The sequence below is a fragment of the Oculina patagonica genome, chromosome 3 (assembly GCF_052425735.1).
Source record: "Oculina patagonica isolate OP01 chromosome 3, crgOcupat, whole genome shotgun sequence".
In the NCBI taxonomy this organism is placed as follows: Eukaryota; Metazoa; Cnidaria; class Anthozoa; order Scleractinia; family Oculinidae; genus Oculina; species Oculina patagonica.
This window is the reverse complement of record NC_135760.1, coordinates 18,095,590-18,166,387: the sequence shown is the minus strand read 5'-3', so window position 1 is coordinate 18,166,387 and position 70,798 is coordinate 18,095,590. Positions and strand designations below refer to the sequence as shown.

Here is a 70,798-nt window from a genome sequence, read left to right as displayed (position 1 = left end):
CGCGGGGGCGCGCCCCCGCTGCTGTGGGGTGGCTCCCGGCGTTTGCAGGCCGGCGGGGGGGCAGGGGGGGTGTGGAGTGGGCAGGGGTGACTTGTTGTCTCTTCTTCGCTCTTGCCGGATCAAAACGGCCTGGGGTCCCCTTGAGTCAACTTCGTTCTTGCGTCATTGTCTGACGGTCACTCCTTCCTTCATTGGTTACTTTCCCTTCCCGCATACGCACTGTAAATACTATTCTGTTGTTATATGTAAAACTAGAGTTCAAACTACAAAGCAACATAATTTAATAGATTACCAGTGCTGGAGTTTGCAGAGTATTCACCAAAGGACATGGTGTATGTTCTACGTCTAAAGTCTACAAAATAAAGAGCAATAAAAAAATTGTTTAGCTGTTTCCTGTAGATGGCTTGCCAGAGTTAATTATTTCCCACTGAAAATATAACAAAGCTAAAATGGGATTTATTTACTGACAATAAAATGTGGACATGTACATGGAAACCAGTCTACTTAGACAAGATACATGTACATTATGACACCTTTGAAGCAATGCTGAATTGTAAATTGTTACATGTACTGCTTTCTATACTGGCTTAAAATAGTTTTTGATAAATCTGTTTTCATCTTTGAAAGTCTCTCTTGCTCATAATAATCATAATAATAATATGATGACATAATGTGATTGCGCGATGCAGTAAATTGTGCCACCTAGCCCACAAATGAAAACTACTCTCCACTAGAGTTCTCAATAGCTCAGTGGTTAGAGCATCCGCCTAGTGTACAGAAGGTCATGGGTTCAAATTCCATCTGTGAAGAATTTTTTCTGAGTTCTTCTCTCAGAAATGCACGTCATTCCATTTTTTTATCATTTATTTACTCTGAGAGAATTATATGACTGTGTGATGCAGTTAAATGTGCGAGTTCAATGGCATACTTTGTTTGGGCGATGCAGTTGTTGTGTCACCTAGCCCACGAATGACCACTGCTCACCACTAGGTTCTCAGTAGCTCTGTAGTTAGAGGGTTTGACTAGTGTACAGAATTCTGTGGGTTCAAATCCCATCTGTGAACTCAGAATTTTTTCTGAGTTCTTCTCTCATAAAAACACGTCATTCCATTATCAATAACGATAATGATGATGATAATGATGAAACAATGATGATGATGATGAAAGAAAGCTTGGAAAAGAAATGAGATAACACTGGGCACTGTTTGGGATGTCATGGGTTTGATTCCCACCAGGGTTCCCAAAGTGTACACTGCACCTCGTGGGGGGGGGGGGGGTCCCAAGAGGGTTTTGAACCTCCTGCCTCCCATGTCTTTTACTCCCACTTCCCGTAATTTTTACTCCCGCCTCCCACCCCTTTCCATAGCTGTTCTCTCTTCCTTGTCCCATATCTATTGAGAAATATAAAGAAATGTTGCGAGATTCCACTTGTTTTCTGCTGGTTCCTGCCACCTTAGGGATCCCGCTTCCTGCCCTCCCTTCTCCTGCTTCCCATCCCTTTTCTCTTGGGATCCTGCCCCCCTGTCCCCCTTTACTACCTCGATCTTTGATCTCAATTTGAAAACTTAAAGGTTTACTAAATTTGCGATGTTATAAATAAATTTAGCGTCTTGCAAGTTTAAATGTTTTTAAATAAAAAGATCATGAAGTTTGAATCAATTCCGCTTAATGAAAAGTACGTCAAACTGTGCCATTTTATCACAACAATATTCGGTATAAAAAAAACCCTGCAAAAATCACGACACCATTGATATCATAATTAAGTTAAGCTTATGTTAAGCCCTATAAAAAAAGAAAACTTAACTAATGTGATCGCTTTAAGGATTGTAAGATTCTCACCTTAAACCTTGCAAAATCACTCAATTTTAGTATAAAACGAAAATTTGCATCGCTGTAATCTATCGTTTTGGAAAATGACTCACTTGCTATTTGTGTGAGCGGTTTTTGAAGTGGTCAAGTGACGTCATCTTCCGCGTTTTCCTCGAAGGCGATGCGTACAAGCTCGTCGAGAAAGACTTTGGTTTAATTTTTCCTTCGCCACCACGCGTTGTTCGAGAGGGAGAAAACAACACAGAAGCAACTTTTGAGTGATTTCTCATCATGCTAACTTCTCCAGGATTTTCTCCGGGTCATCCCCGGAACTACACTGTCACTGTCGACTAAGAGGACTATTCTCGTCGCAGGTATATTCACTCCTGGGCGTTTCGCTGTCGAAGAGAAGTGTTGCACTTGGTAGCACTACTGAATTCTCGTCACCTTCATTGTCCGCCATGTTTTTAAACCTCGCCAGACTGTTCACAGTCCCCTATTTTCCCGTGAAGTCGTTGTTGAGTAGATCGTTGAGTTCGAGGGTCCGCCATCTTGTTTTCTGAAAGACGAGCGAAAACTGGGTAGAGTGTAAAATGATCGTGCGCCCACCCCCCTGGGTGTGGGGGTGGGGGATCGGAAAAAACTGCTGAAGTTACGTCTACCCTCTTGAAATATCTGTTTTATTTGAGCTTGAGGCTCAAAGCATCAGGTTTGCGGAAATTGACCAATGAGTGATGTATATTGTAAGAATAAGAAAGCCACTCTGGTTAAACGTTTTGATTCGCACTCTACCTGTAAACTTTTTTCTTTTCCTTAGTAAGTTGGTATGGAAAAATTAGAGGTAGAGAACGGCTTGTATCTGAAGCGAGGGGAAGTAGAATGACGGAAAATGTAAATTGAAAACCTTACAAAAATGAAAGCGAAATTCACTTTTATTTCGCATTTCGTGAATCGTGCTTTGAACTGATTGACTTTTTGGTCTTTAACAAAGGCAAATAAAACGTGGAAAGCCATTTTCTTTAGTCCTCTACGATTTTGTACCCTGTTCGTGTACCAGCTTTAATTGAGATAAACGGCACGCAATGCATGCAGAAGCGATGACGTTTCTCTTAAATAATTTTCAGGAAATTTGTCAGAAAAATTAACATAAATAAAAGAAGCTTACAACTTCTTCGTTGAATGTTTGTTCGACAAAGGTTGCGTTATCTTGTGGCGTAGCATCCGATAAATGATACAAGGTCACAAACTGATTTGAAATCGAAAGAATTGAAGATTTCTGTTTGTTAAATCTAATAGAACCTACAAATAATTTGTCTCTTTCGTTTATACTTTGTAGTTAGTCCTTTCTAACTGCCCGGGAGTATTTTGCTTTGTGTTTTACTCGGTGATTTCTCAAAGTTAAACTTAATTTCTGGTCAGGTAACGTTTATTCCTAAAGCAACAACTGCGTAGCGTCCTGTAGGTGGTGACATAACATAATTAAAATTGTAATTGACGCTAGAAGTTTCGGTACAATTTTACTGACGTTTCGGCAATACTGCTTTCATCAGGGTGAGCAAAAAACTAAAAGCACCGTTCGTTAATTGCAGTCGGCCCAGTCGTATGCATACAATATTTTAAAAATAGATTTAGCCAAGCCTAAAAGCGGAGCTCCCCCTATTATTTACTTCGCCCTTTTCGCAAATCCTAATTTACTGAACAATTACAGGAAAAATATAGCACCTGAGCCCGCGATCCAATTTAACCATTACTTGATCAGCGGTAAACTTCAAAAAACATTCGACCTCGATGAGCTCTACATGTGAGCCCGCGATATGGACATGTGATACTGGTCAGCGGATACCTTGTTTTGACAGCTGTCAATTACCCATGACATTTCTAAGCTAGGGGACAGACCATGAACGTAATGGCGCTCCTGAAAATATCGCCGTAACCGTTCATCAGTAGGATGCCTAAAATGCGTGCAATGCGTCACGCTTAAAAAGGTTCCGCTTTCTTAAACCACAATGACATGACATATACCTAAAGCAGGAAGTCTTATTGTCATTTTTGTCTACCTTTTGTTTGAAAACGATCTAAACGGCACGTTTTACGCTTAGCCTCCAGCTATAAACAAACTTTCACCAATAACAGGAAAAATTGCTGCTTTGTATTGTAAATAATATATTGGCCTGCTAAGAGTTGGTAATTTCACTTTGGTCTCGCTCTTTGCATTGTGCGTCAGGCGATTCTTTCCTCGATCACATTTCAGTCGCAAGCCATATCAAAAAACTTTCTTGGTTTTTTACCGTGTCAGTACTCGGTAAGTAAGCAGTTGTTATACATGTAAACGATTTGTTTTGCGTTAGATATATCGACATTTATTTCGATCCATTACTGGCTGCACGTGATAATTAAGGTCGGGACAAACTTGGCGAAACAAGCCGCTGCGACAAGGCTCTTGACACGCAGCAAATTTATTTTGGAGTAGTGGGAATGCGAACTTGTTTTCCAATTCAACATGGCAAAAGTATATTACTGGTCGCAGAAGTGTGCGCACGCTGCGACAACGCTGCTTTCGCTCATTTTGCTGATTTTGTCGCTGTGATCAATCGTACGAAGTTTGAATTTGTCGCAGCATTTGTCGCAGCGACAAAGGTTGTCACAATGTCACACGAGGCAACATGTTGCAGCAACTGCCTCGTCCCCAGGCGTCCTCCTCCTTGGTAGTGCACGGTGTTCGCTTGGTGTTGCGGGACTGACGTACACGGTTTGCTTGGCGTTGTGGGCCTGATGCGGAAGGGAAAACGGACGCGGCTCGCTCCCTAACCATCAACCCCCGCGCTCCCTGTTTTCCCGCCTTACCGCCTTTGCCGTCCGGCCGACCGGCGCCTGGGGACGAGGCAGTTGCAGCAACTTGTCGCCGCGGCATTCTGCAGCGACTTATCGCCTAGTGATGTGTCCCGACCTTAATGCCAAGGGAATGTGAATTGTGTCTTACTTAAAAACGCGAAATTAAAGTGATTCAAAATACATATTTTTGCATAATCGCGAAATTTAAATGTCGCGAAATATGCGCACCTCAAAATCGCGAAATTAAAGTGTCGCGAAAATTTCATGTAATAAGGTACTTCAACTACATTATAATCGACGAGCTAAGTTATAAACCTTCCCGCGCTATCCGCAGATAGCATAGTAAGGCTCTTAAACATGACGGAAGTCAGTGATCATTGATGTAAGAAAAGTTAGCTTATATTATTCTAAAAGGAAACTAAAACAAAACTAAAAAAAAATCCTGAATTCAAAATGGAAAATAGCAATAAGTTTAAGTTAATAATGAATCGGCAAATAAATTCAGAAGTATTCAGACTATTCGACCTCCTATATTATTTCGTATTTTTCTTCGTATTTTTCTTTCGTATCTTTTCTTGTTAGCTGGTTAGCATTATATTAAACGCGGGGAGAGAATTGTGAGAAAACTGGACGACAGCGAAAAACGAGAAGAGTGAGGGGCACCCTTCGCTCGCCGTTCTCCCCGCGCCTATTTTTGCGTTAAAAAAGAGAGGCTGTGAACAGGGTATAAGTATTCGATCTCTATGTTTTCGTCGGCGTTTATATTTATTTTTCTGTGACGAGTATTCAGTATTCCTGGATTAGAAAATTGAAATACCCATTAGTCAAGGCAGTATCATTAACCCGCTTAAATTCCCATTTGTATCAGGTTGTCGTACTTAAAACTTATTTGATGCTCAATATAAGAGGTGGCTTCAATAAAAATAGTTTGCCGTTCAACGATAAAACGTTTGCGCAAAATTATGAATGCTTTGTTGCTTGACCGTTCTTACTTTCATGAGTTTAAGGTTAAGCTATGTTATTGAGTAAAGGCAACAGTAAGGCAACCTTAGAAAAATTCAAACCAATCATCTTTTCATCAAGCTCCATTTTGATTTCTGGGATTTTGTAGTGTGATTTTTGTGCATTTTGCAAATTAAACGAACGGAAACCAACTCGTGCATGCGATCAGCGTGATAATTTTCGCTGCGTCATCGTAAAGTCGAACGTCCGCATTCCTGAACGTAGTTTTCATGCCTGCTCAATCAAGCAAAACCCCCTTTTATTAAAATACCCGGTAGATACACCAAAAATGATCATTAGATTGAAAGCACACTCCATGAGGTATCAAGATGATTAATCTTGCCTCATGTTATTAGGTAAGTGATTCGGGGAGTCATGGATTCTTGATTCCTGTATAGTTCGGTTGATTCAATCGGATTTTAGTAGAAACGCATCCGTGTTTTATGGGAAATCCGCGAATCTGATTGGTTCTCCCATTGTTTTCTACGCTGATAGAACACAATCGCGCGCGCGTTGCTCTTAAAAAGACAATTATTCTCGACTTTTGGCTTACAAGTGCATAAAGTTGTAAGTTTTGAACTTAAACTTTTAGGAGTTTCTACTAAAATAATGTACATACAAAAATTATTAACTAGACTGTCCACAGCCTCTAGAGTTTTCAACGCAAAAAAGCAAACGAAGCGAGCGCGCGGGGGGACGGGGTTGGCGTCCAGTTCTCTGGCCGTTCTCACCGCGCGCTCATCGATCGAAAAAACACGAAAAAATAGCCGGCTGTGAACAGACTATTATTAACAAGTATTCACATGATATTTCTAGTGCAATTTGGGATAATCAGCACTCGAAAATTGTTCACACTACAACTCGCACTGGAAATCATGTGATTACCTATGCAAACAAGAAGACTACAAGGAGCTGGAGGAGTTTGGGGAGGAGGGGGGGGGGGGTTGATAGTTCTCACAGATTTATTCAGCGATGCTAACACTTTCCGTTTCTGTTCATTCCTCAATCTCATTTTAGTGGCATGCCAGTTTAGCCAAATTCAGTTTCCATCCCTTTTTTTCCAGTTTTCTTTAATAAAATTGTAGAATGAGTGTATTACAGTCAACTCTCTCTTAACGGACACCTCTATAAGACGGACACCTCCATAAGACGGACACCTGGTTATGGTCCCTGCCGTTTTTTAGTCATTTTACTGTAACAAAACTCTTTGTACAACGGACACCTCTCTAAGACGGACAACGGACACTTCGAAACCGCTAACGGACACGCACATAAAGTTATTTTTTAGTGAATAATACTTCAAAACATGGTATCGACATATATGATAGTAAGTCAACGCCTTTAGAATACCAAACTTACCAAAAACAATCCACTATAACGCATTACTTCTCTGCGCATGGGCAGCAAAGAGGTAGTTTTATAATTATAGTATTACCGTTTGTAATGAGCAAATGAGTCGAATTCTGATATTAGTTTTGTCCCACTTTTTAGGTTTTGCTAAAGTAAGCGACTTAAAACAGACGTATATCCGTTGTGCATAGCCGTTAAGCTTTATCATCTCAAAATTTCTGGTGTCAGGTTACCTCGACTCTCTATACGGCGGACACCTCTCTAAGACGGACAGTTGGGGCCGGTTCCGACGGTGTCCGTCTTAGAGAGAGTTGACTGTATTACATTCCATTGTCATTTTGGGTTACTGTTGCAGCGCTTGCTGTTTCGTTACTTTCTCACTTCCTGAGTAGAGAGTGAAATTGCGGATCTAAGATGGCGGATGTATTGACGCGCAATGACGTTTGTTATAACCAACAGTTAACTGTATCGTCTTGTAGGGCAAGCTCAGGTCCATCTACTTAATACACGATACTTTTAATGTGTCTTATAAGAACGAAAACCTAAAGGTGGTTTCCCCCCACCCTCACCCCTTGTATTCGGTAGGGGTATGAATTCATCCGAGGGTAACGTTAAACGTTGCTTTAAATTTGTTCCACAGTTGTCAGTTTAGATCAGGCGAATGGGACAAAAGACATCTCGAAGAGAACTTGTTGGTAGGTTGGATCTCGTCCAAGCAGCCAAGAACCAGCTCGACTTTCTTGCACTGGTCGATGAACATCCTAGTCTGTTCTCCGGCCCTGTCCTTAAAAATGCTATTAGAAGATATGAGCATCTTTGGCTGCCTTTAATATCTCATTACCAAAGCATGCACAAGAAGACTGACTTAGCTGCCTCTCTGGACATCGCTTGGGTCTGGCACGTGCACATGCTAGCACCACAACATTACGAGCAGGATTGTAACAACATCGTATCTATGCTGGTGGACCACTGCCTACTGACACCTCAAAAGAGACAAGTCGGCCTCCAGCGAGCAAAATCTGTGTGGGAAGAAACATACCCCTACGAACCGTTTGAGATCAACGTTGACGAAGACCCGTGTCTGGTGCAGACTTACAGCTCAAGGATCAAGTACAACCTTGAAGAAGCTTGTCAACGTCAATTCAAATTCTATTACCAGGTGTCTCTACCTCATTACCACGACAGCAGGTTCCTCAAAGATGCTGTTGATCGATACATGAGCCATCTGCGTCTAAAGAAGAACAATCCAGATGTATTCTTGGTTCCATGCTATGACTTTGATCTCATCTGGCACGCCCATCAACTGCATCCAACAAAGTACAAGCAAACTACAACCAAGTTACTTGGAAGAATCCTTAAACATGACGACTCTGTAACAGATCGGACAGCAGGGTCGAAGTTGTATGATTCTGCAATAAAAACCAGGGAAATTTGGAAAGAGGCAGATTGTAGTTTTGACAAAGCAGGAGCTATGTACAGAGGAGATCCCCCAGATCCCAAAACAGCCAAACACGAGCAGTCGGTTCGTGCTCCCTTTGCGGCGAGTACAGAATATCAGATTCACATAATGAGGGCAGAAGGATTAAATTTTGACGAAGAATACAAACCGATTTCGATCCAACTGGCGGATCTTAACAAAACGTTAGTGTTTTCGCAAGACTTCACGAAGAGATCGGCATGTCCAATATATTCCATTCCATTTATCGTGGACGAAGAAAGCATGTTGGAGTTAGCCCTTTATGAAGGGACAGGGATCGAAAATCTGAAAATTAAAAACATGTCAGCGATTATCAATCTGAAGATTATGAGTCGCTTACTTGAAGTGAATGGAGCAAGACCATGGACCAACATTAACCGTTATACTACTTTAGACGTTGGCGTAAGCCAAGAGAGCCGTAGAGTAAGACTTAACCTTTACGTAGATTTTGCAAGGTTCCGGGAACATAGCATCGCTCTCGAACCCTGCACTTCCTTTACACAATTTGATCATCCCGTCAGGGTCCTCAGCTGTCCCAAGTTGATGCTGTCACCAGAAGACATGACAAGGCCACTCTTGTTGTGCGAGACGTCCACTCATCGTATTCTGGATACAAGACTTGGAAACGAATTATTTCAGTGTCGTGTAGTCCATTCTGATCAAGGAAGCAATCCGTTATCTGCAGTGGAAATCGTAGATCTTGATGGCGAAGCTGTAGCATCAGCCCACGTCCTGAGTCCAACTGCCCTTCCACACATCTGTACCATTGAACGCAAGAACGCGTGCATTTTTCTTGACGATGTGTGCAAAGGCGAGAGAGTTATGCTAGTGAGAGGTGAAAAAGATTATGGTGTGTGCATTGGTAAATGGAGAGAGATGGACACCACTAGTGGAGATGAACCAAGCTGCTTTGTGGAGATAAAGTTCTTTAGACTTCAAGGAAAGCAAGGTTGGTGTACAGTACGCAAATTCAAAGGAGGCTTGTATCAGATAGATATAAACTCCGACAGTTTCGAATTCATCACAGTTGATTTAAAGGAAGGCATTATTACCATATCTCCGTTTTGCCAAGACATTCCAGAGATTCTCGCCCTTGCTGTTTCAGTGTCAATTCTGTACCTACTGTGTAAGCCGTACTCTCCAGAAGATTCAAGAACGCCGTGGCCTTGTTATCATATACACAGACAAGCTGATCGACTCTCACCAATAATTTTAGCTGCAGGGTACTACAGCACCATGGTACCTACAAACACTGCACTGATGTGCAAAACTGCCCTGGGTTTTCATGATGGTCCAAATTTGAAATACGCAAGCTATGATCTTGACAAAGAATTTGGCTTTGAAACGGAAGAGGAAGTAAGGAGAAGACAACACCCGATAACACAAGAAGAAGTGAAGAGGAAAGAGGAAATGAAAATAAGAAATCGCATACAAGAAGCAGTGAAGCTGAGAGAAAGAGAGAGAAATGAGAAGAGAAGACTAAAAGAAAAAAACAGGAGGCGAAAGGAGAAGGAGGAAAAAAAGGAGAGAAGAAAAGCGAGAAGAGAAGCGGGAAGAGTGAGCTCCGCAGGTTACGGAGATGGCGGTGGATGTGGTGGTTGTGGTGGTTGTGGTGGCTGTGGAGGTTGAACGAGATGCCTTGACTATCACGCAGTCTTCCTTAGCAGTGCTAAGGAAGACTTCTTACTAATTCATCATTAACCCCCCTTGGACAAGCTGTTTGGCCATTTTTGTTGCATATAAGACTGCAACATTTTCAGGTCACATGAAGCCACTGACGTGACCTGAACTACAGGAATTGGGATTTTTAAAAACAGCTTTGACATGAGAAGTTTAATATCAATGATTAAAGAACAAAACGAGCGTTCATGGATCCGTGTAAGTTTTGTCGCTCGTAATCACGTAGCTGTAATGTATGAAGATTAATAAAATGATCATGAGCTTAGGTTTTGTTATTTTATGTATCCTGCCTGTTGTCCGTCTGAGCTCCCAGACTTCTTAAGCAAAATGATAGGAAATGGAGAACTAAGTTTGGTACGATTTGATCAAAGTGATTTTGTTTTATCCGGCGACGTGGTTACTCTTTACTGCCTTTCGAAGGGTTTTATTCTTACTCGTATGCCAACCCAATTCCCAATTCCCGATTCTGTGTGGATTGCACGTGCAACTTCAAGCGAACATAATGTTATGTTCCGAGTCTTTTTACACGGAAAACTTTCGTCAGACTAATAAGGGCGGTTTTCATTTGTCAGAACTGGCCGGCCAGACCGGTATATTCGAGAACAGAATTTAGAATTCCGTTATTAGTCAGATTTGTCAAATCAGTCAATACATAAATATTATACACTGTTATGGTGGAATTGTGGGGGAATCTCGTGGAAAAGGCCCATTTCGATTTCAAAACAGGCCGGCTAGTTCAAACAAATGAAAAGCGCCTTAAGTAATTACAGCCACTTTGGAAATGTGAATAAAACATTTTATTACAGGAATTTGCCTATCTGCTAACTATTTACAAAAATCCAAAACGAAATGCTTGAGTCCGTTGGGTAAAAATTCGCCCACAACAAACTTCCTTGTTTGCTAAACTGCAAACAGCCAAATTCGAGTAAGTTTTCGCTTTGCAAGACTTCATTTCAGCGTATATATTACTCGAAGACGCTGGAGTATCGACGACTGTTTGTATTTTTTCATTCATGCAGTTCCAGAATTCAAACTAAGGAGAAATTTGTCCGTCATGTCATGAATTTAGAGTTGTAAAGTTGTAGAAGAGCCAGTGATTTCACCCGGCGGGTACTCCCATATGTGGGCTATATTGGTATGTGCCACTGGATTGGGTATTGTTTTTGAGGTTCTCGGTCCTTAAATAGGGTAACACTTCTGTTTCTTTTGGCATTGTGTTCCCGGTGTGATCCTTAGATAGGGTACCTAATTTCTATCAGCTAAACTAAACGCACAGCTAAACGAAAAAAAAAAGGTATTTTAAAATTGAGCTTTCTGTTCAAGTATTAGTAAAGCAATTTTATAAAGATTTGTGTTTTGCTGTGAACGGTTAGCCGTTATTTGGGTCGTCACGGAACGCTTCTCCTCCCCTTGAATAGGGTGTCATTTTTCGGTTTTGGGCCTTAAAAAGGTATCAATTTTTGCTTTCGTTATCCTTAAATAGGGAATAGGGTCAGGGTTTAAGAACCTTCGCGACATACCCCTATCCGAAATTTACGGGAGTACCACCCCCCCCCCCCCGGGGAATTCTGTTGTAGATGTACGTATTGTTGAACGGTACAAACTGATGGGTTACAAGCTACACGAATTTTTGGGCCGCTGCGCCAAAAAAGGACAAGTATTTATTTTAGGACCGATATTCTGATATAATTACGGTAAAATATAACAAAGGTTTTAATGTACAACTCCTGATAACTACCCGTTATTTTCGCATCTGAAGACCACGCACAGGGTCTGTGGAGGCCCTACGCCACGTTAAGGTAAAATGCCGGTTATCAGCCCTATGCTTGTACAACTCCATGAGCGTTTAGGTGGAATCATAGGAGCATATGAAGGAAAGGAAAGTGGGGGGAGCCGTTTGGAAATGGACTCGTAAGTGATGTATATTGTAAGAAAGCCACTCTGGTTAAACATTTTGATTTCCACTTTGCCTCTAATTAAACCTTTTTCTTTTCCTTAGTTAGTTGTTTTCGTACTTGGTAGGTAGTGAAATTCGGGAAGTTTGTTGTAATCGGAATAGAGTCGTGGAGTTTGCGTCGCTGGAGAAGGACTCACAACTCGACAGTGGCGACAGTCAGTTCGCATAGCTCGCCGTTTTTCTCTTGGCAAGATATTTTTCTGTACTCCATATACAATTCCCCTTTCTCGCACTGCTCCTCTTCGAAGGCAGCTAGTTTAGCAACATAGCTATGACCTGGAACAGTGTTTCTTATTGTTCGGAGCATCGTGATACTGCTTCATAAAATTGCGGTTATAGAAGGGAGGGTTGCACTTCAGGTTTGTCAGTCACCTTAAGGTGGGGGGGGGGGGGTCAGGAGTTTTATTTGTAATAAATCGCAAGGGAGGGCCAACACCTTTTTTGAAAAAAAAGATAAAGCAAAACAAAATTCCTCCCGAGGGAATGCACTGCGCGACGAGTCACCTGTTGGGGCTATCCACACGAATGAATACCTTATGGGGAGGGGTGGTGTTCGTGTTCCTTTAAAACATTTTCCTTGTTCCCTGATTTTGTCGATTTTTGTGATCCCCTATCCCTAAAATATCAGAAACACAGGTTTTGTTACGGTGTGCCCAGCTTAAGCTTTATTTTTGTTTTGTTCATTTGTTCCCAATTTTTTTTTTATGGCCATGTTTCCTTGTTCCCAAAGACTCCTGAGAGGGGCTCCGAGTTGTAGCAGGAATTATTGCAGGGGTTTTTGTCTGATTGTGTCTCCAAATACCTTATTCTCACTTTATTTCGCGAGTATTAAATTTCGCGATTTTCACGATTTTGAAAAAATTTAATACTCGCGAAATATAGGACACGCGAACTTTAAAATCGCGAAATTTAATATCCTACTGATAATATAAAAAAAATAATGAAACTTGATGTGTCTTATTAGTTAATCTAACATGTCTGAGCTTCATGTTTAGAAATTTTATCCATTAGTTATCTCCCACTCTATCAGTCGCACTGTTCTAGCCTGCGTGGCCGGCATTCCCCTTCTCCTTCCTCTTTGAACGCCGGCCACGCAGGCTACACTGTTCGGACTGTTCTCTGCCGCCAAGTTCCTCAAAATCTCGCTCTTGCAGTCATAGATGAACCTGTTAGGGATTAAGACTGTTGAATACCTTATGTTTTGTTATGTGTATATTGTTTTGTTTGCTGTTTTTACGATGACTTTCATATTAATTATGTTGTTACAGTTTCGAGCTCAAAGCTTCATAATGAAGAATACATAAAAAACGCGAAATTTAATACACTCCAATTGTACCTTCCTCTCAAAATCGCGAAATTAAGTACTCGCGAAATATGGCTCTTGATTTTTCGCGAAATTAAGTACTCGCGAAATTTAGTGAGAATAAGGTAGTTATTTATGTCGCCATTTAACCAGCGACAATCGTTCTGGGTACGAGAGTATAGGAAAACAAACAGAGGGTCACTTAGTTGACATTGGCCAATCTCAGTGAGAATGTTAAAATAAATGAAAAGTTGCTGTGCAGCATTATTGTAGTCATTATTAGCAAAGTTTTCAAAAAATGCTGATGTTCTTTATTCCAGCGGAGAGTTTCAGGAATAACCCCTTCATCAGTCACAAATGGTGGTAATATCAATCGTTCGTGTCAGTTCAGATTACTACTGTTACAAATCAACTTTAGCGATATTCTCCGTGTTGTTTAGTTTTATGCCACAAAACAGCGCATTCAAGAATTCGCACAATTATGCTTTTGAGTGGCTACTTCAGTATTTGCTTATAAATAATTATGTGCTACACCAAACATTTATGTACTGACTGTAAATATGTAACTGTATAAAATTCTAGCTGCTATACGTTTCTCTCTTGCAATTCAAGAGGTTGAAACTTGGTCTATCTAAGAAATAGAAAATATTTTTCTTTCAATTTATATTTTATAAGAAATAAAAAACACATGCAAGTGCAAACTCGAAAGGTGTTGTGAACCCAAAACAAAGGCGAGCCCTGGTTTACACTCGAGTTCTCCCAAGCAAAATCTTTGTGTTTGCTTCAGGTATATTATTTAACACAAGCAACATTTCTTTTATTTCTTTTTATAAAATGCAGGCATGTAAAACGTATCATGGGGCTGTAAGTGATATATCAAACACGAGAGGCAGTGTTTCATCAGGATATCCAAACACCGAGAAGAGAGTTGAAAATACGACGCGCAGCGGAGTATTTGTGACAAAATTTGAGGTGTTTGGATAGCTGATGAATCACTGTCCTGAGCGTTTGGTATAACTACTCAATTGAAACTAAAACTACGGAGTAAACAGAGAAATCAAATCGTATAAAAATCTTTGCTAATTAAGACCGGATATCCTCCATCACAGTTATGATTTTCTTTCTTTTGATGAATTAGTTAAGAGTTTGAGAACTATGTTTAGAAAACACATAGTGGGTCATCCATTCTGACAGCTTCAGTCTGTGTTTATAGAATTTACAATTATATTAAATCTATTTCCTTGACAAAATAACTTGAATTCTAAAGCCATATCTCAAAATTTATTTCCTGACCGAAAAATAAATGATGAGACTCAGTCCAGTGGCAGCAACAATTAACACCAGTACCAGAATGCAACACTTCCTCCTTGCTGCTTTCTGAGAAGAAAAAAAATAACGTTTGATCAGATCCTTTAAAAAAATTGCAGTTGTAGCCTCCCACATTGACTGTGCCTGTGATTCTGGTGGCTTTTCAAAAACCTGACTTCAGATCTGGGACAAAGACCGTCAGGACACAACATTGTCTCTTAGTGTATAACAGACTGGAGTAAAAGTAGTTCGTTTGTTGGGCCCTTCATTCTACCTTATTGTTACTTATTTTCGCGGGACCTCATTTTCGCGATTTTCGCGATTTTCAAAAAATCGCGAAATTACAGACCGCGAAGAAAGGTTCTCGCAAAAAATAATGAAGCGAACTTTAATACCCTTCTATATAACGCGTCATGACTAATCAAAGTTGCCGTTAGTTTACTAGTACATAGTTATCTTGGTACAGTCGTCAAAAGAAGCTCTGCCTTGAAACACCGGAACATGCCAAACTGTTTTAAGTTTTTAAGTTTCGTTTTGTTGTATGGTTTTGTTCAGTGTCATTGGAAACAATTGCTGTGGAAAATTAAAATCAGTTGTGCCAGTTTTGAGACTTACTGTTTGTTAATGCAGACCAGTATTTTGACAACTTTCGCGAAATTTAGTTCCTTTGATCGTACTTTTCTGGCCAAATCGCGAAATTTAAGTTCCGCGAAATATGCCCGTTCCATTTTCGCGAAATTAAGTTCCCGCGAAAATAGGTAACAATAACGTAGTTGGTATAGTGAGTAGTATGTAAGTAAGGATGCATTGCATGCCTATACTATAAAACGTAAAAAAAAGACAGTACCTGGTATTGACTAGCCTTAGCTAACTGATCCATTGCAGTCTCGACATCAACATTGCCTCCAGGGCCATCTACATATGCCTCAATTTTGTCTGCAAAAAAATAAAATAAAATCAGGATTAGCTTTTCTCGTCATTTGCCCATAAACACACTCAAGACTGAGTCCAAGAGTGCAAGGTGGTTGCTAGAACAAAATGTGTCATCATGCAGGCAAGAGGAAAAAGGTGCAAATATGGGAGACAGTCAGTCATTGGACAATGGCCATGAATGATGAATTTTGTGTCAATCAGTGATAATGTTCAGATTGTATTTTTTTTCCCATCAGTAGCCCTTTTAGGAAATACCAGAGACATGTTTCCATCTTGCAAACTTGGGCAATGACACTCTTGTGTGGCTAGTATAACCCCCCTCCCCCGGGGGGGGGGGGGGTACTTGGGTCAATCTTTGTTGGGTATGTGCTGCTGGTCTCTCAGAACCCCTATCCCATTAGAGTCATATATTATGGCCAATTATAGACCCCATCTTAGTCACTTTTGGGTAAATGTAATTTTCACGACCCCAACTTAGTCACTTTCTGCTTTTGCCTCTACCGTATAAATCCTTTTAACTAAGTCATTCTAAAATGAATTGACACATTTAATAAACTGAATGAAAACACACTTTACTTTACAACTACACTATACACATTCTGGTACATTTTTCTCTCATTTGCTTTTCTTACTCTCAAAATCCCGGAAAAGTGTGACCCCATTCTAGTCACCCTATAAAATGTGCTTGAAAAGGCGACCCCATTATAGTCAGTCCAGTCGTGAAAATGCTACCCCATCCAGCGGCACATCCCCATTAGCCCATTTATAGGAAGTGCCCCCCCCCCCCGATATAAAACCACATGTCATTCAGGAATGTCACTACAACAACTTTATTTGTTTGTCCCTAAATTAAATTAAATTTACAAGACAAAAAAGAATAACATAAAATGAAGTACATGGCTACCCAAATAAACAACATAAGCAAATCAGATTCACTAAGAGAAGGTTGCCTGCTTTTTTCACCGGCTGAAAGAGAACCAAAATCCAGATGAAATTTTGTACAAAAACAAAGACTTGGATATACTTTTAGAGCTGCCAATACCCGCAGAAAAGGCAGTTGAGCTTGCTAAAATACGGCCTAGTGTTTTTGTAGCTAGATCCCTCAAAACAAAATAATGTCGTGTAAATGATGCTGTAACAGACTTTTCCTATACTACAAGGTACCTAGAAACAAATAAAACAAAGTTCTTACTGTACCTATCATGTCACCCTGTTCCTTAACCAAAGTGGCCATATCTCGGAAAATTTCATTGACATCAACAATATCATCCTAGATGAGTAAAAGCAGAGAATATTACACATACACAGTTGTATACTATCATGGTAATTGTAACATAACAGTGTCTGTTTCAGCAAAAAGACTATCATTCTGTTATTTGAAACAAATTTAGTAATTAAGGTCGCTCCAATGAAAGGGAACCTGCGGCGATTTTTGTCAAATTTTGCCTAAAATTGATTGTTTATGTTATAGGAACTTAAATTTTGAAACAAAAACGGGGGGGTGCCCCTGCACGTTTAGGAGCAACAGCACCTTATTTTACCTACATGTTATATTCCTTTTAGTATAATTTCAGAGGTGATTATAAAAACTGGGGAATTCTGATTGGTCAAGAAACTCGGCGAGAGGCATTTGAAGGCTTAGTTACAAAGCCATGCCAACTCTGACATCCTGGCAAGTAAACATTTGGAAGAAACAACTCCAAGTCATGGATTTTTAAAACATTGGAAATTTTGCAAATTGACTTCCAAGGATTTTGGACTAAAAATAGTTTCCAGAGATGGTTCTCAAGGCATTAGAATTTATTGTAAACACGGTGGTTTTGGAGATCGCACTCGGCCATGAGAAACTCAGTCACATCGATTGAGCAAACATTAAGCCACAAACATTTAAACAAAGGTACCGGAAATCTATCTTCCTCGTAGTGTTTGTTTTGTTCCGTTTATTTCAATCAAAGAATTGAACAGGTTTAAGCCAGCACTAATGTGTTTGATGTTTTTTTGTTTTCTATTGTTAATTTTCAGTTCTTGATAAACGCCTCTAAAAATTATACTAAACAATTATTCACCTCAGGCTTGGTGATTATTATCGAGTAATCACTTCACCTTTGGCCAATAAATTATAATTGTTAAACAATATCACAATGATTATAGTCACAATGGCTTGCTAAATTCTACATTCATTCTACATTCTACACTCAGAGAATTGTTCCATATTTATCCTACAGAAAGAATTAAGTTACTGAATGTATATACTCAATTCAAACCAACAGAAAAAAGATAGGTTTACCAGAAAATAATGATTTACCTCTCCAGCGAGGTCCAGCTGTAAAGAAAAGCCGCCAGTTTGGGGGAATTACCTTAACCCTTTTAGGGCCAAATTTCTCCAAAAACAGGGTTTTTATTACAGTTAAACTGAATTTTTGGAACTACGATCCTGAATTTCCCTTAACTTTGCTTAAAAAGCACCTCTCCACAATGCAGCAAGATTTTGATGAAGATTCCATGGACAAATGTACAAAATTGTACTTTGGCGCATGCGCATAAGCCAAAATTTGGCGCATAAGCCAAAATTTGGAATTTGAAGTTTTGATTAAAACATTGGTAAAACCTGAAAAGAGGACCTTGATCTATTTCAGGTGTTTTGGCCTGTTTAATTAAGCACCGATTTTGCACCAAAAAGTGATTGACTTTTTCTCGATCAGCTCTGTCAAGTTGCGACTGATACGCAAAATGAATAGTTCTGTGAAAAGGTCAAACCTAGCTCTATCAGATGCTTATCACCAAAATCTGCTGACTATCAAATTGATGAGGTCACAAGTGGTTCATTGACTGCTCCTCCAAATGTCGACAAAAGTCGACTTTGGCAGTGAGAGGGTTAAGTTATATTTTATAATTATTGAAAGAGAAGATTCATATTGCAGCAAAAGTTCGTTTTGAGAAGGTTACAGTGTATGTTTACACACTGAAATGGTCATTTTATTAGTCTCACTTCTCTTGAGTAAATCATTTCTGTATATCTGTACTGATTTGAATTTTAAGCAACATTGGCCATCAGTAGTGAACCAGCAATAATACTGAGGGTAAATGACATGTGTTTTTGTTATACCTCAAGTTGTCTTATGGCCCTTTCCCTCTCTTCAATCAATTTGAATGAGACTTCATCTTCTGCTTGTGCTTGGATTTCCCTACCAGTTCTACAAAGGAAGTTAACTAAACAATCAATCAATCAATCAATCAATAAATCGATCAATCAAACAATCAATCAATCAAATTATTAATAAAAACCTCAGTTGGTTTAACAGTCATGACTGATTAAGTGACCCACAGAACAATGAGTAAGTGAGAACTTTTTTCATGTGAATCATATCAAGCAATTATGATTTTATTGCTTAATACAATATTAACTAAATACCTGTCGTTAGCTGCCAATAATGAACTATGCTCATCACTATATTCACCCATTCGCTGCAAAACATTAATCATTAGTATACAGTTATGTTGATTTCAATTATTACTGACACTGTCATTCACAGGTTAATTAACTAATAAAACAAATATAAGGAAAATGCTGTAAATTGTACATCCTGGATTGGGAGATCCAGATGAACACAAGAAATGGCTGGAGAACTGTTTATCTGTTATTGAAGCCCACGATGGATATGTTATTCTGAAAGTAACTACCGGTATCTCTGGCTACTAGCAAATGATTAGGGCAAATAGAGCTCACTTAAATGCTGGGGCAGCCTGTGAAGGATTAGCATTTCCCATCCAGGCGGACACAGTAGTAATAATAAAACCTATTAACATTGCATGCATGCCATGAAAATTGGAGTTTTACAGCTACAGCCTCTTCAGCCATCACGCTCCGAAATGTCTATTACATTTACCCAACAAAACACACAAAATACTTTTTTTGGTTATGTCTTGTATACTTTTATTGGTTAATATGCCCTTAATATGTCTACAGTACAGGTACACTTACATTTGGAGTTGGCATCCCTGCGGACATCGATCTGGCCAGTGAAACAGATTTTTTCTCTTTCTCAGCTGCAACCTGTTTTAAGCAAGTCAAAACAGTGATTCAGGAACTGGAAATGCATCAATCGTAGCAATGTTCTGCCAATCGTGCAGATTACTCAATAATCATATAATATATTATTTTACTGTGGACTCTTACTTACCTGCTGAACCCTCTGAAAGCTGTTCAATGCTGTAGTAAAGTTTTCCTCTAGCTTTTTCACTTGTAGTTTTCTTTGTTGCTATATAAAAAAGAGAGACAATTATATGAGTTTGGGTGTTTCCCTCTATCTGTCTTGATACATATCCTATAAACAGGTAATTAGTTTTTAATCAGGGCTGCCACCAAAAAATGCAATGCCCAAGGCCCTCACAACGCTTTTTCGAGTAAATATGATGGTAGCTTTACATCATCTTTTTAAGGGCCCATTACAGTATCTTTTGGGGCCGTTGCTAGGGAGATTTCAATTGGCTGTAACTTTATATATCTTTGCTTTTAATTAACCAAATTTAGACAGGAGTTTTAGAGTACGACTGCAAGTCAGTTGATGACGTCATCGGTGCACGTCTAATGTCACGTGACCCAGAACAAAAAACTGAGTTTTACGCAAGAAACTTACGGTCTCATTAAATAGTTTGTAGTATTATGTCAATCAGTACGTTTATCTTAAAAAATGTAAGCATGCGTTTTCCATTAGCACAAAAACTTGAAAAATAAGTAAAGAAAATGTGTTCTTTTGACCACGTTTTTGAACACAACTTTAATGTTGTTTTGATTTTCCGAAAACGCATGCTTACGTTTAAAGAAAAATGTATTTTCTTTCGATTTACTGCAAAAAACAGAAGGTACGGTTTTTTCCTTCCGAGAAAAACTCGCATTTTTGTCCGTACCGGAAGTAAAATTATACGGTGAATGATTGGTTGAAATCATCGTAATTGACATTGCTGCACTAAGTTGGCTTTCCTCCCGCTCACGTACGCTTCAAAAACTATAATTTTTTGACACGGTAAACTTTACTTCTTGCTTGTATTCGGACAGCTTTAACAACGTTTACTGTCGCTCAACTAACATGTAGAGGCTAAGACAAATGTAAACAAAGGCGGTCGTAAGTATTAAAAGAGTTTAGTGTGAGTTTCTTTATTTTCGGCTTGTAATTTGCGAATTAGCGTAAACGGCGTAATTAAGTTATGTTTTGTCAAGGAGGCTACAATTCATAGTTCGCTTGAATAAATAGTTAACGTTTGTAAGCTGAAATGTTTTTATACAGGTGTTTTATATAGTTTAGTTTTCGCAGTTTTGTACCTTACTGAATTTGTCCTGTGGTTAGACTGCTGTACGAATCATAATCAGCAGTTTCTGCAAACAATTTACGGCAGATAAATCGAGTTTATTCATTTCTGGGGTAACTGCGTAAGCATTATACATTTGTATTACCTTCGTTTCGCGAACGAAATGAATCGCTGTTTTTTTTTTTTCTGAGCTTCGTTTAGTTCTAGTGACAATGCTTTAATTTTTGCCAGTAGCTTTCACAGATTTCTTCAGTGAGCTGAAGGGGGAAACTGATGAAAATACGGTAGCATCGCACATTCGCATGTTTTCTGAATGCATCGGCACTACTTTTAAAAATATTTCGGCAGTTTCGGATACTTGCTTCAGGCTTCGTATATGTTTTGCAATCATTTAGTATGACAATCTTTTTTTTATTTCAATTTACCCAGTTTGCTTTTACTGCAGAACAAATTTCCGTCATTGGAATATGATTCTAACCGAAAGGGAACTAAACTCGCGTAAAATTTTGCCGCTAAGCTGAATCACGAATGCGAGAAAACCGGAAATAAAATTGCACTTGCGTGGCAACCGCGTAGCTTGGCAACGAGATACTGTAATGGGCCCTTAAAGGTATTAATTTTTACAATAAATAAATGCATTTCATACTCTATCTGATGGTAAATCTCCAAACAGATGAGGCAGCTGCTTTAAGTAGGAGTGGGTCTCCTTGGCAAGTCTTTGTGTAGCCTGTTCTGTCTGTTGTCTAAAATAACAACATTGTAGCATTTGTAAGCACTATAATTTAAAATTGGGGTCAATACGTAGCAGCTCTTACAGGGTTTCACATGAATGACTCACTACCCCTCAAGAGAACAATAGAACAAACAACAGAACTACACTAGAAGACTAAATGCAAGCTTACAAGAGCTGTTATACTCAACCCTCCAAGTTTATTTCAATTTTTTCTTAGTGGCCATTTGGCCACCCACGTGCACTGCTCAAGTTTGGTAATTATTGTCACCACTGAAAAATTTTAGTCTCTAAATTAAGCTCACGCTTTCAATCCTTCTTCTCGATCAATTATAGTCGCCAGGCTGGCGACTTTGGTTCCAATGTAGTCGCCAACTCCAAAATTTTAGTCACCATGGCAACTAAAATGGTCTTAACTTGAAGGGTTGATACTACAGAATATGTTTTAAATGTAGATCTTGTCTAGTCAAAGGAAAACTGATTTGAAGTCATAACTTACAGTTTGCTCTGCAGTTGTGATTTATCCTCTGAGGTGCCCAGTTTGTCCACAAGCTTTTGAATTGTGGCCACTGTTGATTCAACAAGCAGCAAATAATTTTAAGTTCAATGTCATAGCAGAAAGTGACATGCATGGCTATGTTACATATTGTAAGACTGAAGGTGTTTTCTTGTGTCTGGAGTTTCAAGGAAGTTAGATAATTTGTTGAGGTAGACAACCCTCCAATATATATAAGTATAAGGGAAGCCTCGAGCCAAGCGGCCCATACTGCCGGAGCTTATTCCGGTTTCTATAGCATTAAGCAGCTAGGAATATTTCTATTCCCCCCTGAATGGGATGCTAGTCCATCGCAGGGTTCCCTCCCAGCATTATGTCGCCGGTACCCATTTATACACCTGGGTGGAGAGAGGCATCATGAGAGTAAAGTGTCTTGTGGTAGAAAGTTTTAGTTGCCAAAATATTACTATCAGATCTGTAAATCTACCCGCCAAAAAGTGTTTAATAAAAAAAATTTTACTGCAAAATTTTTCCCTGAAAAAACTAAAAAAACACACAAAAAGAACAAAAAGTTCAATTTGCAAAACCCAGAAATGTTGTGGTAGAAAGTTTTAGTTGCCAAAAATTACTATCAGATCTGTAAATCTACCCGCCAAAAAGTGTTAATAAAACAAAATTTTATGCAAATTTTTCCTTGGAAAAACTAAAAAAAAAAGAAAAGAACACAAAGATCAGTTCACAAAACCCAGAAATGTTGTGGTACTGGTCCCCAGTCATATATATACAAAGCAGTTTTTCTAAAGTTGGGATGATTGCTGCTCAGCTCCGGAGCAGTCTTGTTGTCCCCAGGATGGCAACTTATTCGTGACTACAATCTAGACACCAGTTCCAAAATCCTAGTCGCCATGGTGCCTAAAATGGTTGCAACTTGGAGGGTTGGTAGATCTGAGCTTAACCATGTACTAGAGCTATATGCTATGAAAAAGCCTATTTGTCAGTCATCTCCAACTGTTAGTCAGTCGTCTTCTGCTCACCAAAGACTCACTGAGAACAGGTTGAGTGACATGCTTGGAAAGAACACTGGAAAAAAGCTGGCGTCATAAAAAAGTAGTGAACAATCATTGAAGTTGACCATTGTCAATTTACGCCCTTTTTATTGTTATATGGACCAATTTCATCCTTTTGCCCCACCTTTCCAACCCCCCTCCCCCCAATCAATGTTATAGTTTGTTTCTAGGAGTCCTTTGCTACCATTTTACAACATTGGATGGGGGGGAGGGGGGTATTTTAGCAGACAGTCATGAAATTTAAAAACTAGTGGTAAATTTGTCATAAAAACCGCAGAGCGAAGTCAATGTGTCAACTACTTTTGTCAAAGATGGAAGGTAAGTGTGCTGTAATCAATAAGAAATGATTTTTTCAACTATAAATGTCCAAAATATTAATATCAAGTTAACTGTTAACTAAATCTAATTAAACACCATCTACTATCGATATCCATGTCTAAAGATAATCTTTTTTTAATCAACATATAATTTATATATATACCACTTTTCATGTAAGTGAAAGTGTACGTGTACTTTATATGGAAAATCAACCTGATAAAAAACATAGCAGCTAGTAAGAGTGTATTTAGCTATCTTACCATCTTAGTGTATTTAGCTATCTTACCATCTATCTTACCATCTTACTATCTTACTATCTTACTATCTTACTATCTTACTATCTTACCATTTTTGTTGATTGCTTTAATATTATTCCTAACACAGCCACAAAGTCTTTTATACTCTGAGGCACCACCCTTTGATGCTGTAAAACAAAACACAAATTGATATAATTACCGGTATTAATCTTGACTGCCACAAACCAACTACTTACCAGCCATTTATAATAAATTTATTATAAGTTTTAAGAAATCATATGGCTCAGAAAGCAGCTACCATATTCATTTCTTTTGTCATGTTCTAATATTTTTTTTTTTAATGAATTTTAATATTTTTAATGAACTTTAGATTTTAAGAATTTAGTATTTTATCCTATTGTAATTTTAAATATTTTTACTTGTAAGGGCATTGAGATTTTTAATGTAATGCACTAGAAATAAATTATTATTATTATTATTATTATTATTATTATTATTATTATTATTATTATTATTATTATTATTATATTCTTCTCCTTTGAGATTTTAAAACTCCAGAAAACAACGTATTTCGATCAACACTCCCGTGGCCCGTTTCGGAACGTTTTTTTTATTCCGCTTATAAGCCCCTCCACTTATAAGCCCACCCAAAAACCCTTACGAAGTTGTATAAGCCCAGGGCTTATAACCGGAATTTTACGGTATCCATGGAAAAACTGACAAAAGCTAACGTATTAAATACTATTCTGTTGTTACATGTAAAACTTAAGTTCAAACTACAAAGCAACATAATTTAATAGATTACCAGTGCTGGAGTTCGCAGAGTATTCACCAAAGGACATGGCGTATGTTCTACTTCTAAAGTCTACAAAATAAAGAATACAAATCGACACTGTTAAGCTGTTTCCTAGATGGCTTGCCAAACTTATTTCCTACTGAAAATCAAACAAAGCTAAATTAATACTAAATAAATAATAAATTAATAATTAACTATTATATAGGTTAATATTTTAACTAAATATTTCTCATATCATTTCCGACTTGTAATTGATTTATAGTGATATATAAATAATTTAAAATAATTATTATTATTATTGTTATAATTATTATTATTATTAGAGCAGTTTTCAATTGAGTGGCGTAAAACAAAAAGGACACAGACAATCCAGTAAACCAATCAAAACTCAAAGCAAACACATGTAGCCGGCACAAAGCGCAAGAAAACGTGTGCATGCAAGTCACAGTTGGTTTTGATTTTACTTTTGATCGGCTAAGAAAGTGGCACAAAAGTTACTTTCGACACTCAAGTGAAAACCACTCTTAGTATTATTATTCAGAACACACTCACATATACACACACACACTTTTAAACTGCTTAGAAGACTCCCCCAAAGGTTTACTAAATTTGTGATGTAATAAATTAAATTTAGCGTCTTACAAGTTCATATTTAAAGGAGAAGTTCACTCCAGAATGGCCATTTATTTTTTTTACGCCAATAAAAAGTTTATGCAAAGATATGTTATTCACCAAAATTTCAGCTTCTAACGAGCGCTTAAACCCTACGAAATCCTTTTCTGAAGTAGCCCAAAACTCGACAACTGAACGCCGCCATCTTGGAGCTGTTAATGTATGCGTGACGTCGAAGAGCTCAGCCTGAAGTTGAGCGGGAAAATTTTAATTACTTCAAACTCCTTGTTTCTTTGTAGTGGCTTTTGTTTGTCAAAATGCCTGTTTGTGCAGCTCCATTTTGCTTAAACAGAGCTCCAAGGCAAAAAGGGGTATTTCCGTTTTCACCGTCTTTCAATATTTAAAGAACAATTGCTCAAAAGCGGACACAAATATTTGTGTGTTATGGCATTAAATTGGGGTCCGATCGAGTTCATTATCGAGTGCAATTTTCTGCAACTTTTTCAGGTTGACCTATTATTACCTATCCTTCGGACCCTCGATTTTTCTCGTCGTCCCGCTACTCTTCTCTGGTCTCCGAGGATGATCATGTTACCAATGTTGCAGTATTGCATACGGTACGTGCATGTTGCAATCAAGATTTGTGAAAAAGAACATAAAAAGTAAAATGTTTTAGAAACGTTCTCTGGTTAAAAATTTAAAAATAGCGGCTGCCAAACTGCAGTCTTTAAGAAAAAAGGCGCGAATGAATAAATATATAGGGTAAAAATGTGAAAAAAAAGAAAAAGAAAAAAAAATAGTGAGAATATGAAAAAAGAGAAATTTTAAAAGAAAGAATTGTGGAGGATGTGTGTCTTTTCTGGCAGTGTGCATACTCAAGATTTCGCACGCGTAGTCTCCTTTTCAATAAAAAAATAAAAACAATTAGTCCATAAACGGCAATGTCGCCAATTCTCGCGGTAATAAACGTCCTCTCCTTCGCTATTGACGACATGAACGCGAACAGCTGTTTCTTAAGCATCCATCCACCGGCCAAATTATAAAAAAACAAGTGAGACGACTCGTGAGTTAAAAAAACTTGATGTTACCTAAAACGCCGGACCATCCGCCCCCGGGAAGGAGTGCCGGCGTATACGGCCGGCGTTAATCGGGGACCCGCGTTAATCGAGAAAAAGTGAGTAACAACAAAAAGAGAGTTTCTTGGTTGATTAAAAATCTCCCTGAAATAAAGTAAAAAAGTGAAATAGCATAATCGTAACATTGGCTGGTATTGCGTCTGCCTTTCTTTTTTTGTGGGTATTTTCACTCAGGAGACTGTATCTGTGATCTTCTTCGAGCAGTCTTCCGTATAGTTTTCGGAACACACAAATATTTATGTCCGCTTTGCCAGGAATTTTTCGTTTCTCCCATTCTTATAATCCATTCTGGCATTTTTTCTTTTAGATATTGAAAGACGGTGAAAGGTTTTTTGTATCTCTTAGAGCTCTGTTTGAGAAACATGGAGCTGCACAAACAGGCATTTTGACAAACAAAACAAAACAAGGAGTTTTGAGTATTCAAACTTCAGGCTGAGCTCTTTGACGTCACGCATACATTACTAGCTCCAAGATGGCGGCGTTCAGTTGTCGAATTTTGGGCTACTTTAGAGAAAGATTTCGTAGGGTTTTAGCGCTCGTTGAAAGCTGAAATTTTGGTGAATAACATATTTTTGTATAAACGTTTTATTGGCGTAAAGAAAATAAATGGCCATTCTGGAGTGAACTTCTCCTTTAAGGTTAGAACATGATTTTTTTTTTTCTAAGGAACAAATTTAAATAAATAAATAAACAGATGAAGTGTGAATCAATTCCGCTTACTGAAACGCACGTCAAACTGTTCCACTTTATCATGACAATATGCAAAATTAACCATTGATGTTCCATTCTAATTAAGCCCTTATTGAATCAAAACTTAACTAACGTGATCTCTTTAAGGATTGTAAGATTTCTCACCTTAAACCTTGCAAAAATTAATTTTTGCAATTTTAGTATAATACCAAAATTTCAAGGGGATCGCTCTGATCTGTCGCTCTGGAAATGACTCACTTCATGTATTTGTATGACCGCTTTTTGAAGAGGTCAGTGACGTCATTTTGTAAGTAATACCGTTCTCCTCGTAGGCGATGCGTACAGGCTCGTCGAGAAAGACTTGGGTTTGATTTTCCGTCACCACCACGCGTTGTTCGAGAGGGAGAAAACAGCACAGATGCAACTTTTGGGTGATTTCTCATTATGCGAACTTCTCCGGGTTCTTCGGGACAGGGCGCTTCGCTATCGAAAAAGCGTTGCACTCGGTAATACTACTGAAATTCTTGTCACTTCCATTGTCTGCCATGTTTTTAAACCTTGCTAGACGGTTCACAGTCTCCTATATTTGACCATGTTCCCGTGAAGTCGTAGTGCTAGAGGTCGATCGTTCTGCAGGTCGACGGGCCGCCATCTTGGTTTCTGAAGGCGAGCGAAATGCCGAGCGAAATCTGGGTAGAGTGCAAAATGCCCGTGGGAGGGGGGCTGGATATTTATTGGGGTGGGGGAGCGGAAAAACTGTGGAGGTGCCGCGTTGTTTATATTATTCTTTCTTGCATCGAAAACGTTTAAAAAAGCAGTGAGATCACTCATCAGGGTAACAGTTATTACATTTTTTCCGTGAGTATGCAACGTATGAAGCTTTGAGCATACCGGTAGGCATATTTTTTGCCAGGGAGGGCGGTGAACCATTTGCCCAAAATTTCTCACAAGCTGCCCAAATTTCGTTACGAAACAGTCGAAAATTAAGAATCAAGAATTATACTCTGCACTAACAAAGGCCAACAAATGAAGTGAAAATATTCTATCTGAGTTGCCCAAAATTTAGGGGCGGGGGGGGGGGGGGTGTTGAAACTTTTCAGTGACCGTTTTACTTATTTATAATCAAGACATTTTCTTTCTTTGAGAGCTTTTTAAAGAGCATGATTTATGCAACCTGTCTTTTTATGATGTTCATTCTGTCACAGACGATCATTACGTTTTTCCGATTTTCCAGTACAGTCAACTCTCTCTTTATAAATAAAGCGTCATTGTTTGTGGTATACACGTATCTCCTTAGAGTATTGACTAATTAACTTTGCGAAGTTTGTAAGTATTTTCACTAATAAAGCACGATAAAAAAAACATTTCTCAAGTGTCTGTTAATGATTTCAAAGTGTCCGTTGTCCGTCTTAGAGAGGTGTCCGTCTTATGGGGAGTTTGGTTACAGTAAAATGACTGGAAAACGGCAGGGACCGTCACCAGGTGTCCGTCTTATGGAGGTGTCCGTTAAGACAGAGTTGACTGTGAGCACAACGTTGGAGCCGGCGTGAGCAGCTGAGGTGTCCAATGACAAAATTCGCGCGCATGCGCGCACTTTATTCGGTTCTCCTACTTCAACTTGTGGCTGAATAATCCATCTTTATATTCCCAAAACATTTTTAAAAATGCTTCGCGGCGCGTTTATGAAATTGTTTGGACAGAGGACTGGGTAAGAGTGGTTGCGCAAAAAAATTGCATGGAACTTTAAATACCCGCGACTGCTGCGTAACTGCACCAGAATTTGATTATTTCATCGGAGAGTGGTCAAACTATGCATTTCCTCTTGGAAACACCTTTCCACGATTTTTTAAGGCTGTTTTACACGGGACAACTCGCAACAACGATTTTTCGTGCAAGACCAGGAAGTTATTGCACGAAATATCGTCGGCGACCCTATATCAAGAGCCAACTTTCTAAATATTCGTCATCTTGCGTTGCGAGTTTTTGACCTGGGATCAAAAAACTCGCAACGTGTTGTCGAGTCAAAAGTTGTGCGAAATATTGTCCCCCGTACCATGTTACACGGTGTTCGATTTCTCGCCCTACATTGTTGCAAGTTTTCCCGTGTAACACCGCCTTCAAGCAACACCGTTTCAAGCGCGCGTGCATACTGTAATACATGTCAACTGTCGCGAGCTCTTAGAACAGTGAAAACAACTAAAATTGTAACAGGAAGGGATTATTGAAGTTTATGAAAGGATTCGAGCTTTACCTAAGTACTAATTACAACCTTAAAACACAACCTTTCAAGCACAGGTGTTAGATGCCGTCCAGTGAATATTCCTTCAATTGCAAAATGGAAATATTGACGTCAGCTACAAATTCTCCTTTGTAACGTTTCCGCCCTTTGTTGTGTAATAGCGCGCGCGCTCTCAGAGTTTCTTCAGCCGAGAACGGTGTTACAATGGGTGACATGGTTTAACAGAAGAAACAACGCACAGGAAAATGAGAACGTCCGTAATTCTCGTCTTTTGCGTTTTGAGTTGCTTTTGCTCAAAGTTTGCTGACTGCGAAGTCGTTGGACAAAAAGGTAAGGCTACTGTGAGATGGTGAAACTTGCCCTTCAAGAATTAAAACCGTTATTGATATTGAAAAGCGTATCCGGTAAGGTTTAACTGAAAAAAAAAAAAAAAAAAAAAAAAAAAAAAAAAAAAAAAAAAAACCCGAGCTCGCAGTACGGACTGGAAATCAGCTAGCACAATTCTCTCAATTAAGCCAACCTTAAATAGCTTGTTTTAGCTTTTAATTGTAAATACCAATGGTTTTGGTGTGTAAATTAGTTGATTGTAGATAAATTTAACAAAAATCGTACGAACGGACCACAGAACGCAAAAACCTTTCCGTGACTTTACACTGCGAAAAGCGCGGGAAAAAATTAATATGATAACAAAATGCTTAACTTAGTTTACGTTTATTTTTTATGCTGCGGAAAGAATTTCGCTCAACCTGGAACATTTAGATGCCATAATAAAAGGTCGGAAGGAGAATTTTTCTTTTTTTATTGTGTTACCATGAACAGTGATCAAGTTTCATTTTGTCAACAGGGGAAAAGGACTTTTGTTACCAAGGTTACTTTACAGTCGTGCGCGCGCAAAACTGTAAAGTATTTTTTTTTTCAGAATTCTCAGCATGACGGAACATATAAGCAAATTGCTAGGGTTTAGTTAGAAATGCGCCACGTTGATGACCGTTAAAGGTTTTTACTCGGAATTAGACAGTGGCTTAAACATGTCAAAAGACTTTACGAAGAAGAAGTATTTTCGGGGGGGGTCGCCCCCGGCCGCAGCGAATCTCCCTTTTGTTTGCATAAAGTCAATTAAATTTGCTACCGAAACCCATCTTTAACTAGCAAACAGATACCCCTTATGAGTTTTCCGTTTGCTGGTTATACTATCAAAGCGCTAAGAATTTTCTTTCCATTGTTACTTAGGAACAAGCCTGAACTCGCGTAACTGCATCGATATCAGCATGCATGTCGAAAAGGCAAGCAAGGATATTAAAACGGTCACAGAGAAAACCAAAGCTTACTATGTAAGTATTTTAGTTTTTTTTTTATCTATATATAAATTAATCGAGGCTTGGTTCAGTGTGGCTTTAAGTCCTTAAAAAAGCGCAGCCGTGGCATTTGACTTTCTCCCAGTGGAAGTGGGAGAATTATTGATGTCCCCTCGATGTCTTTATGCTATTGGAAAATGTTTCTTATACAGGAATGGATTATGTCGGTAAAAGGAAAAGGCTTTATTGCTTAGTTTCAAGGTGGGAGGAGAGAATAAGCTGGGCCGAGTGGCAGGAGCCTACTAGGGGTGGGGTTCCGGAGACATAAAGCATGAAAACGTGTTGCACATGACACTTTAAAACGTCTCTATGAGACAATTATTGGGCTTGTTTCTTGTTACGATTTCAGTAACCAAAGTTCATTTTTTTCTACCAGTGTGTTTACAATATTTTTCGTTTTGGTAAGTGTGTTTTTTAGAACAAAAAGTATTTTAGCATTTTGTTTTATTTTTCTAGATGAGTCGTGACTACGAAATATTGACCCCAAAGAAGGAATTTATCAGAGGTACAGATAACCCATCACAGTACTCTATCGGACTGCACGTCAGTTCAGTTAACATGAGGGTCACCCTTAACGTGGTGGAAGTTAAGTGTGAAAAATTTAACAAGACTGAAAGGAGGGAATACGGAAAACTATTGACCAGGAAGGCAAGTGTTAATATTTTGATCTTTCCTGTTCTTAAACTGGGTGATTTATGATTTAATCATAAAGCGGATTTTTTTTTTTTTTTGCTTTTGCCGTACCAACGAAATTATCAACTAAAACCAGAGTAAAGCAAAGTCAAACACAATTGCCTATTCATAACGAACCAAAACTGACACAATATACACACTTGAACCCAAAGCAAAAAAATGCACTAGTTACCAAGCACGGAAAAACGGTTTTAACCCCTAACTGTTTAAAAAACTGCATGCTTGCTTTAGTTAGAATGGGAATTGAAAGCCACTTTTTCTTGGGTACTGGGATTATTTCACTTGACATAACCAGCATTCATACTTGCGGGGCTCCTGTTTGTCAAACGTTGGACAGATTGGATAAACATTGTTGGAATCCCGATTTCTTGAGTCTCCAATTATAGGGGCTATGTCACGCACTTTTAGGCAATATGCGGCACTGACCAACTGTTCATAGAATTAACTGAAATATCACGATAACAGAAGAACTCAAAAGAAACACAGAAAGGCCCAAAAGGGGCATGGATGGGCAAAATTCGAGAAGATTAAAACGGATTGCGTTCGGGTAAAAAACGTCGGCCCGAGTTTTTTCAAGCATATCTCGATTTGTATGAAAGTGTCATTTACAATGCTCGAAAATCATCCTTGTTTGTTATGTGGCCGTGATTTTGCCAATAAAAGACTTTTGCTCTACCAATTTAAAGTTTGGAGCTCTTAATAACTAGAATTTTCTAAAATACCGTGACCTAGCCCCTTTAAGGGAAACGAGAAAAAAATGTATGGTTCAAGAAATCGGGGATAAAATTGCAGTCGTTTGATTGAGTAAACAAATCCAAATTGAAGAAAACTGTTTTTTGCTCGAGATATCTCCCGGAGGTTCAAAAAATTGGATTTCAAGCTTCAATGCAATTATAAGGGCTTCATTCTGTGATTGCTGTTTTCAGTTGTACATTTCCTATCCCTCTTCAGTTACAATTGGTTCGGAAAATCAGTATAAAAAAATGTCTGCTTTAAAAAAAGACTAAAAAAAAGAAAAAAAATTTCCTTCTAATTTTCTCTTCATTTTGCGCAGGATGGTATTCACATCTCGCTCGAGTACAGCAGCTCAGTTGCAGACAGTGGCGCGGATGCAACGACGGCTTTGGATTGGATCATGTGGCCATTCAAGAGCCTTGCAAATAAAATGGCGATCGTTTACAATTTTTGGGCAGAGAAAGCGATGAAAGTGTTACATTGGATAGCATGGCCATTCAAGAGCCTTGCAAACAAAATTGTGGCCTCGTACAATTTCGTGGCAGGCGTTTGCAGTAATTTGAAGAAGCAAGTGAGCAAACAATTTGACGACCCCATCAAATTGATTGAAGCTGTTCTGGAAGTGATCTGGATGGTGGTTAGCCCATTTATACGAGCTGTGATTTGGCTGTGCGAGATTGTTATTGACGTCAAAAGAGATATTAAGGTAGGGGACAGAGACATTCAGAAGAAGATTTTTGAACAAGTTCAGTTGAGAATTGGGGCTTTTGCGTGGTGCTTTTGAGGCCGTCGAACTTTTTCTGGATTTGGTCTTAGCCAAAGAACATTTTTTTGAGGGGAGGGGGCTTTCTCCTCCGCAGAGGCTCCTTTAGTGGGGGAAGACGAAAAACACGAAAAATGAAAAATAGGACGAGCGCTTTCGTTTCGATTCTCTCCAGGCTCCGCGCGCTTACTTTTCGCCTCTCCCGGCCCCATTTTATTTCCAAGCCCGTACGAAAAAACAAGAGGCCTCTGCAGAGGAGAGAGAGAAGGAGGGGGGGGGGGGGGAGTAATTTTTTCACCTCCCAGTTACTACACTAAAATACGTGGTACCCCCTCCCCTGGAACTTTAAAAAACGCGAAGTTAGATCACTGTTAGTTACTGTCCCTATTTAATGTCTGTACGTAGTCACAATCATTACCAAGTTAGTATAGTTTTTCTGTTGCTAAGGCTAACAGAATATTTCATTTTCTTCCTTATTAAGTTGAAGACTGAATTATTCTTGGAAGAGTATCCAGGTGTGCTTGGATATTTTGAAACTTGTAAAACGATCGGAGGTAAGCTGTAGCGTCGAGTCTTAACTGTGTAAACCTTGAGGATTGCTACGTTAATTACTCACCCGAAAAGCTCTGAAATATCATGTCAACTGTGTAAACCCTTAGAGAGACGCGTTGGAATCTGGGAAGAGAAGTCTGCGTGTTCTTGGGCGTAACACTTTACTCTCATAGTGCCTCTCTCCACTGATGGGTATAAATGGGCACCGACGAATTTAAGGGGGGGGGGGGGGGGCCCCAAAATATATTAGTTCTTTCTCTCCACACACAACCATTATTATTTATTGACGAATTTATGCTGGGGGTAACTCTGTAATGGACAAGCATCTCATCCAAGGGGGAGTACCAATACTCCTAATCGCTTCATTCTACGGTAACCGGGATAAGCTCCGGCCTGATAGGCCACTTAGGCTCGAACGCAGACTTTACCGAACCTACTTAGCCATTGTCCAGCGCAGAGGAGTCGTGGTTTAATTAATCAACCAATCAGAAAGATTGTTTACAAGCGCGCGTACTAAATTAAATAGCTTAATTTTTGAAAATTTATTCTTCTAAGTTATACAGCATTATGACTTATACAGTACTGGATACAACCCTCAAATTCCTATTGGTAGTGTTTGTTAAATAAAACGTTAATTTTTCTTTCATTTTTCGTAGAACACTTGTCTAAGTTAATGGCACTGTGGCCCTTGAATTGGATGGACTCTATTGAGTATATTGGCTATACTTGGGTCATTCTTTACTTCTCCTTCGCCTTGATCAAGTTTGCTATGATGGATGAGCGCCAAATGATAAGGTAAGCGTTAAACGAATAATAAAAGAAACCCATCAATACTTTTCTTAGAAGGACTGATAATGAGCTCGTATCAAATAGTCTGCGTGGTTCATCCTCTTTCCAAGGCCTCCTCCTCCTGTCGCGAACAAACGCGAAGCACTGGTAACGGGTTGCTTGGGTACGCTCAGTCATTCATTGACGTCATAAATTGTTGCGCCAAATAGAGTGAATGGGATTAAAACGGCCGGCTGCAATATATAAAAGGAATTTCACGAGTTCGAATACAGGAAGGGAGCAAAGAAGTGCCATTTGAAAGGACCTGTCAAAATATCTTGACTGGTTGCCTCATCGAAATTTTTTAACTGTGTTACTCAATTGCAAAGTCTAGGAAAGGGAAGCAGTATTTATACTGTAGGTATGTAAAAAGAGTTCGTTTTCTGTTGAATATATAACTGGTTAGTCAGTGTATGGGTCTGGACCTCGGGGCGGAGCCGGTCCACAACAACAACAACAACAACAACAATCTTTTTATTTGTGCCCAGAAAAGTTACAATAAATAAATACAAGCAAGAGGAAAAATTTACAATAAAAAAAAGAGCACAGCCACTTAGAAATAGCTAAGGCTAAATTTGTCGAGCTAAGTGGCTGGGCCAAGCGGAAAAAAATATTGCAATTAAGGTTACACAGTATAAAAAAAACGGGACACGATTACCATTCACACACACACACACACACACACACACAGGGAACAAAAAAAAAGAAAAGTGTATGTACACACAGAAAAGAAAAATAAAGTCCATCAATGTAGGACCAGTTAGTAGTTGTACACGTGTAAACCTATTAAAACCCCCTTTCCCCCCTGGGAACGTGTGCGATGAAGACGTATCAACTGTATTAATAAGTTATGATCTTTTGTTCTAGAATGGCCAGGCGCGCCGAACGAAATGGCAAACGTCACTAGAAAACTCCCAAAAGAGGACAATGAAGCATGGGATTACCTGTTTTAATTTCCTATATGTTGTCCACGGCAAATATGTAAAATTATGTTCACCATCAGGAAAATAAATCCTTGTGTTATTGACTTTTGTTGTGCTTAATTTCTGACCTATATATTTGTGGTGATATCTGCACTGGCAGCACACAAATATTACGAGTTGTCCAACGAAATGGTAATGTTTTATGTTTTCATGTCGGAGGCAAAACTCTTAAGCACACTCCGTCACTGATTCGCGTGATGCCAACAAGGTAGAAGAAACTGAAAACAGTGCGACATTTATTTTTCAGTTTGTTTCGACGTTCACCTAATTGGATGCGCAGGTTCCTATTCTGAGTTCTTTCTGTTAGCCACCTTATTTCGTCCGGAACAGTTCTGAGGCCAATTGGCCAAATGAAAAAAAAATATATATCTGCGGAAACATTGTTTCCCAGAATTGTTTCCTTGGCGCCAAAAGAGGAAACTTTTGCTGTGGAAGCAAACAAATTTGCTTCTGCAGCGAATGTTATGTGTGCGCCCAAACGGGGTAACATTCAGCGAAACAATGTTTCAGCAGCAAATTTAAGTTTTTTCGTAAGCGAGGACCTATAAAGTTTTAATTGAAATGACGTCACATGAAATCAAACGTAATTAGTCGCCCACTTTTAGCTCAGAAATCATAATCATACCACAAGATGAAAAAAATGACTTTAAATCTAGCACTCCTGTCTTAGATTTAGCGAGTGATCCACATTTCAGTCATGCTTAAATCAAGCCACTTCCCTATCCCCGGTCCCTTTCTTCAAGACCAACTAAGGTGCAAAACAGAAATCAGGCAAAGATAACAAAATAAAAAATGTTAACAAACAGAGAATAAGAATAGTCAAGACTCTTTACCATTGCATGTGACAGGTTGTTTATCCTATAAAGTCTTTCGTTGACTGTAGCTAACACAACAAAACAATCAACAACAACAACAACAACAAAGACAATAACAAAACTTTATTACAAACTGTTGTTTTCCATAACAGAAAAATGCTTACAATTTAATCTGTCCAAAAATTAGTGTCTCAATTCAATTTGTGAATCATCTATATGCGAGTAAGGGACGGACCATAAGAAAAGTGATAGGGGGGTGGGGGATTTTCGGCTGGCACGAATTTCTTTTTATGCCCATTGCTTCTACAGGAATTTTTTTTGCGGGTGTAACCCACTGCTCGAATTTTTTTTGGACAAATGTTTGGGGTTTTTTGGCAGAAATAGTTTTTTTTAACCTGATACCATGTATTGTTACTTTATACCATGCTTTTGACAAATGTTGCATCGTTGATCACTTGCTAAATAGTTTAAATATTTCCCCCAAAATGTTGTATTCATTGACTTACGTATCCTTTAGGCACTGGTCAATAAGTATTGTGTGGTCGGTCGGAGCAATTGCAAAAGTGTGGGCTTGAGAGAGCCCACCAAAAGCGTTGATACGATCACAAGCTTCTAGAGGAGTCCGGGGGCATGCTCCCCAGGGAAATTTTTAAATTTGGGCCTTCTGAAATCGCTAGAAATACATCAAAAACTGCCCACGGTTGAGAAACTTATTCAATTTCTACTGAAGAATACCTCTGGGGATTTTATAACACTGATTGTTTTCTTCTCCCTATGCACTTGTCAACAGCAATATATATCGAATGTCCTACAAATGTTGGTGTCAAAGTTTTTATACAATTAACAGGCAAGATCTGAAAGTGTATTTTCTATAACAATCTGCATATGGGAAGAAAAGTTTTGCTTGTAGGGAGGCCAGGCTGAATGCAATTTGCTTCAGTGAAACTAGAAGTTGAGCGCTGGAGACGCTTGTTTGTAGCGTGCTTGGGGCATGCGCATGCTCCCCAGGAAATTTAGACTTAAAATGCTATTTTCAGCATTTTTCATGATATATTTCGTCGAAAAGTCGATCTCGTCAAGTGTAAAATGTCGGGTGTTTTTAGTGCTAAATTAGGAACTTTTCTTTCTGCATGAATTTTTTTCTTGCCTTTCCCTTTGCACGAATTTTTTTTTCTTGGGATTTTCTCTTGCATGATTTCTTTTTTTGGTTTCCCCCCCTCCCCCCATCACTTTTCTAATGGTCCGTCCCTAACGGACACCTCGTCACCTCCATTAGGCGGACACCTGGTGATGATCCCTGCCGTTTTTCAGTCATTTTACTGTAACTAAACTCCCGATAAGATGAACAGTTGGACCTGGTCCCGAAGGTGTCTGTTTTAGAGAGAGTTGACTGTAAACATTCAGGTCTCTCATTGTTTATGGTTTTTTCGACTTTTTGGCTTGTTTACAAGCAAAAGTAGGAGAATAGCGGTTAAGTGGGGGTAAATGTGGAACCACATTCTTGTTAACTCTCAAGGGACTGTTTTAATTTCTCAAGAGAATACTTTCCTCTGTGGGTGATCAAAACGCGTGACTTGTAAAGTGCCACCTCTATAGTTGTGCTTCAACACTTCCGTTTTTGTAGAAAAAACGTGACTTGTCAAATTTACAAACGTTATATAACAATTAAAAACGTGAGTAGCCCAAATCTGGTACAAGTCTTTCAGGTTCAGCGATCGAAGGCAACGAAGTTTAAAACGATTAAGAACGCAATTTGTACTGGTACAAGTCTTTAGGCGCTAATAGTAATCTAATCTAAAACGATTAAGTAACGCAAATTTGTACTGGTACAAGTCTTTCACATACTAAAACGTTGTTAATAGTTAACCAAAGGAAACTCATTCTGACTTGATTATTTCTGCTGAGTTACAAATTTAGAATTGCAACATCATCAGGTGTGAAGTGATATTTACATAGTAATTTCCAGAGGTAAATTCATTCTGATTAGTCGGAGCTCGGACTATGTCGCAAATTCACCGCGCTAGGCGGTGAATATTGCATCTGAAGGTTTGGCACTAGCCACGCCACGTTTGTCATCCAGGCCAGTGAACATGGCGGCTGCTGTGACTTTCTCTCATTTAGAGAAATCACTCCAATCCTGGATATTTGAGCTTGGGAATTTTGCATTTACTACCAGGCTTTTGGACGAATATTTTCAAGAGATGGTTTTCAAGGCGTTAGAATGATCGTAAACATGGTGGTTTTGGAAATCGCACACGGTCATGTACTCAGTCAGATCGACTGTCAAAACATATTTTGTTCTCTTCTCTTCTGCTAGTATTTGGAGGGATTCGATGCTCGAGTCACCAACAATTAAACAAAGGTACCAGATATCTATCTTTTTCGTAGTGTTTGTTTTGTTCCGTTTTATAGCTAACTTGAGTGTAAATTATGATTTCATTCGATGAATTAAACTGGTTTACACGTATGCAAGCGAGCTTTTCAGTTTGTTGTTTTCGTGTTTTCTATTGTTATTTTGCAGTTTTTGATATTCACCTCTGATTATACTAAAACAATTACCGTAATTCCGGATATAAGCCCTGGGCTTATACAACTTCGTAAGGGGTTTTGGGTGGGCTTTAGTGGAGGGGCTTATATCCGGGAGGGCTTATAAGCGGACTAAAAACGTTTCGAAATGATCTACGGGTGTGTTGATCAAAAACGTTTTTAAGTAAACGCATAATAACGCAACATTTAGCCCTGTTCAGTACTGTCATCCAGCAGAGGGGGGCTTATATCCGGAGGGGCTTATAATCGGATGCATTTTTTTGTTTCCAGGTTGGTGGGCCTATACCGGGGGGCTTATAAGCGGGGGAGCTTATAACCGGAATTTTACGGTATTCGCCTCAGGCTAGTGATTATTGTTGAATAATCCCCTCGACTTCGTCTCGGGGATTATTCAACAATATCACTTGCCTTCGGCGAATATTGTTAAGTGTTTTTGTAGCCTGTTGTGAATTACTTCCGGTGGAAGCAGTAAACGCTAAACGTTTTTGCTTCTGTTCAGAGTTAATGCATCGCCATTAGAAAAAAACAGCAACTGTTTTACTGGAAAGTAGTCGTTAGAAATGACATGTGTAGCCGTAAGGTAAAGAATAACGCGAGGAGAGCGGCTTTTGGTAATATCCAAACTAAAATTTACTTCTCAATGTGGGGTTAAGATTGCGTGACGAGACAAAAGGTAACTCATTAACTGCATTAAGCCGAGTAGAAATCTTTCTAACTCGAAAGGAAACAACTATTTCGATTAAAGGCAAACGTCAAAGTTTACCATTTTTAACCAAGCCAAAGTATATGAGTCGCAAAGCACCCAGCCGTCGCGACTGACAAATACAGCATTTCCTCCGCGAAAATAAAAAAAAAAATGCTTGGAGTGAACTGAAAGACGTTTGAATTCTTCCGTGATATGTTCGAACAACAATGCCCAGGATAAACCTTCTACTCATACTAACTTCATGCAAAAAAGTCGATATCTCGTCGAGATCTTTGATTATGGGTAAACGTTTCTTCAATCTACATTATCATCATCTCCACCAATCAAGGGGCTGCACGGCGCAATGAGAGTCACTTGTTTGGGCTATCCACATGAATACCTCACAGAACGAAAGGAGATGGAGTACTTGATCGTCTCTTGCTAAAAGAGTATCTTTCTAAGAGATGGAGTACTTGATCGTCTCTTCTACTGAACGACGATCGGTAGAATTTTGGTCAAGCTACGCAAGGGTGTACCTCATTGACAGGGCGGCCCGATGAGCGAGAACACAAGTTTTTGAAAAAAAAATCCTCTAGGAGTAAATGGATACACTTAATCCTTAGAGCATCACTTGTTAGCTGCTACTTTTAAGACGCTCTTGGGCATGTGTACTCCATGAAACTCAGTGTAATTTCAAAGTTACTGAAATGACGAAAGAGAGATGGGGGAGAGGGGGGCGATCAGAGGTAAAGACAAGCATTAAGCATTGCACTGAGAAAAAGAAATCATTACTCATAACATGACGAAGACCATTAATAGAGAATTGTTGCAGGAATCTTTGCAGGGATTCTTGTGTCATTCTGTCTCCAGTTGTTTATGGATACAAGATTATAGGAAAACTAACAAACGAACAAACAAAATAAGGGCTGCTTGTCATTGGCCAATCTCAGTGTTAAAGCGTTTACCTTGCCATTGCCAATCGATTTTACCGATAATAATTCTCTCTCGTGTTTAGTTTTGCCACAAAACAGGGCAATCAAGAAACCACACAACAATGCCTTTGAGTCCACGTTTACACAATGTTATGAAACCCCAAGTTTATTTAATCATCTACCATGTAAATTATTTAACTTTATCCACTACCAATAACATACAGTGGGCAGAATTATGGCAAGACTCGCTCATTCTCACAAAAAGAAGGTATTCTTTTCTTCAAACGTTGAGCACTGTATTAGCCTTGCCGTTTCTGACACGAGTACGTTTCTACTTGTTATAACAACAATGGCTTGCAAAATCTATATTTACAGAATGTCCCTCTTGAAAGTCTTGCAATCACATTTCTCTTCATAGTGTATTTCACACGATAGAATAAAAGGACCGGACTTATCCGTTTTCTTCATTTTACAAAAATCGACCCTAGATAAGAGGGCAAACACTAATTAACTTGGGTTGGTATGGTGATCCTCTTAGCTATGTTCTGTTAACTTCTGTTTTAGTTGAGTAAGGTGATTCTTTGTCTTAATATTAATTGATCTAGCTTACACTCTTTTTATTTTATAAGAATCTAGTTGATAAGAATATCAAGGCTGAAATTGGTGAATTTTTAAGAATATTTTTAGAATAATTTTGAAAAGAATATAATTTTTCATTTTTTTAATATTGTAAGTTGTCCACAGTGATCGCACTTTATCACTGCGCAAACAACTGCGTCAAAGACAGTTACTGTCTTTCACGCAGTTGATACAAAATCAGGTATTTTCATTTCCGTCACTGTATCTATGCGAGGAACGCTTTTTTTAATGCCAAAACGGCCTTGCTGGCTGCAACGAAAAGTGATGGAACAGGTGCATGATGTAGCACGATACAGATCTGGACGCTAAACACTTGTAATTGATTACCCAATACTTGCTAAAACGGAAATGTCAAACGGTATTTTCTTAGAATTTTCATAACAATATTTTCAGCCTAAAATCGGCAGAAAAATAAGAATATTTAGCCTGGGTCGGAAAAACTGTATTCTTATAAAAAAAAAAAAGAGTGTAGTTCGTAAAGAGTGATCGTCCAATAACAGTTCTTTCCAGAACTACTCTCACCCGGACGACATTATACGAACTCTTGAAACTCCTGGGTTCAAACTATTTACTATGATCTACCTTAAGTAATTTAAGAAAAAACAAGCTAAGACGATAGTCTTTTACTCGGGGGACGTAATAACCTTCTAAAAGAGTAAATGATTTCCCATACTACTGTTACTGTATAACAATAAGTTCTATTGGGTTAAATCTAGGATTGCATCCAATCACAAAATATTCTAGTGAAATTGGCAAATTTAACCATTGTATTGATACGATAATGATAATTACGAAATCACAAACTGTTTACTTTTCATGTAAGCATTAACAACATAAATTTTAAGCAATTATAACGACAACTTAAACGAGTTGAGTGGGTGAGACAGGATAGAAACTGGAATAGCGCGGTTTTCACTGGAGTGTTGAAAGTAATTTGCGTTTGCTTTGGTTTTGCATTACTACGCTTAGTGATTGGTTTAAAAATCTCGCGCCACTTCCTTAACCAATCAGAAGTAAAACCAAAAACAATCGTGACTCGCTTGCGCACGTTTTCGCGCGCTTCGTGTCTGCGACATGTATTTGCTTCGAGTTTTGATTGGCTGACTGGATTGTCTGTGTCCTTTGTGATTGGCCAGAGTAATTACTTTGGTTTTGGTGTTACTACACTCATAGACAATTGAAAACTGCTCTAATAACAGCAACGAAAGGCACTTAACAAGCTTCAATCCGGTCTCATTTTCCACATACATGTCTGTTAAGCATCATAATCAATACTGTATTTGCCTAACTGTACGTTATATTATATAATAACCTGAATTCTACGCACAGTTTGATTGGTTATTACTTATGATCTATTAGAGTACAGACGCATAGATGACGTCACGCGGTGGTGTGACTCGCGCGCGTGACCAGAGTTTATAGTCAAAATCAGAGTTTTATTATATATAAAACAAATAGATTCAATTTTGCTGTGAGTCTGTTCAGTTATAGATCACAGAAGACGTCAAAAATGTGGTAAGAACAACAGTGACCCACTTGCCTAGCGGCTCGTGGGCCACTTTTTTTGTTCTTACCACATTTTGACGTCATCTGTGATCTATAACTGAACAGACCCACGGCAAAATGGAATCTATTTGTTAACTAGACATTACATGAAATGTCTGTATTAGGTAAACTAACTGTATAAAATTCTAGCTGCTATACGTTTCTCTCTTTTATAATACCAGAGGTTGAAACCTGATAGACCTACATAAGAAATAGAAAATATTTTTTCTTTCAATTTTTATTTTTAAAAGAAATAGAAAACATTTACAAGTGCAAACTCGGAAGGTAGGTGAGCCCAGGTTTACACTCAAGTTCTTCCAAACAGCAGTTTTCTATTTCTTTTATACACATGTAAAATGCAGGCAGGTTTAAACGTACCATGGTGCTGTAACTATGTTAACACCTAGCCTACCATTCATTGACCTTCTGTTTTTAACAATATTATTTTATAATCAATGTTTTTATAAATCATTATACCAAACAACTAGGCATCTCGAAACCGTTAGTCACAATTTGAGGAAAAACAAGTTAAACAATTGAAACTGGGTGAAACAGAAACTTAGACACTGATTCCCAAAAGTTTCCAGACAAGGGCTTTCACATTATGTTTGGTTTGATAAATCTTAGATACCTTTAAAAAAATTACTGTGCTTTTCACAACTAGAAATTAATGAAGCAAAATATTTTCTATTTCCTCAACAAAATATCTTGACCTCTAAAGCCCTAAAGCCTTATCCTAACATAAATTTACTACTTTACTGAGAAATAAATGATAAGACCCAGTGCAGCGGCAACAACAACTAACACCACTAGAATGCAACACATCTTCTTCCTTGCTGCTTTCTAAAATAATAAAAATTGATCAGCACATTCAAAAGTTCTGGGATACTCAAAAAATAGTATTGCAGCTATAGTCCTCTGCCTGCATTGCATGCCTATGATCCTGGTGATTTTTCAAAACCCTGACTTCAGATCTGGGACCCTTTACTCAGATATTCAGGGCAACAAAACACAGCATCGTCTCTAAATTAAGGTGGCTCATAATGGTTTAGATATTCCGGTCTTTGGCATTCTATTGTAGCTATAACAATAAGGTTTAAATATTAGTACAACTTTGTAAAGGTTTTACCAATGAGCAAGTTGCCATGGTAACGTCAAAGTGGTCAAAGATACCAAAATTTTGGCCGTTTGTGGCTAATAACTTAAAAACTAGATGGTGAACATTTTTGTTTTTCATATACTTTTGTCTAATGGACAAAAACAATGTAACAATTTTTAAAAAAATTCTGTAGGTGGAGTTCAGAGCCACCTTAAATTTATGAAAAAATAACGTAGCTTCGAAACCTATCTACAGAATTTTTTAAAAATTTGCAATACTGTTGACTTTGTTGGTGAGAAGAAAATATATCAAAAGCAAGAAATTTCACCAAGTAGTTTTTGAGTTATTGGCCTCAAAAGGTCCAAAATAGGGTATCTTTGACCTAAACATTATTTAATATATAGAGGATATTACATGTTGCACGGAGATGAAATTTATCTTCAGTGTTCAATCGATATCTCACGAGTGAGCGCAGCGACGAGTGGGATATTGATGAACACGAGAAGATAAATTTCATATCTCCAAGCAACCACCACTGTAATATTCTGTTTATTATATAAACCTACTAATTACGATGTTTTTGACGATTTTCCGAGATTTCCGACCATTTTCCGAAGATTTCCGAAGATTTTCAAAATGTTGTCCGAAGGTGTACGAATGTTTCCGAACATTTTCCAACTTTTCCGAAATTTCCGAGATATCCGAAGATTGCCGAAGATTGCCGAGGAAGATCCGAGGATGTTTCGACTTAATATCGATTTTCTTTGGCTCATTAAGCATTGAAACAGGGCAAACTTGCCAGAAAATGTTTCGAAATGATATCTTCACATGTGAAAATAACATGTTATTTCCACGTGTGAAGATATGATTTTTTCTCGAAAGATTTCCTGGTATTTCACTAATGTTTATATAATAAATAGGTAGCAATGATTGAACGGGGTTGAATGGTGGTAAGGGGCCCTGGTGGAGTGCACTGGGGCCACCAGGTGCACTTCGCAAATGCCAGGAAATGCCCACCGTGTCATAGGCTCTGCCACCAAGTCGGCTGTCGCATGTCCTTGTCATAACCCTGGTAATGCAGTTGTACTGCAGCTGAGCGACAACGGCAAAAGGCGGGTATCCGGCGCCTTTCAAATAACGGGATATTGTGGCTAAGGGAAGGACACCCTGACAGAAAACCCTGGTCCTCCAGGTTGGGGGTTGGGCATGGGGCCAATCCCCCCATCCCGTAAAAGGTATTGATTACGGAAAACCGGAAATTCTAATAAGCAGTGTTACATGGGGAGCAGCACAACCACTTGCCTGACTCCAAATGATTTTTCGGCCCTTTGCCCACTTAGGGCTTTGGACATAAGTCAAGTAAGTCAATGATTGAACACCAAAAATGGGCATGCCTGATTGTGACTTTTGAAATTCTGACTATAACGAGCCACCTCAAACTATTTTCTTGGTACACATTACCTAGTTCCATAGGTGTTCAATGCATGCAGAGACCTACAGCTATGTATGGTGTACACTAACATTCCTCTACATGTATTGAACTGTTGGCAAGGTTTGCATGCCTATAATGCCAATACAAATAAAAATTACAAGAAATGACAGTACCTGGTAATTACTAGCTTTTTGCAACTGAACATTTGCATCCTCCACATGGACTGCAGCGTTATCTACATTTGCCTCAATACTATCTGTTAAATAAAATAGAATCAGGATGGCTTATCTTGTAATGTGCACATACCGTAAATGATCTAATAAATGCCCGGGGCATCTATTAAATTTTTGGGGTCCTAGGGGAGGCATTAAATAGATATGAGGCATTTATTGGAGAGAGGCATTTATTTCACTTTAACTGTAACAACGTCAACAAAACAAATTAGGATACAAAACAGAGTTTGTGTGTAGGAAACTAATCTCATCTGCGCTAATGCAAAGCCTAGAGATGTCGTTCATTTTTCGATATCGACGTTTTCATCGTCATCGAGGTCAACCATGTTGGCGTTTTTGGGCTCGTCGATGTTCGAGTCAAGCAAGAAACTAACCATATTGGGTGATTTTACTATATGGAGCATTTCGGTAATCCTTGTTTTTTGAGGTGATTCTTACGTATTCTTACGTATTCTATTAGAAACGGGGCGTTTATTAGAGAGGGGCGTCTAAAACAAACTTTACACTTCAGGGGAGGCATTGAGAGTGGGTGTTTATTAGATCATTTACGGTAAACAAACTTCAGGTTGAAGATATGAGTCCAAGGTACTTCTAAAATATAACATGTCATCAAGCAGTTTGAATTTGGAGACAAGAACAGAGGAAAAATGTGGGAAACAGTTGGCTGTCAGACAGTGACCAACACAAATTTGTCCATGTCTGATGAATCAAAGATAATCAGATTTCTTATTTATCAATGGTCCTTTTAGGAAATACTAGAACCATATTTCGGCATCTAGCCAACTTGGACAATGATGCTTTTGTGTGCCTTTAAAATTATATTTTGCATCCCAGTTATAAAATGGTATAAGACAGGTTATAAGTAATTTTTGTACTCTCTGCCTTAGTGTAGAAACTTGTAAACCACATTATTTTATTTTTGTCAAAACAGAATGGTGATGTGTTATCTACGTTAGGTGGTGGCGTTTGTTTGCAAGGTGCTGTAACAAACTTTTCCTATACTACAAGCTACATAGAAACAAATGAAACAAAAGATCATACTGTACCTATCACGTCACCCTGCTCATAAACCATAGTGGCAAGATCTCGGAAAATCTCATTGACACCAACAATATCAGACTAGATGGGTAAAAGCAGTGAAAATGTAATTACAAGCATGAAAACAATTGTGGAAATAGCAACAGTGTCTATACTAGGAAAAAGACCATCATTCTTTACTTTGTAGCATTAAAAGTTAATATATATATATAATTATATTGAAAAGAAAGTTTCATATTGCAGCAGAAGTATGTTTTGGGAAGATTATTGTGTACATGCACTCTGAAATGGTCATTTTCATACTCACTTCTCTCTTTAATCTTCAGTTGATGTTTGTTAAATACACAGTTACAAAACATTTTACTAATAGAAACAATAAAAAATTGAACTTATGCCTTATAATGAGATCATATCTTTACAGAATTGAATCTTAAGCAACACTGGCCATCAGTAGTGAACCAGCAATACCGGGGGTAAAAGAGGGGGGGGGGGTGCGTTTTTGTCACATACCTCAAGTTGCCTAATGGCCCTTTCCCTCTCTTCAATCAATTCTATTGAGACTTCTTCTTCTGCTTGTACTTGGATTCCACCACCAGTTCTACATAGGAAGATAATTAATTAATTAATTTTACATTGGTTTTTAACAGTCATGGCCAATAAACTGGACCACAGAACAAACTAGTCACAAGGAAACAATGAGCAAGTGAGGCCTATTTTCACATATCACCGGTAAACTGAAACAGACTAAACATTAATACCTGTCGTGAGCTGCCAAACTATGCTCATCAGTAAAGCCACCCATTGGCTGCAAAACATTAAATTATATTGATTCAATTATACTGGCACTGACTAATTTACTAATAAAAATAATAAGGAAGAATGCTGCAAAAACAAATAAAAAGGGTTAGTGCAACATACAAATTTATAACTGAAATGTTCAAGGAATTGCGCACGCTATGATTGGTCGGTTTGACTTCATTATAGCCTATTAATAAAGCATGTGGCTTACATCACCGGCATGCTTAACTTGAGTTATATAATGCATGCGGCTCACGTCACCAGTTTGAGCATGCGCAATTTCTTAACATTTTATAAAATAAATAAAAAACTTTCCACTCCTGCATTGTTGAGTTATATAAAAGCACTTGGGAATTTTTAACAACACTCGAAAAGTGCGAAAAGCACTCAGCTTCTCTACCCACTTCTCTTGTGTTCTGAATTCCCGCAGTGCTCGAAATTAGCGGTTTTCCGGTCGTCCGAGACGACTAAACGTGCGTTCGGGCAACCAGTTTTTAAGGAAAATTAAGGCCTGGTTGCCCGAGAAAAGACCGCCGCGCAACCCAAGAAATTACATTACCGTGAACACCCAACAGAATAAACCAAAGAAGTAATAAATTTAAAACACAAAAATAGCTCTCTTCTAATCGATTGAATCCACCACAATTCTTAGAAAAAGGAAATCAAATGTTGAAACAGTTAATTGGAAGTTTGTCAAGTTCAATAAAGCTGGGATAAGCTTGCTGAGTTGTCTTCCAAACACGTACAGAACTCATAGAAATATTTTGGTGCACGTGTGTTGAAAGTAACTAATTAATTAGGCATGCAGATTTGCATGACAATTGACTTCAAAATTCACAGCATCTTGGCGCTTTTGAATGCATTTCTTGCTTTCATCTTGAGTGAAATTCAATTCTGAGCAAAGTTTAATTCAAGTTTCTTTCATATTTCAATCTATAGTTTAGAATTGGTGTCTGTTTTAAGTGAACAGATTTGTGACTCACGTGTAATCTGAGACGTATCTTGTCTGGCTGTTGTCTGAGAATAATTTATATTTAGCTGTTTTGAGTTTGGCGTGTTTTGCGTGCGAAGGGAGTAATAAAATTACTATACCGCTTCTGAAAGTACTAAAAAGTATTCTCATTAACGTTTAAAGTAAGTGAAAATGCTGTGTTCATTTCTTATTAAGGAATTCTACAGTTTTGTTTAGGATGAGCTGTTTCACACCGTTATGAATTGTAAAATAAATGTTACCGTTTCATGGCCTGAGAACAAAAATTTTAACCAAAATTTTTAAACAAAAAACGGACAACCAGGCCCTCAGCAGGACAACCAAACTCAGGGGTTAGGTTGTCCAGCATTTTCCATAAGGACAACCTGGATTTTTTTCTAATTTCGAGCACTGTTCCCGCCTGCTTATATAACTCAAGAAAGCACTCAGATGCGTTTTTTTTATTTCTTTATCAAATATTAAATGGTTAATACATTCTGGATAATTTGAGAGTACCAGATGGACTTCAGAAACAGCCGGAGGTCTGTTTGTCTGCTCCTCAACTTTAAGCTATGTTACTCTCAAAGCAACATCTCTTTTTTAGAACAATAAAAATGACTTCTAGCAAATGATTGGGGAAAATAAAGCTCGCTGTGAAGGATTACTGTCTCCCATACAGGTGGACAGAGAAGCAATAAACCGTACCATTGCATGCCATGAAAATTGGAGTTTTACAGCAGTAGCCTTTTCAGTCATCACCCTCTAAAAAGTCTATTACATATTTACCTTATACCTGCCAACTCTCACGCCTTAAGCATCAGTCTCATGCCTACGAGTTGAAAACTACAATCTCACACCAACTCACGCTTACGAACCAATTTCTCATGCCTAGTCAAAAAATGTGAGTTATCACAACCATAAATGGCACACTTTCCAAAAATATGTGAACTCAAACCAATGTGAGAAACGAAAACTCAATACCCGATTCCCTCTATAGCGCGCGCCTGCAGGGAATCACGGTAGTTGTATTCATCAAATCTTGCGCGAGACTTAGCAACATGCATTGTTGCTAAGTCTCGCGCATGAATTCATGAATACAACTACCGTGATTCCCTGCAGGCGCGCGCTATAGAGGGAATCGGCTATTTAAACTGAGTTAATGACAATACTTTCCCCGAAATCTCAGAGTTTTGACAAGAAAAGCATTAAGAATGTGGTCGTGTTTAGCAAAACATGTCCTGGGACTGTGTTCAGGATATGTTCGGAACATCTTCGGAATACTTTGGACATCTTCGGAAATGGTCGTGTCATCTACAGAAATCCTAGCACTCTCAGGATAAAAATCTCACGCCTTTGACCCAGAAAAAGTTGGCAGGTATATTACCTATTTAGTACGAAACTCAGAAACGAGTTATTTGGTTATGTCTTGTATATTAATATTATGACTGTACACTTACACTTGGAGTTGGCATTCCTGCAGACATGGATCTGGCCCGTGAGACAGATTCTTTCTCTTTCTCAGCTGCAATCTGTTTAGAGCAGGTAAAAAAAAAACTGATTCAAGAACTGGAAATGCAATGTTCCGTCAATTGTGCAGATTAATTAAATTATCATTTAGATCTTCAGTGGATTTTTATCAAGACTCTTACTCACCCGCTGAACTTTCTGAAAGCTGTTCAATGCTGTAGTAAAGTTGTCTGCTAGCTTTTCCACTTGTATTTTTCTTTGACGCTGTATACGAAAAAAAGAGTAACATTCATGTGGTGGTTCTTGCTATCTTTTTTGGATAAATATTTATAAAATGAGTTTTTAATTAGGGTTGCCGCAAAATAAACACCATCCCAAAACATGTTGCTATAGTCCTTCTTCACACGGGTCTATCTATTTCTGGAGTGTTTTTTTAATTTCTTTATTGAAATTTGTGCCATTATCAACTCTAAAATGCACCCTTTGCACTTGTTAACTGTGATAGGTGACACTTTGTAGTTAATAACTGTAAAATGCATCTGTCATGATTTAATATAATCTTGTAACTTACGGTTAATAGTCTTTAAATCCACGATTGATAACCATGCTCTACAAATAATAATCATGAAACCCCAGACTATAAAATAGATTTAGCCAAGCCTAAAAGCGGAGCTCCCCGGTAATTTACTTTGCCCTTTATTTAATATCTGAAGTCACTGACCGTAGGCATAAAATATAAATAATGAGCCCGCAATCCAACAGAAAAAAAAAACATTTTTCGGTCAGAGGTCAACTTTATAAAAACGCGTTACCTCGATGAGTTATACACCTGAGCCCGCGATATGATCACGTGATACTGGTCAGCGGATACCTTGTACTGACAGCTGTCAATAGATCATAACGTGGATGCCCAGTAACAAATAGGTGAGGGTTTATCTATTTCTGAAGTGCGCGACACCGTACGTACGTACGCGCCCGCGAGCCATGCCGCTAGCCACGATGACCACGAAAACTCAAGTTCATGGTTTTCCTATTTCTGTGAATTTTCTATGGGTATGGGGCTCCGCTCTGCGGCCCTTCGGGCCGCTGTGGAGCTCCGCCAATAACTGCGTTTGACAGCAAATGTAGTTATTTAGTGTAGCTACCAATCTTTGCTCCAAAAGATTATTGAAGACCAAATCTCACTTGACAAGCCGACATTACGGAAAAAAATTTCAAACTTAAGAACTACTTAACAAGGGGCTTCTTGTGAGATATATGTTACGGAGCCGAACTTTTGGTGTCACTGTGACAATGTTTCCATAGAGCTAGATTATTAATCGTGACAGACACATTTCACAGTTATTAACTACAAAATGTTGCCTTTCATAATTAATAAGTGCAAAGGGTGCGTTCTAGAGTTAATAATCGCGCCAAGTTTCACTCCAGAAATAAAAAAAATTACTCCAGAAATAGATTGACCCCTGTTATTACTATTTATAATAATAAATACATTACATACTCTATCGGAAGGTAAATCTCCAAACAGATGAGGCAGCTGCTTCAAGTAGGAGTGAGTTTCCTTGGCAAGTCTTTGTGTAGCCTGTTCTGTTTGTTGTCTAAAATAACAACATTGTAGCATTCATTTATAAATAAACACTATTACAGAGATTTCAAGTCAGAGAAAACTGATTAAAGTGCTGTCATAACTTACAGTTTGCTGTGCAGCTGTGATTTATCCTCTGAGGTGCCAAGCTTATCCACAAGCTTTTGAATTGTGGCCACTGTTGATTCAAACAAGCAGCAAATTACATCATAGCAGGAAGTGGTACATGGCTATGTTATACATTGTAAGGCTTGAGGGGTTTTGTTGTTTGTCTGGAATTTCTGGGAAGCTAGATTGGACGCTATGTATTAATAATAGCAGAAACCCATAAGGGTTGAAACGTGTAACGGGCGCACAGCGATTGAATATTCATTTTCCTAAGTACCATATTTGGAAAGACGAAGAATTTGTACGCGAATGCTTTATACACGTAATGACACGCGCTGCAACATAATTTTTGGTTTTGCGGTAAGTTGCTTGAATTTCAGCCTAAATGTCGTAAATTTCTTACAGAAACTGAAGAAATTCATTTAGTATATCGAAGCGGAGTTCTCCAGAATACTTCATGAAGATGAAACAGGAAAATTTAACCAAAATTTAACTTTACATTTATTCAACAAAGCTTGTTCAAAAACAAGATTACGCCATAGAGCGTGAGCTAGCGTGCGCTGTGAATTTAATCCAAATAAAGTGATTTTTATTGGTTAAATGTATCTCTCAATTTTCCAAATATGGTAGTTAGTGTAAATGAATGTGCAAATGCTTTGTACAATGCGAATCATAGGGAGTTACATGTTTCAACTTGTCAACTGGTCACCTCCAACAACCAATTATTTTAGTGGCAAGTCTTCTTGCTCTCCATAAGTTTACTGGGTACACGCTTTGGTGGCATAGCTTGAAAAAAGCACTGAAAAATAGCTGGTCTGTTACAAAATTTATTTAACGAAGGCAGTGAACCAAGATATGTCCACTGTAATCAAATGAAAACAAAATGATTTTTATAACTACTGGTCTGAATGTCCACAATTTTAATCTCAATTTAACTGAGTGTCAACTTATTGAACACCATCTATGAGAAAAACTTTTATCAACAGGTACCACTTGCCATGCAAGTGTGCACTCTATAATAGAGAATAAACTTGATGAAAAGCACTGAGTGTGTTTAACTATCATACCATTTTTGTTGATTGCTTGAATATTATTACTAACACAGCCACAAAGTCTGTTATACTCCGAGGCACCACCTTTTGATGCTAAAAAACAAAATACAAAGTAATTATCTTTTACTGACAAAAATCATACACATTCCATGAACCAAATATTTATCAATAATTTAAAATCTTAATAAATTCTGTAGTTCCGAAATAGATTCTACATCACTCTGAGAAAACAGATTGAAGGACATACATATTGAGAAGTTTTTAATTGTAAGTCAAAAATACACTGAATAAGTTAGGCTTGATTTCCAGCTGCTTTGCAAAAACGGTTGAAAGTTTAGCCTATGAATAAGTGAAAAGCTTTGTATGTTGAATTGATAAAAAAAAAAAAAAACTGACAGAAGCTTCAATTTGCTGTGCAGTTCTTAGAAATATCCATACCCACACAGGTAAAATTGGAAACTGAGGGGGAGGGTGGTTTTCAGATGCCAAAATGTTAAGAGGAAAGTATGAAGCAAAACTAGAATTTCTATAGGGGTGGGAGGGTTCAAACCAAAACTCCTCCAATGGGGGGGTTTTTTTTTAAGCCCCCCCCCCCCCTTACCCCCCCTCTCCAATGGAGGGGAATGGATATTTTGTAGAATAACAGACTGTAACACAATATAATTATGTTGTTAAAAACAGAGGTCTAACTGCAAAGAAACATTACATTACCTGTGCTGGAGTTTGCAGAGTATTCACCAAAGGACATGGCGTACGTTCGACTTCTAAAGCCTACAAAATAAAGAGTACAAAACAAAATGGTTTTTAATTAGCTGTTTACTAGATGGCTACCAAAATTACTTTCTACTGACAATCGAACAAAGCTACCATGGTTTTTATCTACTGACAATAAAATGTCAGCATACATGTACATAAAATTGTTTCCATCTTTGAAACTCATTCTTGCTCCCCCTCTTATAACCCTCTCCAATTGCTAACAAAAATATTCTAATTATACTTCAAAGCAATATATCCTTTATCAGAGGCATTACTGTCCCCCAATTATATGAACTCATGCAAGTGACGACTGATAAATTCAAACATATGTCTATTGTCATTTTGACGTGATTCCATTGTCACTAAGCTACACGTAAGTGAGGGTGTCTTGATTTCCTGGCAATAAAGTGATGTTTCTACCACGCCCTATACTAATTTCTGCAAAACCCCTATAGAGCACCCAACTCCAATAGGGGTAGCCACTTAATGAGAGTTCAACTGTATTTACAAGCTCAGACCCAGATTATAACTGGATTTTTTGGTACATGTACTATACAACATGCTACATGGCCTGGACAATTTAATAAATTGATCCTGAAGATGCCAGTACTCTTATTAATTTATTCTACCTTAATGCAGACACAAGATAGACCAAACTCTCTGTTATGGCTAGCTAAATATAATATTAAAGCCATTTGGGTCTCTCCCGGCCCCTCAAGTTTATTTAATATAACGTGACATCACCTAATTCACTCAATTTGAAGGTGCTGTACACTACAAATTCCATACACGACCTTGATCTCTATTTGAAAAGCTAAATGTTTACTAAATTACGACGTTATCGATACATTTAGCGTTTTGCAAGTTCACATTTTAGAACATGTTTTCTTCTAAGGAACATTTGATATTCAATAAGCAGATGAAGTGTAAGCTTAGATATCAATTCCGCTTTTTGAAACGTCAAAGAAGTGTACCATTTTATCATGACAACATTCGGTATAAAAAACCGCAAAATACACCATTTATACCACATATGAAGCCCTAAATAAGAAAAATTAACTAACTTTATCAATTTGATCTTAAGAATTGTAAGATTTCTCACCTTAAACCTTGCAAAATCACTCAATTTTAGTATTGGATCTCTGACACAAAATCAATCGTTTTGAAATGACTCACCTACTATTTGTGTCAGCGGTTTTTGAATGGGTCAATGACGTCATGCGTTTTACGCACGAGAGAGATTGGGTATGAGACGAGCCCACAATCACAAGACAGCAGTTTCTTCTTTCCTAGCAACCAGGAAATTTGTAAACGTTTCCATGACAATGGTATATTTTGTTCTGGCAACCAGTCTCGTGCATAAATTTGAGAGTTACGGTAACGCCAAATCAATTAACAAGACCTTCTTCCCGTGGAAGCTAGAGCTTATCGATCGGTCGTTCTTCCTACTCTTTTCACAATTTTACCGCCCTTGTCTCGCCTGGAATTCAGTCAGGTAAAAAATTCTGCTATGTAAAAAAGTGATGCTAGTTTTTGTTTCGCTTCAATCGCTTAGCATAGCACTTTCGTGTTCACGATCAATTATTTTCAAGTGCATGATTTTGACATGATATGCCTTCTTGTATTGTAGCTCTTTCTCAAACATGGGGTGTTCAGCTTCGAAAGCGTCGAAGGTCGTTGTGCCGATGCCGACAGAAGTAAAAGAAAATTTAAAATCACCTCCAGAAGATAAAACACAAGAAGTTAAAATTGAAACAGCGGAGACAACGACTCCGAAGACTATTCAAGTGAAACACTCGAACGAAGACAGCTTGCACGGAAGTCGAAGTAGTTTGAATTCAAACTCTGATTCTGGAAGATCTGATCGAGAAAGCTCGGCCAAATCCACAAGAACTATGGACAGTGGTTTAGGTGAACTTGAGGACGATGAAAATAATATTGTTACAGAGAGATCTTCTCAAGACAAACAGAAAGCCGTGTTATTGGATCAGAGGCCTCCGACACCAGGTTTGTTTATACTTCGTCGTTATGAAAAGTAAACATACTTATTTAGTTTTTGAAACTAGCATTTTTGTGTTTTGTGCTTGAAGCGTCCCAAGAAGAAACGTGCGAAGGGTAGCGTGTTTTCAGAACAGAAATTGCGAAAGGTTACCGTCTTTGTTTCAGATCGCTCAAGCGAAGCACAGTCTTGTCACGTATAGGCCATTAACATGCATTAAATTAAACCCTGAAGTTTTGTCTTTATTTATTTTGACAACACAGGTGCTTCTCGAGAAATTTCTGCATAAAATAAAATTAAGCTTATTTGTGTACGTTAAATGGAGCCCAACATTTACCTTTAATTGTAATATTGAAGTTTACAATATAAATAAAAAGAACTTTTGAAAGTAGCTTTCAGTTTAATCTATTTTTTTTCCTTCCACAGAACTAATCATCGAAGGCTCTCAAGTTACAAGAAGGAAAAGCTTAAAAGAGAAGAGAGTTTCCTTTTCAGAAAAACAGGAAGAGGTTCGAAATAGAATCAATGCTCTTGCGCCCGTAGGAGGAGTGACGGAAAGACCGCAAAGTAGAGGAGGAATGGCGTTTGATGTTATGTTGTGCCCTGAAACTGGCAATGTGAAAAGAAGACCTCAGCATCTTAGGAAACTGGAAAGAAGAAAGAAGAAGAGTTCACGAAGAACGAAGGAGGAAATAGAGGAAAAGCTTAGAAATGCTGATGATAGAAGAAAGGTAATAAAATGTTTTGATAGGACGTTGCATATAAATCGATTAAGAATGGTCTGACGTCACTATCTTTATAACTCTGCGGGCTTACTTTATAATAGAAAGAGAACTGAAAAATACACTAGAACCACCCATAAAGAGATCTATGCCCTTGTACCTCAAGCCACTTCTCCTTGATAGGCAGCCTTGATGAAAAAAGTGACTTGAAAGTTCCATTTCAGGACGATTTTAATTGGTTTTGAAAACAATAGAAATGGCTGGAAGTAATAAAAACACCAAGAGGTTTGTTGAGCCATGTTTTTAAAAGCAATTCAACCAGAAGTCCAATATATTTGTGGACTTCCAATCAGAACTTTCCAGAGTCACTCGTCTCCCAATAGACCATTTTCGTATTCTCGGTATTGGACTGTAACTTAGCTTCCAATGGAGGCTTATGTGGGTAATCTTTTCAAAGGTAAATGACATGACATTCTTTTATTGAATTCCCCTGCATTAGCCATTGCAAGCTATTTCCAGTCCAATACCGAGAATGTGAAAATTGTCTATTGCTGGTCAAGAAGAACAAAGATTCTGGGTACAAGTAATATCACAGTTTTTTTGCATGGCGAAATGAGAACGTAATGTTAATCAGACATATGTAACTTGTAAATGACAGTGACAGTAATCCGATATCTTTCTATTTTCAGGAAAAAGAACAACTTATGAGAGAGAAAGCACACGCCATGATGACAAGAGATAAACAAGTTAAACAAGCTCTGGATGATTTCGCTCAACGCCAAATGAACAATGAACAAATGGTCTCAAGTTAGGATTGTATCTACAGAATAGAAAATAGTTGTATTTATTTTTTCAATGTAAACTTGGAGTGCTTCTGAATATCTTATATCAAAACTGGCCTCAATAGACAAATCATTCACTTGCATAAGCTTAGTTTAATTTTGCCTTCTATAATGTCACAGACACTGTAATAAATATAACTGTACCATGCGATTGTTATATTTTTTTTAAATTTTATCAGTTTTCTCATCAATATCTATAAGACTTGAAGTTTTTGCTGAAACAAATCTTTAATGACTGTTAAATTTTATTTTGCACATTTTTCCAAAAAAATGCGTAATATAAAATGAGGGTAAGCCTATCTTTAGGATTTTTACATTTCATATTGCCAAATAACTGGTAGCTAGTTAAGAAACAATTTGCTTCTCAATTGAAGTTGTAAATAGAAACTAAAGGTTTTCAATATTTTTCAGTGCTTCACTGTAAAATGAGGGTGTACAATTTTATTAAGTTATTGCTAATTTATAAAATTATAAGCTAAAAAGAGTGAAAGTATATTATTATATACATCAATAAAGGTGTTTTTTATAATAAAACTGCATCAAGTGGCATATTAAGTAAAATAATGGAAAAAAAAAAAAAAGTCTGAAAAAATGCTACAACTTTCACAACGTCCCCCCCTCCCTAAGGCCCTTTCAACCAGCATGTTTTTTACAGTTAACCTAACCTCAATCTCCTCAGCAGGGTCTTCTCTGTGACGATGGCGGAGAAGACCCTGAGGACAAGACTGAACTATACCATATACTCTTGGGCTGAAACCCAGGGGGTGGGAGAAAGAGGGGGAGGGAGGGGTACTAAAAAATTCTATATGGTGTGCCATGTGCCCCCCCCACACGGCCCAACCACAACAAAAAGGGGACATAATTAAATTTTTGTGTGCATGTTCAAGGTACAATTTTCCTCACCCTTTTGTATATCTCCAACCCACAAAATCTCTACACTTTTATACACCTTTAGCCTGAAAACGGCATCCCCTTTGATGGAGTTTCCACATTTAGCCCACTATAAGGAGTACGTCGCTTTTTTTTTGGGGGGGGGGGGGTGGAGGGGGCGGTAGAAAAAGTCACTGTGAGTATTTTCCAAAAGAATGCAAAACGCAATGCCCCCCAACCCCCCCCCCCCCCCCCGGGGGGGGGTACCCCCGGGGGGGGGGGGCCGCGCCCCGAACCAGAGCCTGCGGAGGAGAGAGGCCCCCAGCCAGGACTAGAACCTAGACCTCTTATTCTGAAGTTCCCAACAAAATTAGGCCTAGTAAAAAAAAAAACCCAAATGTTTCTCGTCTGGATTTCTATTAAAAAAAGAGAACAGGCTGGCGCTTTTTTTAATTTGTTATTTCCTCCATCATCAAATTCTCCAGAAGCGAGCTTGCAAAGTAAATTCTGACCTCTCCAGTACGTAGCCAGTGTGCCTGGTCCAGCTGGTACAAAAAGAAACTTATATTCTGTAAGAAAATAAATGTTATCCAGATAACTGATGACTCTATGAATGTTGATTTTATGGAAAGCACCACAGTTGAAAAGAAATCACATGATATTTGTCCTCATTTTGTGTGACGTGTCACAGCATTCTCGTTCTCTGTTGCATAGGAACAGAATTTGAAACTTTTTGCTCACGATCATCTGCAAACCGTTTGCTTGAAGAAAGATGCAAGCTGCCTGAGTTTTAGGAGTTTTTTGTTTTTAGGTCACGTGACTTACCAATTATATGGTCAATTGACTACCTAAAGTGATGGCAACCTCCAAGAAGGAACATGACGAAAAACCAACCCCAGGATACTAAGGGAACCCAAGATATGACGGTTAGAAGTCATCCCTAGCAACCATTTCGTATTTAAGGGTCTCCCCCCCCTTAAACAAATTAATGTTTTCTTCTTTTGGCCATATAATAAACATATTGTTAACCGAGCTTAGTCGGTCTGTGTGGTAGAATCTTGACCTCCGTCATGAGTACAGACCTCCACTGCGTTCGGTCCAAGGGAAAAAAATTACAGACTCAAAACAAGTACCTAAATCAGTGGCAAACATCCAGGTATCTTTAGCAATAAACAAGAATAATTGAAAAGCAGTAGTGAATCGTCATTGTCATTAGTTCTACGAGGATCACTGCATGCTGTTTTGTAAGAATCCATTAGTTGTAGTGCTTCGTCGTTTCTGTCCAACTCCACCAGACATGCCACCAGCACATAATAAGCAAACATCAAAGCTGGTGCCTGGACAGCGTCATGTTGCTGAACATGGTAACCAAGGTTACCATCCAAAGTAATCTCTTCACTTTTACCATATCCCAAATATTCCAGTTCTTCAGAAGACTTGCTCAAAGTCAAACCCTGTTTGGCAGCCTCTATGGCTTCCTCAAAACGATCATTTCTGTATAAAAACATACTAAGTTCTACCTGATGAGAAACATTGGTTGGCTGCAGCTCCGCGGCCTTGCTGAACATCACCTCAGCTTGGGCAAGTAGCTCTTCATTTGGGTCAGTAACATCATTCTCGTATGCTTGTACATGGTAAAAACATCCAGAATTGTGGAATAGATCGGCAGGAAGTTCAATACCATCAGTGGCCTTCATTAGAGTTGAAATAATTTCATGGTCTGAAAATCCCAGGCTCCTCATGGAAATCAAACGCCAGGCAGCACTTTCTACATCACCACGTCGTAAGGAATTGACAAGTGAATTACAAAGTAACTCAAATGCATTTGTTTGGTTTCCAATCCCCTTCAAAATGTGGACAACACATTCCATGTACTCCAAACCTTTTGGTGCTGTTTTCGGATTCTTCATCAATGCAAGGCCAAGATTGTAAAAGTGGTATTTAAGCAGTTCTTTCAAATCATTCTTCTTCTCTGGGCAGCTAGGAAGTTCCTTTAGAAGTGCAATAAACTTGCTATATCCATACTCTTCTAATGCATTACTTAAGATTGATTCAATGTGTTTAATGAGTTTAGGAGAGTTTGCAAGACTTGAAATGGGCTTCCTTGTGATTTGTATTAATTCCTTAGAAATTACCTCACAAGATTCTCTGGGAATTGCTTGAAGATGATTTCTCTGTTTCACAAAGTAATTGGGCAATTCATAACATTGCAAAAATCTCGCCAGCCTTTCAATGGCTCCAAGAATACAGGCACCCAGGTTTAAATTCTTCCAGATGTCAGGATCTGCCTCCTCTAAGAACCAAAAGAAGGCACATTTGACACAGTAAGAAGGCAAACCATTGCATTTGAGACCTTTTATGAGACTTTTCACAACCAGATAGCATCGCCTCTGCACTGGATTAAGATTTTGAGCTAGTTCAGTTTCAGCAAAAGAAAATGACAACCGCCATTCAAGATGAGAAGTGCTGCTCACTCCAGATCCCTTTGCGACAAGTGCACAACCCTGCTGAAGTATCTTATGGACACATTCTGGCGGTGGCCAGTTTCGTTTTCTTTCAGCCCATTCAATGGCACTAGAGGGCCAGTGAGGGCAACGAAATGCAAATACCAGATCAACAGATTCCAAGATGCCAAATGAACAGAACTGGTGTAGATGCTCTGAAGTGACTAACTGAGATGGCCCAGCAGCTTCCACGGCTGATTGAAATTGGTTTAAATTCTTCCGAAATGCATCACAAAACTTGGAACTTGAAATATAAACACAGCCCCCTTCACTTTCTGAGATGTCATCTGCTAAACTCCACTGACAAGAGCTATTTACTCGGAGTTTCACGTACCGTGGTTCTTCGGTATTCTCGATAAAGGCAAGAACTGATTCACCTGATCTACCTTGTTGTTCGTTAGCTTCAGTGTTTTCCCTGACGATGGCTTGTTGTGGCAGGAACATCACATCAAGGTCTGTTTCATATCTCAGTGAACCACTTTCGCCTTCGTCTTCATCACCAACTTCCAAACTTGGCAAATACAGTCTCTCCGATAAACTTCCACTCCGCGCACAGGTAAAAGTTGTTTCCCATGGAAAAATCTTGCGGAGAGCATCTTCTGTTACCTGAAAATCAAACCGTCCAAATGTTGGAGTATGCCACTCGGAGAAGGTTACAAACTGACACAACAGCCCGAAGAGATCGATATCCGATTCATGATCAGTCGCCATTGATCTCTAATTTGGGCTCAGCATGACAAGGAAACTTCCCCAATGCATTTCAAATGTTCCTTTAAGCTTTCAGTGTGTTCTTGTGTTATTTTAATAAAGCCCATCTAAGAACTTGGCCATACTAAGTAAAATGAAATGAAAGGAAACACCTACGACTGTCAACTGTCAGACAACATCACACAACATCTACAACATCACTGCACAGGCAGACCAGTCTCCGTGTTTGAGGCCGCGTGACGTAAGCGTCACGGTCTGCGCTTTTTGATCCCATACATCTTCACTGTACGATTGACCTCCGCTTTAGTGAGTCTTTAGTTAACTGATCGTAAGAAATGCTCCATAAAGTACTGAATTTCGCATCTTTTGATAGAAAAAAATATTTCTATCAGTCAGCGATGATAGTACCCTTTTAAAAACGTATTTCTAATCACTGTTGGAAACGATTTAATACACAAAGACTAATTTTGACTACGGACCCCATAGAATGCTCCTTAGCTTGGGCCTGTTTACATGGAAGGCGGGTGCCCGGCTAACCGATCGCGAGCTACCCTGGGCGAGCCAACTTTTCATACGTTTCTTAAGAAAACGTATTGAAGCCTTTACATGCTAGAAGGGTAACCCGCCTTGCCGGGGCACACGGTCTACTTGCCCGGGGCACCCTTCTAGGCGGGATAGCTTTTTGCCATGTAAACGGTTATGCCCGAGCTATCCCGGCTTGCCGGGATAAGTTTTCGCGCGTGTTTTTAAACTAAATTTGAAGTTAATGGCATAAAATGTATAAATTCTGGACCCAAACAGTGCTATTTGATTAAAATTAGTTTTATCGGTCGGCTGGAAATATTTCTTTGAGCAACAGCTACCTTTGGCTCCCGTAACCCCAAGTCCACCTATGTTTTCAGAAAGCGATATCGTATCCACAACCACCGTGTAAAGTCGATTGTTCCCGCTGACAAGCTGTTGGTGTACAACGTAAAACAAGGATGGAAACCATTGTGTGATTTCTTGGGGTGCGAGATCCCGTGTTGAAGTAGAAATGGCGGGGATTAGGACTGTTGCCTTCCCACATGAGAACGTCAAGGCTAAAATGGTTGAGACACTTCCCATGACCAGATGTGGCCGGCAAATCAAATGGGAAATGCAGAGAAGTGTTTTTGCAATCGGTTCAGTTCTTGTAGTAATTGTAGCAACATTTCTGGCAATTTGGTTTTAAGATTGTTTTTGATCCAGTAAAGGTGTTACTTACGCATTACGAAACCTAATTTCTAGATTATATATATTTTCCATAAAAAGACCCCCTTTCTCATACCTATTTCCCCCTACCCTTTTTAATACTTCAACTTTTGAAATCTTACCCTTTTATTGACTTCTAGCCTGAAAAAGGACCTCCCCCTTCGAGTGGAACATTCCCATATAGTCCGCTCTAGGGAACACCGCTTTCCCACGGCCTTAGTTTCTTTTTAACAAATCAATTTTTTCCCTTTAATCCTCCATTATTCATTTACCAAGTTGTATTGCATAGTTGTGTAACGTTACCTTCGTAACAACCAGGTTTGAAAAAAAAAACCCGGTTAATTGTAGGAAACAGGCAACAGTCTGTTGAACTCAAACTACCCGTATATCCCACAGAAAGTTTTCAAGTAGTTCGGATTCGGATTTGAGCCAAGAAAGTGAAAAAAGTGAAAACCCAGTTGCACGAATCGGCAGATTTGCGTACCTGTTCTCTCCCCCCCCCCCCCCCTCCCCCCCCCCCTCCTTTTCGCTTGCGAAAACGATACATGTTCAGTAGGCGGTGGTAAACGAGGATATGTTTTCTTAGGGCCTGTTTACATGGAGGTGGGGGACCCCGGGTAGGTGAGGTATTAACCCGCCCAGCCGTGGTCAAAAATTAACTCGCGTTTACATGCAATCTTATCACCCCGGGATCCCGGGGTGACCTTTTCACGAGTTTAGCACGTAAACAGACAAAATGGCTTTATATTTTTTTTCTCTTGATCCTTTCAGTGGTTACATAGACTCAGTACCTTCGGAGACGAATTTGTTTTGGAGAAAATCGAAGGCCATACAATGGCATATTTTCGTAAAGAGCAAGCCAGGTCGGCCTCGAAATAAATTCCATTGAAGTCGCATATCGCATTTCGTTTTGTAATCTTTTATATTTATGTGAGGACCTTTCTAAAACCACTATATGAAGGAAGGCTTCCTAAAAAAAGATTATTATTAAAATTAGATTTCTCTCATCTTGTGCTTTCGACTGATTAGTTGATTAGGCAAAGTATCAGTAGTCGAAGCAGTAGTCGAAGTCATTGTTGTTTATAGTTGAAGCGTGAGACTCGCTCGGGCCAACGCTTGATGCTTCACTTCACTTTTTAATTCTTCAAGCATCCGCCGTAATCTTTCGCACTGTCGCTCCACATCGGCCAGATGAAGCCATAGGAAAAGTTCGCCGGGTTTGTAGCTGTAACTGAAGCCGTAGGCAGCGATATCTTGTGTAGTTTGCATTTGCCGCACTCTCAGATTAACCATGAGTCGGCCCCGGTAGGCGGGTTACCCCACCTAACGCCGGTTTACATGGCAAAACACGACCCCGGCTGGGAGGGATACCCTACCCAGCAGACCGGGCAACCCGCCTAGGCGGGTTACTCCACCTATCATGTACTAAATGCGATCGAGAAAAAATGAGAGTTTATATGGACAGGCGGGTTACCCCCTCACCTACCCGGGGTCCTCCACATCCATGTAAACAGGCCCTACCGTAATGATTCGATTTAGCGCCCTCCTTCCAATAAGCGCCCCTTTTCCGAATAAGCGCTCCCCTTCGAATGTGTTTTTGTCAATAAGCGCCCCTATTCCAATAAGCGCCCCCGTTATAATAAGCGTCCCCATTCTTATAAGCGCCCCTATTCTAATAAGCGCCCCTATTTTGGATAACAGCCCCAACTTAAGTCATCAACGTCGACTAGATAAACTCATGAACATTCACTGTACCGTACATGTATATGTTTACTGCTAAAATGACCATTTTCTTTAAAAAAGTACCCACTGAAATTTCAACAATTTGTTACTGATTACAGTTTCTGTTTTTGTTAGTTATTTCAATATTTATTAAAATTTTGTTTTGAACATTTGGTTATATCTCAAAAAATCCTAAATAAGCGCCCTGTCTCGAATAAGCGCCCTCCCTTGAGGTGCCAAAAGTAAATAAGCGCCCCGGGCGCTAAATCGAATCATTACGGTAAGGCGAGCAAACGAGGAAACATTTGTTGCTGATACAAAATGTTTCTGAAATAATCAGAAACATTTCTGTCTCGGACACAATCTCGGACACAAATTCAACGAATGTTGTGTCCGCGGGCAAACAGGGAATCATTTGGGCCCGCAACATCGTGTAGTCGTCACGGCGTATCCAATCGAACAAAATCGAACCAAAATCGAACCCAATCGAACACCAATCGTTCGATTGGGCTCGGTAATCGAACAAAATCGAACATCTATTTTGCCGTGAGTTCGATTTTCGAACCAATCGAACCAATCGAAAACAATCGAACTCTCCGTTCGATTTTTCCGAATCCGTCTCTTGATAAATAAATCACGCAGGACTAATCAGGGGGACGGTGCACCGTACAAAATGTCCGCAATATACCAAATATAAACAAACAGGAGTTCGATAATTGAACGTTCGATTGAGTACATTGTCGACTGCTCAGTAATCGAACGTTCGATTTTGTTCGATTGTCGACTGCTCGGTTATCGAACGTTCGATTTTGTGCTATTTGACAAATTTTATTGTGAGTTCGATTGGGTTTGATTACCGAACGTTCGATTGGATACACCGGGAGTCGTTTGTCCACCTTATAGTTTTGCTTTCGATTTAAATCCATTTTTTCACCGTCGGATTTTTCGATATTCAAAAAGAAACACTAATGGTTTGTTCAACACTTCAGCAAACAATACGGACAGTACGGAATGTAAATAGTCGTAAATCGCAGTAATCCAGCCTCAATATTTACCATCGGATTAACAACCAAGGAAATCTTCTCTCCCAGAATTAATAACTAAAGTAAACTTACTGTGTTTTTGCTTTCGCTGCTTCAAATCTGGTTCCATCGGTACAAAGTATCCATGCGCCTCGACAGTCGTGAAACAGAATTTACCGAATTCTTGATAGACCTCAGTGGTGTGATGGTTGAATAGTAATATAACTTTATAAGTAACTAATGCCTGGCTAATAGTATAGTTGTTCATGTTATTTGCGACAGATTGACAGCTCTAGATAGTTAATTATCGAGTCAGTTATCGACGGACAAAATATAAATTTGTGAAAGGCTCAGAGTGCTGTTTTATGGTAGCAGTATGATCTTGTGATGGGATTTTCTACTATCTATCCGATCCTTTCTACTTTTCGATCCCGAATCTATCTGAACGCATCGAACAGAATTCCGAAATTAGATTTTTAAAAATTCTCGGGCTCATCCTTGCCCTCGGGATTGCCCGGGTCCTACAAAACTAGAGTCCTTAATCTACTTAAGAACGTCTAATTTTCGGCCGGGAAGACATTCTTTATTTAGTCGAGTTTTCGAAAACTTTTTCTGAAAATGTCCTATTTGGTGAATCGATCTCTGTTCAAATCCAATCTGGAACCAACGCTGTCATCACCCATCAGTGACGTGAAATGTATTATAGGAGTCATAGGGGTGATTCTATCCCCGTGGGTACTCCCATAAATTTCGGATAGGGGTGTGCCGCGAAGGTTCTTAAACCTTGACCCTATTTACCGTAATGATTCGATTAAGCGCCCTCCTTCCAATAAGCGCCCCCTTCCGAATAAGCGCCCCCTTTCGAATGTGTTTTTGTCAATAAGCGCCCCTATTCCAATAAGCGCCTCCATTCTAAAAAGCGCCCCCATTCTTTTAAAGTCATGAACATTCGCGGTACCATGCATGTATACATTTACTGCTAACATGAACAATTCTTTTAAAAGTAACTGAACTTTCAACAATTTGTTACTGTTACAGTTTCTGTCATCCTTGAAGGGAAAAGCGCCCTGGAGACGAGGATGAGTTTCTGTTATTGTTAGTTATTTTAATATTCTTAAAAAATTTTTTTGAACATTTGGTTGTTTCTCAAAAAATAAAATAAGCGCCCTGTCCCGAATAAGCGCCCTCCCTTTAGGTGCCAAAAGTAAATAAGCGCCCGGGCGCTAAATCGAATCATTACGGTAAGGATAAAGAAAGCGAAAATTGATACCCTTCAGTTAAGGCCCAAAACTGAAAAATGGCACCCTATTCAAGGGGAGGAGAAGCGTTCCGTGACGACCCAAATAACGGCCAACCGCACACGGCAAAATACAAATCTTTAAAAAATTGCTTTGCGAATACTTGAACGGTTAGTTCAGTTTTAAGATCCCTTTTTATTTTTCGTTTAGCTGGGCGTTTATTTTAACTGATAGAATTTAGGTACCCTGTCTAAGGATCACACCGGGAACACAATGCCAAAAGGAGCAACCTGATACCCGATTTAAGGACTGAGAACCTCAAAAACCATAACCTACAGTAAACACCCGCGTGTAAGAACCTAGTGGTTTAAGAACCTGCTGGCAGAAATTTGCCATTTTAATACCCCAAAATACAAGAACCTGTTTAGCCAAGCAAATTGCAGCAGGTTCTTATATGTGGGTTATAGAAAATTTTTATGAACATTTTTAACAGAACATCCCAAACTGTATTTACAAATAAAGAAAAGACAGATTCACATAGACTGTAATTGTCTTCTTTGGACCTTGCATGAGGCTTGAAGCAATACAGTTATGAATAAATGCTGTATAATGAAGGACCAAACCAATTTTTTTTCTTCTCGTACAATCAAAAACTATGGCTCCTCCTTAGAAATTAAGAACCTTATTAAGAACCTACTTAGACTAAATTACCAATAACTACCCCCAAATACAAGAACCTATTTTGCCAAACTTAGAAAATTGTAGGTTCTTACACGCGGGTGTTTACTGTATCCCGCGGCACATACCTATTTAGCCCATATATGGGAGTACCCCCCAGGATTCTACCATGTCTACTGCGATGCCACTGTTTACAAATATCATCTTCATTCAGCACACATTGGCCATCCACAACAAACAGGATAAAATAAAGTTCGTTCTTATCCAAATTTCAGCCTTGGGTACGGTCTTAGATTTTGGCCTTTCTCAACCTCTACGTTCTTACACGGACAAAAGAAACGTTTTGTTTTCGCAGCGAAATGGGTTTGTTTTGATGTGACGTCACGAATTTCCACTGGGTTGCTCGCGTGACGTCAGCAGTTAAGTATCCAGCCTTCTCTACCATCCATGGTTCTTATAGAAATAAGTTCTCATAAAAATACTTTTCATAAACATGGGACACTTGTTCCTCGGTATATCTGGGATTTACCATCTATAGCCTTACTGCATTTCACGGCAAGTGAAATATACTGAAAGTACGTGGTAAAAGTGTCTTTATACGAGAGACTTCTATATACTTAGTTGCATAACTGATCTGAATTGCCAAACAAGTAACGGTATAAACCAAACATAAAAGATCATAAAACATGCGGCTAACAGTGAGGATGTTTGTGTAAAACAAAAGGAACACAACATTCTGTTGTGTTAAATTAAATTTAGTTTTTCACACCACTCCAAATTTTTGCTGAATAAAAGTTATTTTATTTGACCATATTTTTTCCTGGCAAAACGCATGTCGTCTTACAGTACAATACAATGCAATTTTATTGTCCATACGTGGGACGAGGTCTCCCTCAATGTCCGAGCCAGAGGCTCATGTATAAAACGTAGGACTAAAAATAAAATACACTTAAGTATATGCTATTAAAAATATAAAAAATTAATCTCACCCATTAAAAAAAGAATGAAAAACAAGAACATACTAACACGCCTTCTCATTACAGTCATCATGTGCGTTTCAGTCTCGTCCACAACACCACCTTTTAAGGAATTGAAATCACTTTTATTTTCGTCGTGCAAAAAATTGGCGTGTACCTCTCGAACACTGTGTCCCATAGAAAGCGCAGTATGTTTTGTTAACACTTATTCACTGCCGGGAAAGCGATTTCTCCGGTGGATGGCATTATCTAGCCTTTGAATAACTGCGCTCTGCTAAAATTTATTTTAAAACAGTTTGTAAGAACGTCGAGAATAAATACCACTTGAGATTTTTGAGCACGTCGATCTAAGCGTTTTTTACCGGCTTTTGCATTGGAAAACTGTTTCTCCTAGGAGATTTTGTGCAAAATCTAAGTCACCAGTTATCGTTATAAAATTACAATCAAGCAAAATGTTTAACCGACAACGTACTTTTCGACGTTGGCTTAATGTTGTTCTCAAGTCAAAATCGCATATGAAATGAGAGTATACAAGTGCTCAAAGTGAACAATAGTTCGAAGTGTGAAATACATTTAAAACCATACGTTTAACAAATGTCTTGGCACTTATTCATTAGTTTGTGTATTTAAATTATCATAAATCTTCTCGGTACAAAAGGCTTCTCGTAGACGAAACGTAAACACTCATTTCTCCTTGGCACTTTCGTTCTTAATATGTGAAATTCAACTGTAATAACTATCAACAAATAAAACAGCTTGTTGGAAGCGATGTTGAGTTACCTATTGCTCAATCGAAGTCGACAGATAGGCGTATTTCGCCATCGAAACGCGCGGGATAATGACCGACAACCGATCTCTTGATCCAAAAATGTTTCGCTCACCGCAAGCGCTTGAGCCTTGAGTGATCTTTCATGAGTTTGCCAAGCTTTCCGCGGAATAATCTTAGCCCATTTGAACTGAGTGCGCTTGAAGGAGAAACGTTCGCTATCGATACGCGCAGGATAATGGCGGACGACTGACCGCCTGGTCCAAAAACCTTTCGTCGGGTTTGAAATAAGTTTCACTGCCGCGAAATAATCTTAGCCTCGATTTCAGCCAGTTTCCGGCGGAAGTTAATTAATTAATTCCAAGTATACACATTCCAATTTTTCAGTATCAACCCAAGGGATTCCCGAGGTGGCGAAGTGGCATCGCTGCCGGCGGCTGATGTAGCTTCATCACCTCAAAGTCGCGGGTTCGAATCTTCCAGTATAGGGTTTATTCTAAATGGCTTGGGGGCCGAATAAACTCTCCCCGAGTGAAGATGCGACCCTACGGCTCTAGGAATTGGTCTTTTTTTATTTTTTATTAATTAATTAATTAATTAATTTACTTATTTATTTATTTATTTATTTATTTATCTAGGGGCAACCGCACAAACAAGATAGTGACAATCATTTTTGTGATTTTCGTGGTCGGTTATAACATTTAACATTATTTCACTGTTATTGGCTCTCCGAGATCATCCGTTTATATATATATATTACATGTAGTTAGAAAATACTATGAACGCCACATCCATGAAAGAGAAAAAGTAGAGCGGTACTACTTCTTCGGGGAGTGTCACAGAGACAATACAGAGGGGGATATCCTCTTTGAGACGTGTGCCGGTGTAAATGTCATATTTTGAAAGAAACATCTTCACACTGATAATGGATACGGAGTGTCCGAAACATGTCTTTGAAATTTAGAAGTGTGTTTATTTTTCCAAGTGTTTAATTTCGCTCATACTTTGAAAAAATTTCGCTTATATTTTTTGATAGTCGATAGTCTTTAAGTTTCTAAACATGCACGATAGTGGCCCTACACCACTTATATATCAAACAACGTAGCTCCTGGCTTTCTAGTAAGCAAAGGAATCAAATTGTCTACAATTTTTGCTGGACGCACACACTTGGGACTTTTGCCCAACAAAATTAAGATAAAGATATACGAACGAAAATTTCGCTCGCATAGCTTGATTTCTCGGTGGTGTTTTTTTTCTAGACTACAAGCGTTCCAATTCTATTGACATCAGCGGTTGAAGTCTCACTGAAATAGCCGGCGTTCGATCTCAACATACTGAAATATCAAAATTTACTGTTGCGTTTGTTCAACCTTTAAACTTTAAATAAAACGGCATACTGACTTTTTAAAAAAAACTGACAAATGAGAAAAAAAAGAATAATTATAGCTTACGTTTGGATTTGAACCAACGACCAAGGCATACACAACTTCTGTAGAAGTTTTCTCTACCAACTGAGCTATCGTAACTTTGCATGGTACAGACTATTTTATTTTGTATATTTGAATATTATATTGGACGCGCTTGGAAAAAAAAAAACATGTTTAACTACTCGGTTATGATTAAACAAAACCCGAAAAAATCGCTTTGTTTTAGCTTGTCGTACAGAGAGAATTTCCTCCCAATTTCTGCTCTTCATGTCGCAATAATATTCAAGCGCAGCCAATGGTTGAAAAATATGCAATTACAGAGCAATGTATGGGCACGTTGCACAGAATTGCTAATTTCTTGACTCTTGAAAGACCCATACCAAAAACCAAAATGTAGGGATATTAAGAGTCGTACAGAGAAACTTCATGCCAGATTTTAGACTGAAAGGTGCAATATTCGATCCGTAGAATTATTTAATCACAAAGATTATTTACATAATTACAGAGCAATGTATAGGAACATCATAGAATCGCAAATTTCTCAACTCTTGAAAGATTTTTATCAAAAACAAAAATGTAGGGTTATTAAGAGTCGTACAGAGATACTTCATGTCAGATTTTAGACTGAAAGGTGCAATATTCGATCCGTAGAATTATTTAATCACAAAGATGATTTACATAATTACAGAGCAATGTATAGGAACATCATAGAATCGCAAATTTCTCAACTCTTGAAAGATTTTTATCAAAAACAAAAATGTAGGGTTGTTAAGAGTCGTACAGAGATACTTCATGCCAAAGTTTAGACTGAAAGGTGTAATATTCGAGCCGTAGAATTATTTAATGGCATTTATTTAATTTTTACAGAGCAATGTATGGGCACGTTGAACAGAATTGCTAATTTCTCGGCACTCGAAACATTTTCATCCAAAACAAAAATGTAGGGTTATAAAGAGTCATACAGAGATACTTCATGCCAAATTTAAGACTGAAAGGTGCAATATTCGAGCCGTAGAATTATTTAATGGCATTTATTTAATTTTTACAGAGCAATGTATGGGCACGTTGTTAGCGTAGAATGCTTTGTTTCATTGGATGTTGATTGAGTCAGGAGCTACTGCTTGAGTACATGAATATTGTATTTACAGTGTTTTTGTAGCCCTAGCTCGTTAAAAGTGTTG

The 70,798-nt window shown here is 38.6% G+C and overlaps 7 protein-coding genes across 9 annotated transcripts in view; 3 read left to right on the top strand and 4 right to left on the bottom strand.

Annotated features, from left to right (window-relative positions):
* Window positions 1-2,355, bottom strand: part of LOC144645416 (syntaxin-7-like) — a 9,844-nt gene extending 7,489 nt beyond the window's left edge. Inside the window, exons 1-2 of one of the 3 annotated variants that reach the window (XM_078504994.1) lie at window positions 1,923-2,355; window positions 293-352 (exon numbers count right to left, since the gene is read on the bottom strand). In XM_078504994.1, coding sequence (XP_078361120.1) covers window positions 293-329 — 37 coding nt within the window. In that variant the 5' untranslated portion in view covers window positions 330-352; window positions 1,923-2,355. Of the gene's footprint in view, window positions 1-292; window positions 353-1,839 lie in introns of all 3 variants that reach the window. The other 2 variants (XM_078504993.1, XM_078504995.1) reach the window with 2 other exon arrangements.
* Window positions 2,356-7,654: 5,299 nt separating this feature from the next.
* Window positions 7,655-10,099, top strand: LOC144647531 (uncharacterized). The gene has a single exon (XM_078507327.1). The coding sequence runs from the start codon at window positions 7,655-7,657 to the stop codon at window positions 10,097-10,099; it is 2,445 nt and encodes an 814-aa protein (XP_078363453.1).
* A 3,961-nt stretch (window positions 10,100-14,060) lies between these two features.
* LOC144645424 (syntaxin-7-like) lies at window positions 14,061-27,717 on the bottom strand. Its single transcript, XM_078505003.1, has 12 exons — window positions 27,226-27,717; window positions 24,632-24,691; window positions 23,916-23,993; window positions 22,188-22,257; window positions 21,605-21,701; window positions 19,833-19,910; window positions 19,634-19,705; window positions 19,064-19,116; window positions 18,758-18,845; window positions 16,849-16,921; window positions 15,566-15,654; window positions 14,061-14,787 (listed from the first exon to the last, which is right to left on the bottom strand). The coding sequence occupies exons 2-12, from the start codon at window positions 24,666-24,668 to the stop codon at window positions 14,692-14,694; spliced, it is 831 nt and encodes a 276-aa protein (XP_078361129.1). The 5' UTR covers window positions 24,669-24,691; window positions 27,226-27,717; the 3' UTR covers window positions 14,061-14,691.
* A 3,414-nt stretch (window positions 27,718-31,131) lies between these two features.
* LOC144645441 (uncharacterized) lies at window positions 31,132-35,254 on the top strand. Its single transcript, XM_078505022.1, has 5 exons — window positions 31,132-31,302; window positions 32,402-32,788; window positions 33,327-33,399; window positions 34,054-34,192; window positions 35,093-35,254. The coding sequence occupies exons 1-5, from the start codon at window positions 31,213-31,215 to the stop codon at window positions 35,130-35,132; spliced, it is 729 nt and encodes a 242-aa protein (XP_078361148.1). The 5' UTR covers window positions 31,132-31,212; the 3' UTR covers window positions 35,133-35,254.
* Window positions 35,255-40,337: 5,083 nt separating this feature from the next.
* Window positions 40,338-54,090, bottom strand: LOC144645426 (syntaxin-7-like). The gene is made up of 12 exons (XM_078505005.1): window positions 54,012-54,090; window positions 52,865-52,924; window positions 52,169-52,246; window positions 51,102-51,171; window positions 50,910-51,006; window positions 49,595-49,672; window positions 49,399-49,470; window positions 46,932-46,978; window positions 46,684-46,771; window positions 46,182-46,254; window positions 45,076-45,158; window positions 40,338-43,214 (listed from the first exon to the last, which is right to left on the bottom strand). Exons 2-12 carry the CDS (start codon window positions 52,899-52,901, stop codon window positions 43,122-43,124), a joined length of 816 nt encoding a protein of 271 aa, XP_078361131.1. The 5' UTR covers window positions 52,902-52,924; window positions 54,012-54,090; the 3' UTR covers window positions 40,338-43,121.
* A 66-nt stretch (window positions 54,091-54,156) lies between these two features.
* LOC144645380 (uncharacterized) lies at window positions 54,157-57,006 on the top strand. The gene is made up of 4 exons (XM_078504948.1): window positions 54,157-54,404; window positions 54,540-54,916; window positions 55,335-55,639; window positions 56,320-57,006. Exons 1-4 carry the CDS (start codon window positions 54,157-54,159, stop codon window positions 56,440-56,442), a joined length of 1,053 nt encoding a protein of 350 aa, XP_078361074.1. The 3' UTR covers window positions 56,443-57,006.
* Window positions 57,007-57,665: 659 nt separating this feature from the next.
* Window positions 57,666-60,728, bottom strand: LOC144647006 (cyclic GMP-AMP synthase-like receptor 2). Its single transcript, XM_078506746.1, has one exon. The coding sequence runs from the start codon at window positions 60,555-60,557 to the stop codon at window positions 58,476-58,478; it is 2,082 nt and encodes a 693-aa protein (XP_078362872.1). The 5' UTR covers window positions 60,558-60,728; the 3' UTR covers window positions 57,666-58,475.
* Window positions 60,729-70,798: the final 10,070 nt, after the last annotated feature.

Bases quoted from the DNA above. Each gene is read 5' to 3' on its own strand.
- LOC144645380 (XM_078504948.1), top strand. From the start codon at position 54,157: ATGAGACGAGCCCACAATCACAAGACAGCAGTTTCTTCTTTCCTAGCA. The intron at 54,405-54,539 runs GTAAAAAATTCT...CTTGTATTGTAG, and splicing joins CTCGCCTGGAATTCAGTCAG to CTCTTTCTCAAACATGGGGT. The intron at 55,640-56,319 runs GTAATAAAATGT...TTCTATTTTCAG, and splicing joins ATGCTGATGATAGAAGAAAG to GAAAAAGAACAACTTATGAG.
- LOC144645424 (XM_078505003.1), bottom strand. From the start codon at position 24,668: ATGTCCTTTGGTGAATACTCTGCGAACTCCAGCACTG. The intron at 19,706-19,832 runs GTAAGTAAGAGT...TGCTTAAAACAG, and splicing joins GCTTTCAGAGGGTTCAGCAG to GTTGCAGCTGAGAAAGAGAA. The intron at 16,922-18,757 runs GTATAACAAAAA...TTACTCATCTAG, and splicing joins GGGCCATAAGACAACTTGAG to GATGATATTGTTGATGTCAA.
- LOC144647006 (XM_078506746.1), bottom strand. From the start codon at position 60,557: ATGGCGACTGATCATGAATCGGATATCGATCTCTTCGGGCTGTTGTGT.
- LOC144645426 (XM_078505005.1), bottom strand. From the start codon at position 52,901: ATGTCCTTTGGTGAATACTCTGCAAACTCCAGCACAG. The intron at 49,471-49,594 runs GTGAGTAAGAGT...TGCTCTAAACAG, and splicing joins GCTTTCAGAAAGTTCAGCGG to ATTGCAGCTGAGAAAGAGAA. The intron at 46,255-46,683 runs GTATGTGACAAA...TTACCCATCTAG, and splicing joins GGGCCATTAGGCAACTTGAG to TCTGATATTGTTGGTGTCAA.
- LOC144647531 (XM_078507327.1), top strand. From the start codon at position 7,655: ATGGGACAAAAGACATCTCGAAGAGAACTTGTTGGTAGGTTGGATCTC.
- LOC144645441 (XM_078505022.1), top strand. From the start codon at position 31,213: ATGAGGGTCACCCTTAACGTGGTGGAAGTTAAGTGTGAAAAATTTAAC. The intron at 31,303-32,401 runs GCAAGTGTTAAT...CATTTTGCGCAG, and splicing joins GAAAACTATTGACCAGGAAG to GATGGTATTCACATCTCGCT. The intron at 34,193-35,092 runs GTAAGCGTTAAA...CTTTTGTTCTAG, and splicing joins GATGAGCGCCAAATGATAAG to AATGGCCAGGCGCGCCGAAC.